Source organism: Silene latifolia, chromosome 2 (genome assembly GCF_048544455.1).
Source record: "Silene latifolia isolate original U9 population chromosome 2, ASM4854445v1, whole genome shotgun sequence".
NCBI classification, from domain to species: Eukaryota; Viridiplantae; Streptophyta; class Magnoliopsida; order Caryophyllales; family Caryophyllaceae; genus Silene; species Silene latifolia.
The window spans coordinates 34,624,120-34,696,208 of record NC_133527.1 but is presented as its reverse complement, the minus strand read 5'-3'; the positions used below and the strand labels follow the sequence as shown (position 1 = coordinate 34,696,208).

The following is a 72,089-nucleotide window of genomic DNA, read 5'->3' as shown; positions in this document are numbered from 1 at the left end:
ATTGCCAAGAGTTAAAGGACTACTCCGTCCTAGAACTCAATACTCACAACCTACTCCGGTTGCCAACTCACAACCTACTCCGGTTGTCAAGAGTTAAAGACTACTCCGTCCTAAACTCTTCTAACACACTTAAAATGTAAAGGATCAAGTTTCCACTAACACATTCTTAACAAAGAATAGAGGTGGACAACTTTTACAAGATCAACACTTTTAAGCAAGAGAGTTTAGTATAGAAAAGCAACAGTAGCCACGACTGTAGAAACTGAAAGACACTTGAAGACTTTTAAAGGTTTTTGCAAATAAACACAACTTTTAAGCTTTAAAAACAATTTGCAAAGATGAAAGAATTATTTCAGAAAAGTCTTGGGAAATTAATGAAGGAGGGACTCGGTATTTATAGAGGAGGTGAGTGAAGGGATTGCTAGGGTTTTGAAGGGTCAAAAGGCTTTGCATGTGAGGAGCAATGGTAGCCACCCAAACACTTGCACCAAAGAGGAGTCTTTTGCAAAGGTAAGAATAGAGAAAGAAGGTTTGAAAGGTAACCTTAAATGCTCATGCAAAATCTGAAAACAAGGGATGTAAAACAAGTCATATGATGACAAGTAATCACAAATAAGGCAAAAAGAAACTTTTGTTTTCTTAAAATCCAAAGGATTGATTTTGCACAAAGAGGAAACATTTTGAATAATTCAAACCACTCTTTATTGGATACTACCTCCTTAATAAAAATCTGAATTTCTTTCTTTGAAAATATGGGTCACGTGAAAGCATTTGAAAGATAAAAGGGACTTCAAGTTTCTCGAGTTGTGGCATAATCCAAACAGTTGTTTGCGTGTAAAAGCAACAGTCGTCTGGACTGTTTCTATTACTCTAATATACTCTACTTTCTTGCTTGTACATTAGATGACACTTGACTAAATACAATGGGATGATTAACAACTTCAACACTTCTTAATCCAAGCTTGATTACATCATTAATCCTGAAAAGGTAAACTAAGAATACACAAATCAAGTGGGCATGTTATCATCAACATAAGGAACCCAACATACCCCTGATCTTAGCGCTACTGATTGTAACAATTGTTTGGTAACTGCAATTGGGGTGCTGCCAATTAGTGAGGGGGGCCAAACAATTATGCCGAGTTGCAATGTTAGATTTGAAATCTCCCCGTTTTTCAACACTGATAATTTGACGCTATCACCTCTGCCACCTCCACCACCTCCACCACCTCCACCTCCACCGTTACCACCACCTCCACCTCCACCGCTACCACCACCTCCACCACCACCATCGAGGAGCAATTTGACTAGGACAAGTTCTAGTAGTGGTAAGTCTTTTCTAATCTTTGAATTTTATTATGCATGTTGCCAAGCATCCATGAGTACTCGGGACTATTCTTCCTGATCGATTAACGTATTCAAATAGAGAAAACAACCTAAATAATTGCACAACAAAAATAAATATTCCCTCCTAGTCGCTTTTTTCAACCCCTTCCATTTTACACAAGAAATCAATATTATATATTAAATCCAGAAATCAAGGGATTTCAATGTAATTAAAGAAAGTTATACAAATTAATTATACTATATAGTTTTAAATCACTAGCACCGTGTGATGGACCCGATTAAGGGATCTCAATGCAAATATTATATAGTTTGGGTTAAAATTTAATTATATAGAAGCTTGGTAATTTCCTAAACGTTTATAAGAGACTAAAACATGGTCAATTTCCTTAAAATAAAAATAATTAATTAAGATGCTCAATTTCCTTAAAATAAAATAATTAATTAAGATGGTCAATTCTAAGGAGATTAAAAGAAAGAAGATATTTGATAATTTTCCTAAATATTTATAGAAGACTAGGAGATGGTCAATTTCCTAAAAATAAAATAATTAATTAGTATAAACATGCACACTTATAGTATTAATTATTATCATCGTAAAACTATATATTAAATTTAAAATCTATGCAATTTTATTAAACTTTATAGTTTATTAGATTTATAGAGATGTTAAATATTTAGCATACAAAAATATAATAAGTAGGTTATAAATAATTCAAGTTAGATCCATAATATATAATATTGCATAATTCTTTCGATTTGATTTAATACATATATGTAATATATTTATTTATATAAATATATAATCCTCTTAAAATTGCATGCCTAAGTAGTAAAAGTAATTTCGTTAGTAAAGAAAAGAATTGTAGTAACACTGGATATAGTTATATGATAGTAATCACTCATTTGAATAGTAAAAGTAACAATATTATCAGCGAGATTGGTGAAAGTGGTAGAAACAACAACGGGAGTAGTGAAATAATCAATATTAATGCGGCAATAGTGAAAATAACAATAATTACGACGGGAGTAGTGAAATTATCAATATTAATGCGGCAGTAGTGACTGTAACAATAATTACGGCGGGAGTAGTGAAAGTAACAATGATTATGGGCAAGTAATGAAATGTTATTACTATTGTTTCATTAATAAGACTAAAATATTAATAGAGGTAGTAATGAATTTGTCTCAAAATTTATTTGATCGTAATTTTAGGATAGGTCATAGAAAAATATATTAATGATAAATTTATGGGTTATCCAACTTTAAGTAATTTTATTTAATAAAAAAAAATTTAGTGGTAAGTAGAGGTAGCCCTGGCGAAGCCGGGCACCAATACTAGTAAGGAAATAATTTTGGACCGCACAAACCACTCTACCCCACATGCAAAATAATTTGGACCATACAAATCTTTCCAAAAAAGGAAAGAAACTCCGACTAACATGAAAAAGGAAAGAGGGAAGAAATGAGCGATTAGGAGGGAGTATTAATTTATCTATCTATCTATCTATCTTTTATACTAAATACTCCCTCTTATTCTACATACAAAAATTCGACCGTCCTCCCGGAGGACGGTACTCCTCACACATGACTTGTCAGTCGGTTAAAAGCCGACCGCTCTACCACTGAGCTACTGAGGAACACTATTGGGCTGTGGCTTAAGGAAGCCAATGTGAGGAGTATCGTCCTCCGGGAGGACGGTAGATTACTCTTCTACATAACCTTCCCTCTTTTTTTTTTCATTTATTCACAATAGCTTCCCTATTTCTTTATTTAATAAAGTTTTATACTTATTTTAATCACATCACCCCCACAACAATAACCCACCTCACCCCACAACAATACTTATTTTAATCAACTTACCCCACAAAAATACTTATTTTAATCACTCCACCCACAATAATACCACACAATAACTTTTCCTCTCTCCAATTACATAACCCCACTACAATACTTTACCTTATTTCAATCTCTCTCCTTAATTCTAGTACCCTCATAAATAGGGAGGTTTATTTATAATCCCCATACTACTAAGAGAGTAAAAATTCTCTTAGTTTTCCCTCCAAAAAGCATCTAGCTAAATAAGGTAATAAATAAAATTTTATTCCATTACATTATTATCTTTTCAATGAATATATTCTTATAAATAAACTCTAATTTTTTAAATAAATTCATAATTATGATTTTTTCATTAAAATAAGTAAAATTAATATTAAACTATAAAGTATAAGTTGTTAAATTTTTCAGTAATGCAATAATTATTACTGTAGAGAATAACTTGACACATACTTACTATTAGCTTCAAGACAAAAAAACATTCACTAAAAAAAATTCACAACTTAAATAAATTGTTTTATTAGTTTTCCATTTCATTTTTTTGTTTCATATCAAAATAAAATTGTGTGAACTGATAAATATTAATGAGGTGCAAATTTAAAAAGTATATAAATCCTCCTATATACTAAGATAATACAACTTTTCTAAAATTTTCCCTACAAAGTGCTCAAACTTATGTATGGAAACAAATTAGATTTTCATTTATTATACTAATTTTGCGTTTAAAATAATCTATACATAAAAACTATATCTCCTATTATTAATTTTGTGACGAAAAAAGATTTTTTTTAAAAAATAATTTGATGTAATAAAAGTATTTTCATAAAAAAACACAATTCATGAAATTATTCAGTTCTTTTGATTAATTTTAATATTAGTTATTTTTTATAAAAATTTATGAGATATAAATCTAAAATCTATAACTAAGACACTAGAAATTAAAAGACCGATATTTACCGCGCACTTGCGCGGGATCTACACTAGTAGGAAGGAGTAATAAAACAAGAACCATAACCACGTCTTTTTCCGCCTTTCTACCCAAATGCTTCATTTCCATTAAAAACAATACTTCCTAAATTAACCGGGGAAGTGGTGATTTAGCCCCATAACTCTTTACAATTGTGAAATTAAGCCCCATAACTCTCAATTGGAGTAATTTAGCCCATTACTTATACATAAAGTGCAATTTGGCCCCAATTCAAATTTTCATCAAAATCTCAATAGCTAAACCTCAATTTCTACCCCAATCTAATTTTACCTTACACAAAAGGTAATATATTCTTGTTATTATCATTTAAATCGTCTTATTTTGTTACTAAATTAGATTAATTAGAGAATTATTTATGTTCATTATTTGGTATATCAATGCGTCTCATTGTAGACGCACACTATCCATCTAAAGTTGTAGACGGATACTGACCCTCTCACAAAATGCAAGTGAGAGAGTGAGTGAGACACTATATGTCTACAACTTTAGACGGAAGAGTAAGTGAGACACTATATGTCTACAACTTTAGACGGAAAGTGTCCGTCTAAAGTGAGAATTTGTGTTGGTGTATTATATGGTTGTTCAATATATAGACATGGGAGTGTTTGCTTATGGCTGCTACTGCTTTGATTTTTTTTTGGTTACAGAAGTTCGAAGAATGTATATCGTTTATGAAGAAACAACTATGTACGAAAATGTGAAATTGTAATACGTATATGGAGAGTACAAGTTTTTTTTCTTTTCTTATTTTTTAAGGAGAAATTGAGGAGAAATTGATTTGAAGGGAGATATTAGATACGATTTGAATTGGAGGCTAAATTTCACTTTATGTATAAGTATTGGGACTAAATTACTCCAATTAGAAGTTATGGGGCTTAATTTCACAATTGTAAAGAATTATGGGGATAAATCACCACTTTCCCCCCTAAATTAACTCCTAAAATAAAGCAATTCTACTTTTTTATAATAAAATTTGATTTTATGTAAAAATAACCACTATCACATAATATATACTAGAATGTTACTTAAAATATTTCTTTTAACTTAAAATAATATTTTTCTGATATTAAGGAATGTCGAAAATAGTGCTTTATACAAAAAAAAAAATACCGCATGTTACATAAATTATCAGATTTGATAATATTTTTAAGGGTTTTCCCTCGTGATTTTCCCCTAAAGCATTGTGTCTGGGAGCAAAAATACTGAAATTAGATATATATTATCAAAGGCAAGTGACAACCGTTGTTATTTTGTACCCTTGCTAAAAGGCCCTTAGATGTAGTTATTGAGAATATCCATAGCTATATTGAGCAAATAGAAAGCAATCATTCACAATCCCACGAATCAAGCAATCTTTCATATGTTTACATTTTAAATATAGAGTATATTGCATTAGGAATCAATTAGTATATAAATCATATAATTTGTTACCTTATTTTCTTATGTATTTACACTATATAATGTATATATTCTATTGTAAGCATCACTTATTCAATAATATAAACTCTACATGGTATATAAGAGCTTTCATCGATCCTAAATAGCTGCCACCAACCCGTCTCCTACAACCAAAATCTGTCCGTCCTCTTCAACCCACCCACCACCCATAAGGCCACCCACGACTCTACAATTCCCAACCCTCACGACACCACCAAACCCCTCACATCCATCAACCTAAACAACTGTGTCAAACTCAACCCCACTCAACTACTCGACATGGCAATTCCAACTCTCTCATATCCTATTCGGTTATAGCCTACTCGGCTATATCGATGGAACCACTGCCCAACCTTCCCCCACCATAGTCAGTGCCGACAAAACCGAACAGCCCAACCACGCCTATCACACTTGGCTAAAGTAAGACGGTCTCATCCTCGGTGTCCTAATGGGCATGTTGTCCTATGCCCTTCAATCCCTTATTGTGCAAGCCAAAACCTCGAAAGAGGCTTGGCCAGGAGATCCTCGCTCATACCTACGCCAACCCTTCACGAGGTCATATTTTACAAATAAAAGACCGTTTTGATTCTATCGTCAAAACAACCGACCAAACTATCACTAATTACATGAATTCCATCAAAGCATGTATCGATCAACTCGCCCTCATGGGCAAAACTGTCGATCCCGAAGATATGGTCTCTAAAGTGTTCAAAGGTCTCGATTACGAAACTTACAAACCCGTAATTAATACCGTAAGAGCAAGAGATACACCAATTACCTTTGAAGCCTTGCACAAGAAACTGATTCAACACGATCAGGTTCTCAAACAACAAAACCCAAACACCTCCTTCTTCCAACCCACCGCAAACCCGACCTACCGCCACAACAATCATAACAACCACTCGCGTAACTACCAATGCTCTAACAACCACGGTTATGACACCAACCCATGCCCTCCCACTCCTCCCAACTCGGCTGCACCACCCCCGAATGCTAAGCCATTCAAAGGTAAGTGCCAGTGGTGCCACTGGCCATGTTATCAAGTTTTACCCCGACTTTCGTCGCCTCTACTCAACCATAGACGTTCCTGACCCTCCCACCACTCGCAACAACCAGTACACTCATCAAGCCCACACCGCTGTGCACGCTGCCTCCAACCCTTCCTCATCGTACCTCCTTGATAGTGGTACATCTTATCACCTCGCCCATGATCTTGACACATTCACTCTCCATTCACCATACACGGGCTCTGATGAGGTCGTAATAGGTGATGGCTCCACCCTTCCGATTTCCAATATAGGTTCATTCAGTATTAACAATCCTTCCTCCTTAACTCTTAATAATGTCTTACATGTACCGCTTATTTCTCGCAATATCATATCTATCTCACAACTTTGTCGCGATAATAATGCTTGTGTTATTTTCTCACCCGACTCTTTTCTTATCAACGAACTTGCAACGGGGATGTCACTCCTCCAAGGACCCGCTAAAGACGGAGTCTATGAGTGGAGCCCGCCAACACCACAAGCCTACCCAGCCATCACAAGACCGTCTGCACTTTCGTGGCACCACAAACTAGGCCACCCATCTTATTCCATTATCAAATTAATTAATAGCAATATTTCTTATCGTATTTCCGATTACAACCACTTTAACTCTTGCAATTTGAATAAAAGTCACAAGTTACCTTTCGCAAGCACCACGTATACTACCACTAGTCCCCTCGATCTTATTTTCTCGGATTTATGGACAACACCCGTCCCCCCCACACGATCATTACAAATATTATATGGTATTTGTTGATCATTTCACCAAATATACATGGCTATTTCCATTAAAACAAAAATCCAAAACCACTCTCGTCTTCAATCGTTTTAAACTGCTTGTAGAAAAAAAAAATTAACAAACCTATTCGACGTTTCTTCTCCGACAACGGAGGAGATTACGTTAAACTCAATCATTCCCTACTTAGTAATGGTATCTCCCATTACACTTCCCCTCCTCATACACCAGAACACAATGGGTATGCGGAAAAAAGACATCGTCACATTGTTGAGACGGATTATCCCTTCTCACATACGCCCAACTCCCCTCTACATTCTGGCCCTTCGCTTTTAGCACCGCCGTCTATCTCATTAATCGTCTTCCCACACCCACTCTCGAAGGTCAGACACTCTACTAGCTATAAGCTCCTCAACACTCAACCGGCCGGCTACACCAAACTCCGTAACTTTGGGTGCCTTTGTTATCCATGGTTACGCCCTTATACAAAGCACAAAATTGAACCTCGATCTCTCCCTTGTGACTTCATTGGATACTCCACGACACAAAGCGCATACCATTATCTCGACCCAAAAACAAACCGCATTTACACCTCTCGACACGTTCGTTTTATCCATGATGAGTACCCCTATTTACGCCTTGTCGCAAACGCCACCCCTTCACCATCTTCAACCACCGATGAGTGGTGTCGACTCCATATTCCACTGTTGCCTACACCACCCCTTCCCACACCTCAATCACCTCCATCTACCCCCACGAACCCCACCATCAAACAACCCTCCATCTTCTCTAGTCCACACACCCCCTTCCGCTGCCACAACTCCTTCTTCTCATGCCACCCGCCACTCATCTTCTACCTCTACTGACACTTCCCCAACTACCTCTCCCTCCATACCACACTCTGACCCCTCTTCCACAATCGATCCCTACCCAACCTGCCCAAACCCATCCACAACACCCCGATGGCACGCGTCTAGCAAATAACATTTGCAAACCTAATCCCAAATATGCGAAAGTAGCCACTGCTCAACCGTCCCTCAATATCTTCCCAACACCACTAAACAAGCCCTTATCATACCCCAGTGACGTCATGCTATGCAGGAGGAAATTGATGCTCTTGATCGAAATCAAACATGGTCACTTGTTCCTCGCCACAATATCACAAACGTAATTGGGTGCAAATGGGTATATCGTATCAAATACAACCCTAACGGCACTCTTAAACAACACAAAGTAAGACTCGTTGCAAAAGGTTTTCATCAACGACCTGGAATCGACTACACGGAGACATTCATCCCCGTTGTCAAACTAACAACAGTTCGACTCATCTTGTCTCTCGTTGTTGCTCACTCCTGGCACCTTCGTCCACTTGATGTCAACAATGATTTTCTACAAGGTAATCTGACTGACACTGTTTATATGATACAACCACCCGACTTTGTCGACCCATTAAAACCTGATCACATATGTAAATTAAACAAAGCCATTTATGGTCTCAAACAAGCCCCAAGGGCTTGGTATAAGAAACTCAAAAATTATTTACTCACTTACGGTTTTCGTCAATCCTTATCCGACCCCTCCTTGTTCATTTCAAAAACCTAACTCACTCACCTTTATGTCTTAATCTATGTCGATGACATTAGTGTCACCGGACCACATCCAACCGAAATACAAAAATTTATTCACTACCTAGCAAACAAATTCTCTATAAAAGACCTAAGCCACCTTTCTTATTTCTTAGGAGTAGAAGTTGTCCCCAATTCTCTTGGATTACACCTTAACCAATCCAAATACATTAGTGACATTTTATCCAAATACAAGATGACTAATGCCAAACCCGTAGCTAAACCTATATCGACTCACCCGCCAATGGTACGAGACGATGGTAATCCTGTTGTCGATCAATCCGACTATAGACCCCTTGTTGGTCGTCTCCAATATCTGTCATTAACATGTCCCGACATAGCTTATACGGTTAATCGACTTGCACAATTTTTACATCATCTCACCACACTTCACTGGACAACGCCGCTCAAACGTCTTTTACGCTATTTAAATGGTACCCTTACCCACGGCATACAACTCTATCGCAACACACCCATATGCCTACACGCGTTTTATGATGCTGACTGGGTTGGTGAGATAGACAATTACGTCTCCCCCTCAGGCTACATTATCTACCTCGGTCGCAACCCTATTTTATGGTCCTCAAAGAAAAACGAGCACTGTTACGATCCCCAACCGAAGCTGAATTTCGAGTCGTGGCTAACACTACTGCCGAGACACTTTGGCTATGCTCACTACTTACCGAACTAGATATTACACTCACAAAACCACCTGCTATCACAAACCCGGTCTTTCACCCGAGAATGAAATATCTTGCCTTATCATTTCATTTTGTTCGAGAACAAGTTCATCTACGAACCATCCGTGTACAACATATTTCAAGTAAAGATCAGCTCGCTGATGCTCTAACGAAACCGCTCCATCGTGCTCGTTGTCATGAACTACGACTCAAGATAGGACTCTTGCCACGCATGTCCAACTTGCGGGGGTATATTGAGAATATCCAAAGCAATATTGAGCAAATAGAAAGCAATCATTCACAATCACATGAATCAAGCAATCCTTGATATATTTACATTGTAAATATAGAGTATATTGCATTATGAATCAATTAGTATAAATCATATAATTTGTTACCTTATTTACTTATGTATCTACACTATATAATGTATACATTTTATTGTAATCATCACTCATTCAATAATATAAAATTTACAGTAGTAGTATTGTGGTTTGTAAAAATTTCTCTCTAGCATATTAAATACGGGTTGGAAGTAGGGGATTGCTGTCATCAAGGTATGGATTCAATTTGGGTTTTCCAGGGAAGGTATGTGAGGGGGTAAGTTTCTTGACCATCGACAAATTGACGGGAACGGGAGGGTTGGAGGGGTCATTGGTGTTGATGATTGAGGTTGTGAGGAAGGGACGAAAAAGGGTGGGGGAATCGGTTGTTGATCAAAAATTGGTTATCGAGTTTGAGGATACCACATAAACTTTAGAAAGGTTATGAATATATTGAATGAATAATTTGATATAACCTAATGAGCTATTTATACGAGTGAATTATGTACAATTGACTAACACTAGAACATCTATAAACTTGATCTCTACAACTCAGTAGATAGAAATTATAGCTAAGCTAAATTATCAATAAGTTAGATAATATAAACAATTGTGAACAACAGGATAAACAATTATCATGCCGGCTAGAGAAGCCAAGTATAGGGCCGAATCCTCTGTTCGACTAATATATCAATCAACAATTTCTCTTGCCAGACTGGTGACTGCACCACTGGCAATGTGCACTGCAACTCATCATTTACAAGTCCGGTTACATTAGCTAAATTTTTTTCAGCCAATATGACAATCACGACTTCTACTACATTAGTATTGTAAGCGGGTAGAGCATCCCTGTATTGGTAGCTCCGCATGTTAAAAATGGACCAAGGTGTCCGGTCACTGGGTGCATTTTTTACCTTCAAAACTCTTGTCTTGCTGAGCTCACCGTGCTTGCCAAGAGCCCGTATAATAATGGTAGTAACATTATTGGGTGTAGAAGCCCGTGTGAGATGTTTTATACGAACCAGTATTGTAGCAACAATGTGACTGATTGTTGTCAACACTCCAATTTTTTGTTGTCGTCCTTGATCCTTAAACAGCCTTGTCCACGAGCATATAGTTACACCCGTGACGATGGTACTTCCAACTTCTACTACTATGGTTCTATGGAGTCTTCCAATGACATCACTTACAACCCCTCTCATGTCATGTCCAGGTGATTCTATAGACGTCAGTAATAAATATCGTATAATACTCGAGATATGAAGAATGTTTATATTATTCGGAAATCGTGTCTATTACAAAGAAAGCTATTATTTATAATACAAGAGAGAATCGTTTATATACGGAAAGAATTGTATAACAGCTATAATAATTACACAAAAGGAAGGATATGATTTGTAGCCTTGATGAGATGATTTTGGCTAACAGCCATATTGAGGAGCAACGGCTCAATTACCCCCTCAAGTTGGAGCGTGTATGGACGAAACGCCCAACTTGGAGAGAAGTGTGTCAAACGTGGTGCGTCCCAGTGCTTTAGTGAGAATGTCTGTGAGTTGCTCGGTTGTGTGGACATAGCATGTAGCCATAGTACCCTTTAAGATCGCGTCCCGAACAAAATGACAATCAACTTCAATATGCTTAGTGCGTTCATGAAAAACGGGATTCCGAGCAATGTGCATAGCGGATTGACTGTTGCTGTAAAGTTGTATAGGACTGTCGTGAGTAATGCCGAGAGAATGGAGGAGCCCTTTTAGCCATTTAAGTTCACAAGTGGTATGGGCCATGCCACGGTATTCTGACTCGGCTGATGATAGAGAGACGGTGGCTTGTTTCTTGGTTTTCCAAGAAATAGGTGAGGGGCCTAAGAAGACAATATAGGCGGAGAGGGATCGACGTGTTGTGGGACAGGCCGCATAGTTGGCGTCACAATAAGCATGTAAGCGGAGATCACTATTCGAGCGAAGAAGAATACCTTGTCCGGGACTGCCTTTGATGTAGCGTACGACATTGAGAGCAGCTTGCCAATGGTCGCGTCGAGGAGCATTCATAAACTGAGCTAAAATATGGACTGAGTATGTGAGTTCCGGACGAGTGATTGTAAGATAAACTAGACGTCCCACTAGACGCCTATAAGGTTGCGGGTCTGTGAGGAGCTCGGAGTTCGAGGTGGTGAGCCTGTGGTTGGAGTCCGTTGGAACGGAAGCCCGCCGCGAACCTAAGAGTCCCGTTTCGGTGAGAATATCCAAGGCGTACTTTCTTTGGGAAATGAAAATACCGGTATTATTTCGAGCAATTTTGAGACCCAAAAAATATTTCAAGGAGCCCAAATATTTCATGTGAAAACACGTACTGAGGTAGTCCTTGAATTGGCGAATGACGGTGTTGTTGTTGCCACAAATAACGAGATCATCCACGTATACGAGGATGTGTAGTTCGGTGCCATTTTTAATCATAGAAAATAGCGAGTAGTCGGATGGGCACTGAGTAAAACCATAATGTATAAGAGCGTTAGCAAGTTTGGCATACCAGCATCGTGGTGCTTGACGTAGACCGTATAATGATTTGCGAAGACGGCATACTTTCCCATTAGCACTTGAAATGAAACCGGGAGGCGGTTTCATATACACTTCTTCTTGAAGATCGCCATGTAAGAATGCATTGTAGACATCCATTTGGTGAAGCTCCCACCCTTTGGCCGCGGCAATAGCGAGAAGAGTTCGAACAGTGACAAGTTTGACGGTTGGAGCAAATGTTTCATTGTAGTCGATGCCTTCGACCTGTCGATTTCCTATGACCACTAACCGAGCCTTATATCGTTCGATGGTGCCATCAGCATTGTACTTGATTTTGTAGACCCATTTCGATCCAATGGCTTTCTTGTTTGGTGGAAGATCCTTGAGAGTCCAAGTTTTATTGGCCTCTAAGGCATCGATCTCGAGCTTCATGGCGTTTTGCCATTCGGGTACCTGCATCGCTTCTTTGAAATGACTTGGCTCGTGGTATTTAGTCTCGGCCGATAAAAATATTCGATGGTTAGCGGAAAATTTTGCATAATTAGAAAAGTGGGAGATAGGATATCTAGTACCTTTGGACGATGATTGGGTGGCGAGATGGTCTGTCGAGGGGCGTATAGGGGGTCGAACAAAACCAGTGAGCCAGGAATTGGGAAATTTAGTGCGTTGTCCTTTGCCCATAAGAGTGTCGTTGGGAGGGTCGTGGGAATCGGTTATGGGTTGTTGAGGCGATTGTGGGTCGTGAGGAGAGGTGAGGTCCGTGGGTGAGGAGTGATCGTTCGTGGGAGTGGAAGTGTCGGGGTTGGTGGTTGAAGAGGTGGTCTTGGGTGGAGCAGTGTGTGTGGGTTTAGATGGAATGAGTATATGTTCTATGGGAGTGAGAGTGTCATCAAGAAAATTAGGGCCGTCAGTGTTTGTGTCGTGAATGTGGAGAGATTGATACGGGAATTCGTGCTCGATAAAGACAACATCGCGGGAATTAAAATGAGTCCCGGTATCCAAATCGTAAACTTTTCATCCCTTTTTGCCAAACGGGTATCCTAAAAACACACATTTACGGCTTCGAGAGGCAAATTTATCACGAGAACGGTTAATGTTTTTAGCATAACAAAGGCATCCAAAAGTGCGAATAAGGTCCATGGACGGAGATTTATTAAATAAAATTTCGTAAGGAGTCTTGCCATGATGAATGATGGAAGGGGTTCGGTTTATTAAATGAACCGCAGCGAGGACGCATTCGCCCCAAAAATAAAGGGGTAGACCGGCTTGAAATAAAAGGGCACGAGCGACATTTAAAATATGACGATGTTTGCGCTCGACACGACCATTTTGTTGAGGCGTGTCGACATTAGAAGTTTGAAACAAAATGCCGTTTTCGTTAAAAAAATTCGCAAAACTTGTAAATTCGTTGCCATTATCACTCCGAAAGGCTTTTATTTTCTTTTGAAATTGTCGTTCAATTAATGCAAAAAAATTTAATAAAGTTTGTCGAGTATCACTCTTATGACGTAATAAATAGACCCATGTAGTTCGGTAAAAATCGTCAACAATAGTTAAAAAATAACTTGAGCCACAAGAAGCGTTTTCAGAATAAGGACCCCAAATATCGCAATGTATCAAATCAAAAATACCCGTAGCAATGTTCGTGCTTAAAGAAAAAGGTTCTCGAGTTTGTTTTGCACGAAGGCAAATATCACAATGTTGACTTTGAAAAGTAGTACGAGATGTCTTATTAGAGAAAGACAAAAAACGGAAAATGTTTGAAGAGGGGTGTCCCAACCTCCGGTGCCATAATTCAAGAGTATTCGTGGTAGTGATGGCATGGGCTCTAGCTTCGGTCTGTCGAACACCCGTGAGATAGTACAACCCCTCACGCTGCTCACTCTCCCCAATCACCGTCTTCGACGAACGGTCCTGGATAAGGCACATATTATGAGAAAATTGAATAATTAACGATGTATCACGCAATAAAGTAGATACCGAGATTAAATTACAATGAAGGTTAGGGGCATATAAAACATTGCGTAAAATAAGACGGGATGACAAATGTATATCACCACTTTGAGTGGCGAGAGTAAGGTCGCCATTTGGTAACCCAACAGATAAAGGAGTAATAGTATGAATATTCGTAAAATGAGACAAACATCCCGACATGTGATGGGATGCGCCCGTGTCAATAATCCAAGAGATAGAGGAGATATTACCATTCAATCGATCAGTAGAGGACTCGGTTTTGCGTGCTTTCCACCACTGCGATATTTCGTCCAATTCCCTAGGTCTTAGGGTGTCATGAGCAGGGGCACCCATAGACGAACCAGATGCCATATGAGCACGGGGCGGGTTTGCGGCAGCCATAGGAGTTCGATGCTTATTTCGATCATACATAGCTCTCCCACGTTCGTCAGGGACGAACACAGCCTGACTTAAATCAGTTGCATTCGGAGGAAGGTAGATTTGATCGCGGGGACGATCACCCCACCACTCCGGGAATTCTCCAGTAACCCGAAAGCAAGTTTTAAAAAAATGACCAGAACGCCGACAAGCAATGCAATAAGGGCGAGTCGAAACTGAGGAATTGGTCTGAGGTTGGTCGTTTTTATCGTGTTGTCCCCTACCCCGGTCAGAATGTCGAGGTCCATTGTGGACACGGGTGGCGAAAGCCATAGTGTCAGGTTTAGTGTCGGTCTTTTGAGACGAAAAATTTCGCACACCCTCTTCTTGAACAATACGGTTATATGCTTGATCAAGGGAGGGTAGAGGGTCAGTTCCAAGAATTTGGGACCTAGCATTATCAAAGCGGTCATCGAGACCCATCAAGAAATCACGAACACGTTTCTTATCACCTTGAATATCGAGGAGACTTACCCAGTCACAAGGACAAGGCTTGCACGAGCATGAAGGTAAAGGATCAAATTCGAGAAGGTCGTCCCAAATTTGAGTGAGGCGCCCATAGTAGTTGATGAGTGATTTTGTGGGTCCCTGACGGCATGCCAGAAGGTCGGCCTGCAATTGATAAATACGAGCATCGTTTCCACGGCGAAAACGGTTGCGAATTTTCACCCATACCTGGTGTGCTTCGCTGCCACGGTAGAAAATAGATCGTTTAAGTTCTGTCTCGATGGTATTGAATATCCAAGCAATCACCAAAGCATTAGTGGATTGCCATGCCTCGAAATCTGTGTCGGTACCCGTGGGTTTAGTGACGGAGCCATCAATTTACCCAATCTTGCCTTTAGCAATAGGTGCGAGTTCGAAGGCGCGAGACCATTCGTCGTAGTTGTTACCGGTAAAGGTAACTTGGGAGATTCGAGCTCCTGGGTTCTTAACATGGACCAAGGAATAGGATGAGTTTTTAGATGAATCGGTATTAGAAGGGTTGATAATTTGAGTTTCACCAGTGTTTGTCATATTGTATGTGTCGAAGAATAGAAGGAGATGGAGGCAGACGATGTTGTAAAGAAAAAAAATGACCTAGCTCGATACCATAATAAATATCGTATAATACTCAAGATATGAAGAATGTTTATATTATTCGGAAATCGTGTCTATTACAAAGAAAGCTATGCTATTTATAATACAAGAGAGAATCGTTTAATACGGAAAGTGTTCCGGGTGTAATTTCAGAGCAAGTATCGTTACCACCCGTGGCTAGTAGAATAATGTCTTGGGTTGAACCCTTCTTGCCTTTATCGTTCCTCTCGGCCTCTCCTGCAACAATGAACGAACTGAGGGCTTGGCTTTGTGCCAAGCGTACTCACTCCGACGCTCAAGTCAGTAAACTTAAAGGATTAAGTCGTGTTGCTTGGCTAGATATATATCGTAGAGAGATGAGGGAGATATTACCAGATGAATAGTGTATTAAGGCTAAGTTCTGAGATCCTCTCCTCAATGAGGGTTGAGGAGTATTTATAGGCTTTCACCTTTTGTCACGTAGTGGCCAAGTGGCCAAGTGGCTAGCAGGTGGAAAGACTGATCTACCCCTCGGCCGAGGGACCTATGGCAGGCCGGCGGGCAATGTTGACTCGCCGCCGAGGGGTCTTGGATATGAGTACGCGGGTACGTGTCCCGGCTGGCAGGTTGTCACGCCGAGACCCAGGCTAACAGGCCGATGGGCTGCATCGGCTAGGCTGTCTAAGTCGTTGACTTGCTGTGGATATCTTTGACCTTGTTCAATATGTTGACTTGGTCAGCGGTGCAGAATATGCCCCATCAATTTGCCCCCAGCGTAGTCTATGCCGTGGTATGGGCTCCGATGTACGTTTGAGCGTATATTCTGCGCAAGTAATTTGTCAAAATTGTTCTGCATCGGGCTCTTCTGCGGCGGCTTCTTTTACCTCGGTCTGGTCTTCCCCTAGGCCGTACCATATCCCCCCTCCACATGGATGCGTAAAGGGTATCCGATGTGGAAAAGAAGGTGACGCTGGCCGAGACCAGGGTTGAGAGTGCCGGTTGCTTTTGATTGCCCCCGGCCGGCGCTACCTAGCTTGGTTGATAGAGTGGCCGGCGGAGAACAGATGCTTGGGAAATTGTTGAGGAAGGTGGATAGGCGGAAAAATATGAATGGGCGTGTTGAAGACGCTTGGTTACTGTTGCATTGATTGACGTCTAACTGTTGCAACGATTGACATCCCGTGGTTGCATGTCCGACACGTGTCTGCACGCTGATTGGACGACGCTTTATGGGCTGTTCGCTGATTGGTCCTTCTTTATGGGCTTTTCCCTATAAATAGGGCAGTTATTCCGTGAAATTGGCCACCAATTTCAGTTTCTCAAATTTTTCTCCAAAATCTTCCATCTTTCTAAACTTTCGAGGGCTTCCTTTTCTTCCAATCTTCATAGTTTTTTATCCGGCGAGTGTTTTTCAGGTAAACAAACAAATTTCTTCACTTTTTACTTTGTTAAATAATTATTGCTATTATGTCTTCTGCTGACGCCGGGACTAGTACTTCTGCGCCGGGGGGTTCCCCGTTACGTCTTGATGGGGAGGGGATACTAGACGCCATCCCGATAAGGTTTGGGGGCCCTAGGTCTCCTTCTCCCGTGGTCGATCCGCCAATTTTGGAGGAACGGGAGGATGAGGGTGACGATGCTGGTGAAGATGAGAGGACTCCTTCTGATGGTGGGAGGCTGTCTATCCCAGATCACGGCGAGCCCTGCACGACCGGTCTTGACCGATCTTGGTCCCATAAGTTCGCCAGTTGTTCAGGCGAGGCATTTTTCGGAGACCATTTCTCCTTTGGTGAGGGGTACAAGATTGTTATCCCGAAGAAGGGTCAGGCGGTCTGTTGCCCCCCACCGGGTTACACCGGTGTGTACCTCAAGCACCTGGAGTATGGGCTGCGGTTTCCTCCGAATAGATATGTCGCGGCCATCGTCAAAGCCATGAACGTCGCTGTGGCCCAACTACATCCGCTGGCCGTGAGGACGATAGTTGGCTTTGTGTGGCTCTGTCTTTTTAGGGGGGAGGTCCCGACAGTCAACTTATTCCGCCGCCTTCATCATCTACGGCCGTCAATTGCTGGCAAGGTGGGGTGGTACAGCGTGCAGACGGAACCTGGCTATGTCTCCGTGAACAAGCTTACTTCTTGCAAAGACTGGCAACGGCGGTGGGTGTACGTCCAAGTGCCGGAGGAATACCCATTGCCTCGGTCTTTCCAGAGCCCTGTTCACTTGCGGTGTGAGACCCCGGAAGAATACGAGAAGTGTATCTCCCGGGGTAAGGTCAAGATGGACGCTTCGTTGGTGCCCCTTACCGCGGATGAGAAATGGGCGATGCATTTGTTTGACGCTGAGAAAGGATGGCTGCCCCCAACTCAGATCATTCTTCAAGACGAGATGCTTTGCCGCGTCGGCCTCATACCGGCCCTTAACCAGGGTGAGTGGGGTCGGTGTGAGGCCCACCTTTGTTTGCTATATTCCTGTTTTTGGAACCTTGTTTTTCTTTTATGTAACTTTTATTTGATTTGTTGCAGATCGATTTGGTCAGGATCTGTCTGAGGGGGACTTGGACAGGTTAGGGCTTGACAAAGACGGGGAGGTCGTTATACAGCATCCTACGGCTGACTGGCGTGATCGCAGACCGTCCCCTAACGAGCTCATGGATAAGGAGCTGAAGTCGCTGGATCCGGCGGCGGCCCAGGCAAGGGTTCTCGGGGGCGTGCCAAAGAGAACAAGGAAGGCAGCGTCCAGGTTGGCGGCAGCGTCTGCGCCAGCTCCCTCTTCGACCCCAGTGGTTTAGGAGCCTGTGGAGGTCATCGACATCGCTGATGGGGCGGTGACCGTTGCTAAGGCCTCTTCTCCGAAGAAGAGGAAAGATCCTCCGTCTGCTTCCAACGCTCCCGGGGAGAAGACTGACTCAGCCGGCCCTCGAACGAAGAGGGTCCAGACTGGTACGGATCTAACTTGTGGTTCGGATTTAGCCGGTTCGTTGGGCATCCCGGATGACCGGCTTTCTGATGTGTCAATGCATGGTGACATGGATGCTCTGTGTAAATTTTTTGTAGATCCTCCTTCGGCAGCCGCCGTTCTCACTGAACGGCAATTGGGGAAGCAGCCTGAGAAGGCTATCGAGAAGGCGGGTGACAGAAATGTCGTCGTCGACTCCTCGGTTCAGAAGGTTCCTCCCTCCGAGCTTGTGGCGGAGGGTGTGAAATTATATAAGAGGATGGCCAAGTGGACCCAACAAGCCGGCTCCTACATCCTGGAGCAGGAAAAGACCATGGGTCAAGCTGCCCCACTGATCGCGAAGCTTAAACTTGATCTCTCCGCCGCGAGGGGGGAAGCCTCGAAGGCTAAACTGGATCTCTTGGCTGCCAGCCGACGCGTGGAGGAAGTTGAGAAGCTGCTAGGGGCCGAGAGGGCCAAAGTGGAGGAAGCTGATGCCGCCACTGCCAAAATGATGGGGGAGCGGGACAGGTACAAGGATGCCTATGACGCCGTGGCTGCCAGGGGAGAAAAGTGGAAGGATCAGTTCCACAAACAGGCCGAGGCGCTCAGGGATGCGCAGGCTGCCCTTGCTCAAAAGGAAAAGGATATTGAAATGCTTTAAGATGTGCTTCTCCCTAAACTGTGCGCCCAGTTCCGGGACCAAGCCGAGGAGGCGGCCAGGGAGGCAATAAGGAGGCTCGTCCCCGAGGGCTCTTTCCCGTGGGATAAGTTTGAACAGCTTCTGGATGAGATGGCTGAAACTGCGGAGGCAGCGGCCGCACAGGAGGCGGAGGCGGCGAAGGCGGCTCAGATAGCTGAGGCCAAGGCGGCCTATGATGCGGAAGTGAAGGAGGGTGAGAGGCTGAAGCTGCTGGAAAATGTTCAGCCTTCCTCAAAGCCGCCACCAAGACGCCGCGCATCGACGTGGGGCGGGGCAGCAAGAATAGCATAGGGAGACGGGCGGTCGTCACCAGACTCACCCGGCGTCTCGGATAGCTTTAGCTGTTCGGGGGCCAATTATTGAGCCTTCTCTCCCTGCCATCCTTTTGGCGCTTCAAATCCCAAGTCTGTAATCTTTTGCTTTTTTGTTTCTTCGCTTTTTGTAAAGCTTTGGTAGGTAGAGTTTAGGCTACCCTCATGGGGACGGCCGTCGTTTGTACTCTCCTTGCAATCATCTTTAATAAAGTTATCTTATCGGCCTTTGGCTTGGCCGGGGCTTCGATCACAATTCCTCGTTTGTCTTTTTGCGTTATTAATTGAGTGCGTTCGTTTTTACACTCGGCATGACCGAGGCAGTTTGAATGCATGTCTCAACTGTGTTCAACGTCTTTAGCGTTCGTAACTGTGTAGGCATATTGACCGCCAGATTGGCGTCTCAATTGCACTAAGTATACGTTCTCTTTTTAGCGTATCGGCCGGCGTGTTCCCCGTCGCTCTCGGCTTTGACCGAGGTAATCGGGGTTGCGGCTTCGATAGCGTTCGTAACTGTGTAGGCATATTGACCGCTAGATTGGCGTCTCAATTGCGCTGAGTATACGTTCTTCTTTTAGCGTATCGGCCGGCGTGTTCCCCGTCGCTCTCGGCTTTGACCGAGGTAATCGGGGTTGCGGCTTCGATAGCGTTCGTAACTGTGTAGGCATATTGACCGCTAGATTGGCGTCTCAATTGCGCTGAGTATACGTTCTTCTTTTAGCGTATCGGCCGGCGTGTTCCCCGTTGCTCTCGGCTTTGACCGAGGTAATCGGGGTTGCGGCTTCGATAGCGTTCGTAACTGTGTAGGCATATTGACCGCTAGATTGGCGTCTCAATTGCGCTGAGTATACGTTCCTCTTTTAGCGTATCGGCCGGCGTGTTCCCCGTCGCTCTCGGCTTTGACTATGCCGATGGTCCGATCGTTTCCGGATCTGGGGTTGTACTGTATCCGGAAGGATTTTAGTTCTGAAGCGACAGCTCTCACCCTCACTAGATACCTTATCGTCCCGTAGTCCTGGGCTTCGCACTCTCCTTTGATCTGGCTGGTCACTAAGAGTGAGTCTGTCGTCACCATGATACGCTCTGCTCCGGCGGTTTTAGCTAGCTTAACTCCGGTTATTACCGCCTCGTATTTGGATTCATTGTTTGAGGCCAATGAGGTAAGCTTTAAGGCGTGCTCAAACACGTCTCCGTTTGGGCTGATAATAACGATGTCGGCTTTCGAGCTATTCGTCGCGGAGGGGCCATTAGCGTAAACCTCCCATAGATCGGGACCCTCCTCGTTCTTCGAGATGAGCTTCTGCGCCTCCCCCCGGTCCGAGACATATATCATTGTCAGGGCCCTGATGGATATCACAGCGTCAATTTCGCTCAAAGTGACCCGGCCTATGAGAACGTTGTAGGCAGACGTGCCGTCGATGACTACGAATTCAGACATAACACTCTTGGCTGCACCCCCCTCGCCGAACCTCACCAAAGAATCGACCGACCCCAGGGGTACCAGGCCGTCCCCAGAAAAGCTGTACAACGGGTTGGTGCAGGGGCTCAAATCTTCAATCCTCAGCCCGAGGCTGAGAAAGCATTCTCTGTACATAACGTTTGTGTAGGCGCCTGTGTCAATCAGGCACCTCTTCACCAAGTGGTTGGCTATGTCCAGGCGGACTGTAAGTGGGTCGCTATGAAAAGCGACGACTCCATCGTAGTCCCCCTGTCCGATGGTCATGTCTGGGATGCTGGGAGCGGGGGTTGCTGTGTTGGGCACAAAGTTGATGGCCGGATAAGGTTCATCCTGGGGCCGTTTGTGCTCATGAGCGGACCCACTGCTCTCGTTGTCCCTGATGACGACATTGACTACTCCTACCCGCTCAGAGGCGGACTTGCTATTCGATCCGCCGGCATCTGGTTTTTGGCCTCTGACAACATATTTGCCGAGGCTCCCCTTTCGGATCAGTTCTTCAATGGCATCCTTCAGGTGTCGGCAATCGTTGGTTAAGTGTCCGGTGTGGCCGTGGTACTCACAGTACTGGCTCGTGTCACCGTCACTCCTCGGCCTAGGGGGTCTTTCCCATTTCTGGCCCTCGTTCTTGCTCAAAGCGAAAACCTCGGCGGCCGATACGACTAGGGGGGTGTGATCTTCGTACCGTTTCTTGTAGTACGTTCCCGAGCTCCCCCCGGCATCCGCCGAGCTTCGTTTCCAGGCAGGCTTGTCTGACCGTGACCTATTATTCTCACGGTGTCTTTCATCCGGGTTGTCCTCCCGGTGACCTTTCTTTTCTGAGTGCTCGGCCTCGCTAGGGCCTACCCAGGTCTTGTGATAGTCCTCTACCTTGATGGCCTGGTCGGCCATCCTCCTGGCGGCGTCCCAGCCCAGGCCTCCGTACTTGATGAGCTCATTTTTTAAGTCTCCCCTTGGGAGGCCCTTCATCAGCGCGAAGGCCGCCGCCGGGATTAATCTCTCGAATCTGCTGGACCTTTCCATCGAACCTCTTCACATAGCTTCGTAGAGACTCGCCCCCCTCCTGTTTGATAGTTAGGAGGTCCGATGTCTCCACGGCCCTTCTTTTGTTGCAAGAGTATTGGGCTAGAAGGGCGTCCCTTAGGTCGGCGTAGTAGTATACCGAGCCGTCGGGAAGCCCCTTGTACCAACTTTGAGCCATCCCATGCAGAGTTGTTGGGAAAACTCGGCACCAGACCTCATCGGGCTGCTCCCATACCGACATGTAAGACTCGAAAGCCTCAGCGTGGTCGGCTGGATCACTGACTCCTTTGTATGATAGAGGTGGCAACTTGAGCTTAGTTGGCACCTGGATTTCTAGGACGTAGGCGCTGAGAGGCTGTCTGACCACGTGTCGAACGACACGAGGCGATCGGCTCCTCGCATTCCCAGTCCGGCTCCTCCCCTCGTATCGGGAAGGACTCCTTCTTCGACTCGGACTTCTCCTCCAACTCTGCTGAGTTGGACTCCTTTGGCTCCTTTGGGGTATGCCTCGTTCGTGTGGCGGGGACGCTGTCCTCCCACGAGTGCGGGAAGGGCTTATGTCTACCGCGCCCACTTTGGGCTCCCCCGGCGACTTGGCTGGGTCAGCTTCTCCCAGTGCTCCGTTCAAATTTCTCGGAGTCACGTTCTGGGCCCTGGTCTCCTGATCGGTTTCCGCCGCTCTTGTCGGCGTGACAGTGTGAGCAGGCGTATTGCTAATTAGGTCCAGGAGCATTTTCAGTTTTGCTACGTCAACCACATGTCCCATGATGGTGACCTGGTTGGCTGGCAGCGGCGTGTCTGGTGTTATTGGCATTCCGAACTCTGGTTGGATTACTCCGCCGGTGGAGGGCTGCATGACTCCAGAATTGTTGAAGGTATCATCTTGGTAGAATGCGGTTTCGTCGGTCACGACTGCGTCTTGTTGTTTCGACATTTCCTTAGCTTTTTGGGTGGGTTTTTTGTTGTTGTTTTTTTTTTGTTTGGGAATGAATGTGACTAGCTTCTAGTGTCTTCCCCACAGACGGCGCCAATTGTTCCGGGTGTAATTCCAGAGCAAGTATCGTTACCACCCGTGGCTAGTAGAATAATGTCTTGGGTTGAACCCTTCTTGCCTTTATCGTTCCTCTCGGCCTCTCCTGCAACAATGAACGAACTGAGGGCTTGGCTTTGTGCCAAGCGTACTCACTCCGACGCTCAAGTCAGTAAACTTAAAGGATTAAGTCGTGTTGCTTGGCTAGATATATATCGTAGAGAGATGAGGGAGATATTACCAGATGAATAGTGTATTAAGGCTAAGTTCTGGGATCCTCTCCTCAATGAGGGTTGAGGAGTATTTATAGGCTTTCACCTTTTGTCACGTAGTGGCCAAGTGGCCAAGTGGCTAGCAGGTGGAAAGACTGATCTACCCCTCGGCCGAGGGACCTATGGCAGGCCGGCGGGCAATGTTGACTCGCCGCCGAGGGGTCTTGGATATGAGTACGCGGGTACGTGTCCCGGCTGGCAGGTTGTCACGCCGAGACCCAGGCTAACAGGCCGATGGGCTGCATCGGCTAGGCTGTCTAAGTCGTTGACTTGCTGTGGATATCTTTGACCTTGTTCAATATGTTGACTTGGTCAGCGGTGCAGAATATGCCCCATCAGAAAGAATTGTATAACAGCTATAATATTTACACAAAAGGAAGGAGATGATTTGTCGAGATGATTTTGGCCAACAGTCATATTGAGGAGCAACGGCTCTATTAGTCAGTTTGATTAGTTATTGAATTTACGAAAAAAGTGGTACTTGTGAATCTAGAATTAAAATCCGTCAGTAATAAATTTGCCCTGGTCGCCTTCACGGAAATAACTAGGTCACATTCAGTTCAGTTAGGAACTTGTTGAAGATCCTTCATTTTATTTATAACTTCACGTTGAAGTCTGCTGATCTAATACTACAGAGTACGGAGTATAAATTAATTCGACTTTTTCTTTACTTTAAGCATCAGACTCTTGTTTAGTAGCGGAACCAAAGTTATGAAGGGACCGCGGTACATCACATGTAGCAGCGGAAGACAGAAACGCGGTCCTCCTGAGACCTATTGCATTTAAAAAACTTGTAAAACTGGGTAAAGGGACACATACTTTATGTGTAGACAATAAATTGGTCTAACCCCGAAAATACGGAGTCTCTAGTGTATCCACACCGGTAGATAGACTAACGTTCTCAACCCTTGAGACGACCTCGGAAATAGAAAAACACTTTCTCTATAATAAGTATGTATGAGAGAATGAAGGTTTTATAAACTTTTTGGTTTTTCGTATCGTCAAATCACAAACCATCTTGTGCTATTTATAGCAAAGTAAACTTGGGGAGCAAGTCATAGCTTACTATAGCCTTACGTAACATATTAAGTCATAACAAAGCCTTAAGCATTAAGAAATGGTTTGTGTAATGACACATGGCTACTTGGCTAGTCATAAGATAAGAATGCCAAATATTACATGAGTTATCAAGAGAAAACGTGACCTCTAAGGTCCAGTTGACTCGACCCATTTTTTCTCATACAACCGTCTTTCCGATATTAACTATATTTCCGTGTTAGCGGACAATATAAAAATATGTCGTCGAGATTATTTAATTAATTATCTCATAATAAATTAAATAACCGTAAACGTTAAATATCACACCGTAAGTGTGTGACCACATAGGTTCATCGCTAAACCGGTAATAATTAATCTCATTAACTATTAATCGAGGTTGGCGTCTAACAACACTCCCCGACGGCCGGATAACGTGAATACCAATATTTACTGTACTCGAACCTGGTAAAGGATACTGTATTTATTTCCCTCCGTCGTTCCAACTCCGGATCGTCCTAGGGTATGGTTTGACTGTCAAACCCCACTAGACGACCTCTATGTTACATGTCTATCATTATTGGTCAAGAATGACTTTAAGAAACTCCTTTCTTAAAACATTCGTATGCCCTGGCCAAGGTCTTTATATGACCAATAAGATTAATGACAACATAGAGTTCAAACTCATTACCTTGAGCTGACGGATTCCATCTTGACTCACCACTAATTACATAGGTACTTAATTATACCCAATGACCATTCAACTAGCATTTTTACACACTAGGTGTCCGGTATCTAAGTACAATAAGTAGTCTATTAACTACAATGATGATCTCAGGTCAAAGGATAAAATATAAAACTATTCCTTAAGAGAATTTCCACATTGACAGTGTTTAGGTAATAATAACCATTTGGGAAATCTCACTGTTGGTCAGTTCAATAATCATATCTCCATATGCATTATCTATATTATAACTTAATGAATGAGATCCATTAATACTCATCCTATGAGTAACGTTATCAATATATTGGTCTATCCGGATTATCATAGTCCCGTTCTGATAATCCCACGACCAAGAACATTTTTTAGACTAAACTCTATATATAATACTCGACTCTCATTATCATAATCTCCATTATGATGTCAAGTATACCAGTTTAATCAAGGACTTATCATCGTATTAATACCTTAATAAGATAATAAGAAAATGCCATCTAATTATTAATCTCCATTAATAATTACATTGTATGAAATTTGTTCAAAAACGTTTCATAACGATTGCTCTGGGGCATAGTTCCAACAATCTCCCACTTGACCTAGAGGCAATCGGTCATGAACCTTGATCTTTGATCCCACTTGCGCTTGTCAAACTCCTTTGATATAAGCGCCTTTGTGAAAGGATCTACATCGTTTCTTTCCCTTACACCTGATGAATTTGAACATCTCCATGTTCGAACATTTCTCTCATCAGGTGAAATTTCCGAAGAGCATGTTTAGATCATTGGTAGACCCTTGGCTCTTTAGCCTGTGCAATAACTCCTTATTGACACACAATAGAGGAATACCTTCCTCCACTGAAGGAACAACACCAAGTTCTATTAAGAACTTTCTTATCCAAACGGCTTCCTTAACAGCATCACATGCGGCTAAGTACTCTCTTTCGGTTACTGAGTCAGCTACTATAGCTTGTTTGGAATTTTTCCAACTCACTGCTCACCATTTAAGGTGAAAACATAGCTAGAGATAGACTTGCTATCATTCTTATCCAATGCGAAACTTGCATCAGTACCGCTAAACACTTTTAGCTCACCATCTCCAAAAAATGAGGAATTGGTCCTTAGTCCTTCTCAAGTACTCAAGGATGGTTTTCACCACTTTCCAATGTTCCTCACCCGGATTGCCTGATGCCTACTCGCTACTCCTAGCGGGTAAGCCACATCAAGCCTTGTACAACATCATAGCTGAGTGTGTGTACAAAGATTGGGAGAGCTCAAGCAGCTTCCTGAATCCATCTCCATAGATTCTTATTCAAATAATATAAGCCGCTTCTCCCATATCCTTTATGGAGAACTGTTCAGATAGCCAAATCTTTGTCTCTTGCATGGTTAGCACATCATTTCCTATTAGCAATATGTCAGCCACATATAGCACTAAGAAAATGAATGTACTCCCACTAGCCTTCTTTGAGAAATCTTAGTCGGAAAGAAAACAATCCATAAGAACATAATCATACATCATCATGATATGGACTTCCTCATAATGATATATAAGAATTTTAAAACATGCATGAGCCCCCTGGTTGTCAGGTCGCTTCTCATCATAATTAAAATTCATCTGATTTTATCTTATAAAATCATTTTAGGCTCTACACTACATAGTCCCCTGGTTGTCAGGTCGTACCTATCAGTGTAGTTGAGTTTATCCACTCTAGTGACAGAAAATTAATAAATGTCATACCCTTTGGGTTGTCCAGACTAAAAGTATAAGATTAGTTAACTTTTCTTCACCCCTGTATCACATACAATAGACAATATTATTATATGTCCGAACTACAAGCCCCCTGGTTGTCAGGTCGTATCTTGTAAACGAAAATAAAATAATTTTATTGTCTACCTGAGTGGCAACCTTTGACAAAATATCTCATATTTTATCAATTAAAAAACTCAATAATCTTTAAGTGGTCAAGTTTTAATGTCATTCAAACAATTTGAATAACACAGTGCTTATATTGTATACTAGCACCTTAACAATTATATCTCATATAACTGTCGTACACAGTTATCGCATAACTGTAGTGATCCATGTTTTATGTGTCATTATAAAAATTTAATAACACCCTTGGCTATATCTAATATAACCCAACTGATAAGACTGACCCTCATATCTCATACAAGAGTCGGCTCCTATCACCATATACTTTGCATGCTAAATAACAATCATAAGCTTTAAAACAGCTTACCCACTCATATGTTACTCAAACATTACAATGACATTATATTAACAATAAATGATCAAAAATGTAATGATTGAAACAATGATTATCATAAAAGTGGAAACGCCTTTTATATCCACATAATAGACAAAAGCTATTTACGCATGCATGTAATAGATTCGTTACTCAACGAATTACGAGAACTATTCTCGCGAGACCCAAATTTACAAAATGTAAATGCAAAATTGGCTCTGATACCAATTGAAGGGACCGCGCACATCGATGTAGCAAATGGAAGACAAACGCGGTCCTCCTGAGACCTATTGCATTTAAAAAACTTGTAAAACTGGGTAAAGGGACACATACTTTATGTGTAGACAATAAATTGGTCTAACCCCGAAAATACGGAGTCTCTAGTGTATCCACACCGGTAGATAGACTAACGTTCTCAACCCTTGAGACGACCTCGGAAATAGAAAAACACTTTCTCTATAATAAGTATGTATGAGAGAATGAAGGTTTTATAAACTTTTTGGTTTTTCGTATCGTCAAATCACAAACCATCTTGTGCTATTTATAGCAAAGTAAACTTGGGGAGCAAGTCATAGCTTACTATAGCCTTACGTAACATATTAAGTCATAACAAAGCCTTAAGCATTAAGAAATGGTTTGTGTAATGACACATGGCTACCAAATATTACATGAGTTATCAAGAGAAAACGTGACCTCTAAGGTCCAGTTGACTCGACCCATTTTTTCTCATACAACCGTCTTTCCGATATTAACTATATTTCCGTGTTAGCGGACAATATAAAAATATGTCGTCGAGATTATTTAATTAATTATCTCATAATAAATTAAATAACCGTAAACGTTAAATATCACACCGTAAGTGTGTGACCACATAGGTTCATCGCTAAACCGGTAATAATTAATCTCATTAACTATTAATCGAGGTTGGCGTCTAACAACACTCCCCGACGGCCGGATAACGTGAATACCAATATTTACTGTACTCGAACCTGGTAAAGGATACTGTATTTATTTCCCTCCGTCGTTCCAACTCCGGATCGTCCTAGGGTATGGTTTGACTGTCAAACCCCACTAGACGACCTCTATGTTACATGTCTATCATTATTGGTCAAGAATGACTTTAAGAAACTCCTTTCTTAAAACATTCGTATGCCCTGGCCAAGGTCTTTATATGACCAATAAGATTAATGACAACATAGAGTTCAAACTCATTACCTTGAGCTGACGGATTCCATCTTGACTCACCACTAATTACATAGGTACTTAATTATACCCAATGACCATTCAACTAGCATTTTTACACACTAGGTGTCCGGTATCTAAGTACAATAAGTAGTCTATTAACTACAATGATGATCTCAGGTCAAAGGATAAAATATAAAACTATTCCTTAAGAGAATTTCCACATTGACAGTGTTTAGGTAATAATAACCATTTGGGAAATCTCACTGTTGGTCAGTTCAATAATCATATCTCCATATGCATTATCTATATTATAACTTAATGAATGAGATCCATTAATACTCATCCTATGAGTAACGTTATCAATATATTGGTCTATCCGGATTATCATAGTCCCGTTCTGATAATCCCACGACCAAGAACATTTTTTAGACTAAACTCTATATATAATACTCGACTCTCATTATCATAATCTCCATTATGATGTCAAGTATACCAGTTTAATCAAGGACTTATCATCGTATTAATACCTTAATAAGATAATAAGAAAATGCCATCTAATTATTAATCTCCATTAATAATTACATTGTATGAAATTTGTTCAAAAACGTTTCATAACGATTGCTCTGGGGCATAGTTCCAACAAGTTATTAGGGGCGTATCACTAATGTAATGTGGTAAACTAACGAAAATGTTCACTAAAAGTTACAAATTTTCAATTGTTAAGGGAACGACCACGTGCTCCTAAATCCGCAACTGCTCTTCTTGAACTAAATTTGAATCATGAGTGGGACTAATTCAGTTTCTTTTTTCAATTTGTTGCATTCTGTATATGTGCACATTAATCCGGCAAGACTACTCTCCATACCTGCTTCACAAGCATTACAGCCGGCATTGGCACCGAGACAAGGCACGTCACCATTGACGGGTGTTGTCGCCAATTCTGTTATCTGAGATAACTAACTCGACAGCAAAGCCTGTACAACAAAGCTTACCTAGTAATAAGTTACAATATTGTTGGAATTATTGTACACCTGGTAGCAAATCTTGGAATGAATCAAACTAACACCAATTTAAATAATGCATACAAGTATACTTCTAAAGTTTAATATTTAAATTTGTAGGCAACACTACTAAAAGGAAGCTGCGTACCTCTGTGACGGTTGCCTTTTCAACTGCAGCTGCGATTTCGATTTTGCTGTTGCTTGGTATATATCTTTGTGTTTCTAGATGGAAGGCAACTGAAAAAGTTGATGGTAAGTCACATTTTAGATTGAAAATGGTGAATAAACTTTATATTGTAATTGTACGCTTATAGCTTGAAGAAACACCAGTACACGTATTGCTATTGTTCTTGAAGACGACTACAGAATTACCCAATGTATTCAAGTCATCTTTTTGCATTATGCGGATCATTAATCGAATTATCTTTATGCAGTAAAAACAGATGAGATGAGAAGGTTTGCGGATTCCTTGCAGTTCGACTTCAATACAATAGAGGTTGCTACACACAACTTCTCAGCAGAAAATAAACTTGGAGAAGGTGGATTTGGTCAAGTCTACAAAGTGAGTTATTTGAACTTTAGGTTTGTGAAAATATTTGGATTTACCAATTTTATTCACCATCCTGCCAATTTGAAAGCTCATTAACATTGTGTTTCAAACACCTAATACATTATAGCTATCTATATAGTCGGCTATAAACACACATGAATATCACCAACTGTCTCAACCTTATTTATGTCCTGACATGTTCTTGAATATTTTAAGCAACGTTTTCTTGGAAATAAACGAGTTCTCGAGTTTTTTCTAAACAGGGCAAACTTAAGGGTGGACAAGAAGTAGCAGCAAAAAGGCTTTCCAAAAATTCAGTACAAGGAATTGCAGAATTTGAAACGGAAATTATACTAGTTGCTAGACTACAACATAAAAACCTGGTAAAACTATTAGGATATTGTGCATCGCCTAATGAAAGCCTACTTGTCTATGAGTTTCTTCCTAATTCAAGCTTGGATAAATTCCTATTTGGTAACCACTACTTTGATCATGCAACAAGTCCGTATATAATATGTGCAATTAGTATAATGAAGAGCTCATGGACTAGCTTATGGTATTATAATTGCAGATCCCGCTAAAAAATCAATTTTAAATTGGCAAACTAGATTCAATATCATCAATGGGATTGCAAAAGGGCTTCAGTATCTTCACGAGGATTCTCGAATTAAAGTCATACATCGAGATCTCAAATCAAGCAATATATTACTTGATGAAGCCATGAACCCAAAGATTGCAGATTTTGGCTTGGCAAGGCTTTTTGAAGTTGATCAAACTCAAGGAGATACTAAGAGAATTGTTGGCACTTAGTAAGATATTTTTCATTCTTTTCCTCTTCTTTTGACACCATTCTATTTTATTAAAATAGTTTGTCTTGATTTATATATAAAATATACGAGTAACAAATTTTCATTTATAGTTTTTCATTACTCTGAATTTGCAATGCAGTGGCTATATGGCCCCAGAATACGCAATAACAGGTCATTACTCGGTGAAATCAGATGTATTCAGTTTTGGAGTCATAGTCCTTGAGATAGTAAGTGGCCAAAGGAACCGATCATTTGGACGATTGCAGCTGGACGAGGCACTACTACATCGGGTAAGATCATATGAACATGAAAAAAGAACTATAATTCATATTGCCAAGTACTTGAACGAGATGCCACATGTTTATTTGTCGACTGTTTGATAGGCATGGAGGCTGTGGAACGAGGATGAGCCATTGAATCTAATGGATACAGAGTTGGGAGACAACTTTGAAGAGGAAAAAGTACTAAAATGCATCCAATTAGGATTATTATGCATCCAAGAAAATGCTATTGACAGACCAAGAATGACCGCTATTGTTGCTTCACTTAATGGTCAAGCTATTCGCCTCCCAACACCAAAAGCGCCTCATTTTTTTGGTTGTGCTGTTGATGATGAAGCTCGCAATATGCAGGATGGAGACGCAGCTCCATGTGTGTATACAGGGGATGAAATAATCACAGACGTGTATTCTCGTGACTAAAAACTAAAACACTACCAAGGCTCGCCTGGAGTATGACTGTACGAGTAATTGTTACGATTTACGAAGATTATAGAAGAAAAAAAGTAGCTGTAGACAATGATGTAAATAGTAGAATTTGGAAGCGATGGTACATTCCATCTAGTATAGTGGAAGAACCCATGTCAAGCTTAGTGGCTTAATGTGAAAAAAGTAGCGTATTAGGTTTCAACCATTAGCTTAAGCATTTTTGTTAAGATGATTCTTTTACATGATATCATAGACTAAAAGACCTCAAGTTCATATCTTGCTATTTTTACATGTGAATTTCAGTACAAGGTTTGATGGACCTATCACCTATGCATTATCCACCGGCCTTCAAGCCTACAAACGTGCGTAGCAGATAGACTTTTGTCAACGGGTGTATTAAGGTATATAAACTAATTATTGGCAACAACAATTTCTCTACGGAGTATAACTTTTTTTTTTACAAGTTTTATCTATAATGAAAGATATTAACAGGGTAAAGTGAACCATTAAAGGTAAGAAATAAGAGTAGGTCTCCTGAGAGACGGCCTCTTAATAAGCTTTATTGAGAGACCATTGTACAATTTTAAGAAAAAATGGTACTAAAGCTAATAAAATAAGCACAAATCATGATTAATGGTAAAATGGGTACATTTATTATGTAAATAGGTACGAAATTACTATGTTACGATCAATAACAAAAGGGACCAAAACCTTAAGGTTATGGTTGCGGCCCAACTATTATAATTATTCCTATTACGCTCTCTCACTCAAATGCCCATTGGGCTTAAAAAGTGGTTAGTGCACATGGTAGATGAACCATCTCAACCAAAACTTTAAGTTTATGGTTGAGGCCCAACTGTTATAATTATTCCTATTACGCTCCTTCACTCAAATGCCCGTTGGGCTTGAAGAGTGGTTAATTGTGCACCGGCTCCCCCGTACCGTGTGCTGGATTTCCACTTTGAGTTTTTGAGGAGTTTTGAGGTTGCCAGGATTCGAACCCGTAACATACGGTCACACTGGCTCTGATACCATGATAGATGAACCAACTCAACCATCACCGTAAGGTTTTGGTTGAGTTGGTTCATCTATCACGAAATACAAATAAAAGGGTACAAAAGATTGGTCTCTCAATAACTTAGTGAGAGACGTCTCTCCTAAGTTTTAGTGAAGAAACAATTAATATAAATAGGACTGAGAGACTAATCCAAATATTAACAAGTTGATCATTTTGGTTTAAAATAATAAGACGGGATTTTTTTAACTATTTTACCGCTAAACGTGACAATTATTGAGAAACAAGTTATCATAAGCTATAATAACATTTGCGTTGTAACATTGTGGTTACATTTAACCACAAAATAGTCACATATGTCCCGATGTCCGTCCGAAGGCTCAAACGAAAAGTGGCGATTTAAAACAAGAATTTGCGAATACAAATATACAATTGATTACGTGGGGAAATGAGTTTTATAAAAGACTTTACGCGTCATTTGACTCCAAAGCCTAACTTTTTTTCACATGTAAAATGTTTATTCGGTACATCAGATTTACGGCCAATCAATTCAAACCTTCATTATTATTTGACTTACTAATTAGCACCAAAAGAATTAATTCAACCAAAATTTTCAGCATAACATACAGTTGGGAAATATGACAAGAATTGAACTATATATACCGGCTAATTAAATAAAGACTAATGAATGAATCACCAAAAATTTCGCTTTTTGATTTATTTTTCATTAAACCACTTTCTCAATGGCTACATTTCGTCTATGTTTATCATTGATCATCCTTATCACGCGGATTCAATTGTTATATGTGACGGGAAAAACAAAAACATTAACGATTGTGAATAACTGTAATTATGCAGTATGGCCGGCTATCTTAAGTTTTTCTGAACTGTCTTTGAATAACAACTCTGGATTCGCCCTACAGGAGGGCGAATCAAGAAATGTGGACGTTCCGACTGACTGGAGAGGCCGAATTTGGGGTCGAACCCTATGCTCAACTGATGAATCTACGGGCAATTTCTCGTGCCAGACAGGTGACTGCTTCACTGAAAAAATCCTATGCAACCGACCATTTGTTTATCCAGCTACATTTGTGGAGTTTGGTTTGGGTCAGGTTTATGATATAGACTTTTACGATGTTAGCGTAACATTCGGGTATAATCTCCCTTTGATGGTTGCTCCACATGTCGAAACTGGGATTGATTGCTCCGTCACTGGGTGCGTGTACGACCTTAAAAGGTTGTGCCCTGCTGGACTCACAGTGCTCAGCAAGACTACTTCTAATGCTAATACTACTAGCATTATAGGGTGTCGAAATCCGTGTAAGGTGTTCAACACCCGTAAGTATTGTTGTAACAGTATAACTGATTGTCACCGGTCTGATTTTTCAATGTCGTCGTTGATCTTCAAGAGAGCTTGTCCCAGAGCGTATAGTTATACTCTCGATGATGCTACTTCCGTCTTCATGTGTAATGCCTCCAAAGCTTCCTCGTATAACATCACTTTCTGCCCTTCACCCGACATGGCTAGGTACTTGTTCGATTCGTCTATGTTTACGTTTTCTTATTAACCTTTTCTAGTCATCATTTCTTAATAATTTCCTTTTCTTTTTATTGAAACTAGTTTAGACCGTGCAATAAAGGCACAGTATATATACTCCGTAATATTTATGGATAATTGTCCATATTTCTCATTATTGTATTTTGCTTTGTTGACAATTAATTAAGAGATTTTTTTTTGCTGAAATGTATTTTAAAACAAAATATTTTTTTACCCACAAAGTTAATGAAATCAATTTTGTTTTATAGTTTGGAGTTAGGTGAAAATAATACTATAATTTGATGAAAAGATTAATTTAAATTAAAAGATAATAATTTAATGATATAAAAATGTAATTATTAATTTACTTTTTTTAGTAAACGCACATAAATGTAGTTACTTTCCTTATTTAAAAAGATGCTTTTTTGGAGGAGAAAATGTGAGAATTCCTATTCATTTAGTAAATAGAGGATTTATTGAAGTCAATTTCATTAGCATCTAGTATTATCAATATAATTTTGTTTTGCACAAAACAATTTATTTAATTACTCCGTAGTTAAATTAGTATCATGCCACTTCAATTTAGCTAATTCGATTCTATTTTTCACTCTGAAATAACCCGGTCAGACTTGTCTCGACCCCTGCTGCTTCACTAACATTACCAGAACAAGGAACATCACCGACGACAATACTGTCATCACATAGTAAGTTGCTATTATGTCTAGTTTCCATTAGATTTACACTTGCTTTTTACTAATGTTTTTTTTCGTTAATTAAACTTATAGGCAAAAATAGTAAAAGGAAGTTGCGTACGTCTCTTATCGCTGCCTTTCCAGCAGCAATGGTGCTTGGTGTTTGTATCTTCATTTGTACAAAGAAGGCGATGCAAAGAAATAATAATGGTATGTCTGTCCAATGGCCAAAATATATACTATTTTTAATTATTTTACTTCATTCATATGGAAAAGAACAGTGAGTTTGTCACAAATCAACTCCAATGAAAATGGAGAGACCTGATATCAGAAAGCGGAACTATCAGTGAATTTTACGGTTTTTCTATCATTATCTTCACAGTACAAACAGATGAGACACGAAGGTTTGAAGATTCCTTGCAGTATGACCTCGACATAATCCGATTAGCAACAAATAATTTCGTTGCTTGCAATAAACTTGGAGAAGGTGGATTTGGTGAAGTCTACAAAGTTAGTAGTGTGACCTCTAAAATCCATGCTCCTAACTCATTAACGAATGCACGAAGTAATAATACTTGGTTTTATTTTGGTTACTGGTTGAGTTCTCACTTTTTTCTAAACAGGGCAAACTTGAGGGTGGACAAGAAATAGCTGTGAAAAGGCTTTCGAAAAACTCAGTACAAGGAATTGCGGAATTTGAAACTGAAATCGTCCTTGTTGCTAGATTACAACACAAAAACTTGGTCAAGTTATTAGGATACTGCGCAGCGCCAAAAGAAAATCTACTTATCTATGAGTTTCTTCCCAATTCAAGTTTAGATAAATTCTTTTGTGGTAAAACTACTTTGTTATGTACTCCTAAATCCTAATAAGTACTCACATGTACAGATGTACATGTACTCTCTCTAATTAATCTTATTTTCTTTTTATGATTTTTCAAAATTCGGCTCAGAGTAAGTTCAGTTTAAGAGAGTACAAAATATGTGGATTCGTTTAATGCGGACCTTAATGGACTACAGTATAATTGCAGATCCTGTGCGGAAATCATATCTAAATTGGCAAACTAGGTACAAAATCATTAATGGAATTGCAAGAGGACTTCTATATCTCCACGAGGATTCTCGAATTAAGGTCGTACATAGAGATCTCAAATCAAGCAACATTTTACTTGATGAAGCTATGAACCCAAAGATTGCTGATTTTGGGCTGGCAAGGCTTTTCGGAGTTGATCAAACTCAAGGCGACACCAGGAGAATCGTTGGCACCTAGTAAGATCTCTCACACTATTTCTGTCATGTACAATTGAAATATATGTTATATCAGTTCATTTTCGAGCTAATTGGATTTGGAGTATTTATTCAACTATTCCTTTTTCGGTAGGTGTCTCAATCTTCTATTATCCTATGAATGATGAAATGACCTATTTGGCTTCTATTTTTTACTTAAACAACTCTCGTTAAGTCGTTATTATTGATGTATTTGACAACTATTTGATTTAACAAACGTATTTCTGAATATATGTGCAAATATATGCAATGTTTCTAATTACTCCGTTTATTATTGTCATTCTGAATGTGCAATGCAGTGGCTATATGGCCCCGGAGTATGCAATAACAGGCCACTATTCGGCAAAATCAGATGTGTACAGTTTCGGAGTCATAGTGCTTGAAGTACTAAGTGGCCAAAGAAATCGGTTCTTTGGAAAATTGCATATGGACGAGGCACTATTACATCGAGTAAGTTCCCCTGATCATCAGAACTACTAAAATTGATTTGCGAGAAAACTTGAAAGAAAAGTCAATACTTATTATCAATTGTTTGACAGGCATGGAGGCTATGGAACGAGGGCGAAGCCTTGAACTTGATAGATACAGAGCTAGGAGACACCTTTGTAAAGGAAGAAGTACTAAAATGCATCCAGATAGGATTATTATGCATCCAAGAGAATGCCATTGACAGGCCAAGAATGACATCTATTGTTGCTTCGCTTAACGGTCAATCTGTTAGTCTCCCAGCACCAAAGCCGCCTAATTTTTTTGGTTGCGCGGTTCATGATGACAGTCAGGATATCTCAAATAAATATGCAGCTATGTATAGGTATACTGGGCCGGAAAAAATCACCGATGTATACTCTCGCGAATAATATGCAAGTAGCGAAGAAATGTTGAAATCCAGCCTCCTAATTCAAATAATAAGATTACACATAACTCAATTGATGAATTTTTCTCATTCTGGTGTAAGGCAGCTGACACTTCTTGTAATGGAAATTTGAGCATCAACGAAAAAGAGAGATCGGATTTATGACAATCAATCAAACTTACTTCAGCAGTTTAGGGAAATTCAAATTACGGCTTAGAGTGATCAAGAAATGTTTCAAACTAAGTTTGGTGTGAAGAGAAAACCGGAATTACTCTCACCAACCTGCAATTAGATCAATTATATGCAATTAAGATCACCAAAATCTCAATTAAGCCAAATTTATAAAAGCGATTTCTTCCGACACATTAAACCATACATATTATTTTAATATAAGGTGTACTAGTCTTTTGTTGGTCAAGTATCCAATTCATCAAACATTAGGTAACATTGATCAACTATCTAATATTTGTGTCAATATCTCTAAGTTATTTAAGACACGATTAAAAGCGCCAACGTAGTAAACGACCCCTTAATTTTGTTATGATGTGAGATTAACCCCCTTAAGTTTACTTTGTAACAAACAACCCCTTAATTTTGCCCCAAAGTGAAATCAAGCCCCTTTTATTTTTCCGGTCAAAATATCTTCGGATTGTCAATTTCTCACCAATATCTCATGTTGCGTATATATTACTAATAAAATTCCACCCTTTGTACTTCAATTTTGATACGTTTCAGAGCGCAAAAAAAATTACTCGTACTAAATATTAGCAATACGCAGCTAAAACCTACGTTGATATAAGAAAATAAGATTAGAAACGCAAATGTTGGTGCTGGGTGGATGCCAGGGAGATAGAAAAGCAGATCAAGAGCACAAGCGGCACTCTTTTGAAGCAAGCAACTTACCGTCTTACCGATTACGGGAAAATCCTGTCAAGGGGATTCCTACCTGTTGAACGTACGATGACTTGAGAATTGTTTGAAAGTGTGCTAATAATAAGTGTCTTTGTGATTCACTGCTTGCAAATAGCTAGTTCAAAGTCAATGGTAATCTTTATTCGATGCTAACTGCGAAACTACAAAGGGTGACATTTGATTAGTAATATATAAACAACGTGAGATATTTGTGAGAATTTGACAAAATCCGGTGAGATTTTGACCGGAAAAATAAAAAGGGCTTAATTTCACCTATGAGCAAAGTTAAGGGGGTTGTTTGCTACAAAGTAAACTTAAGGGGTTTAATCCAGTAAGTGGATTATACATCTGATGTAAGACCACCAGTTTTATAGTTTTTGAGCATTATAATAAAGTTTTTGAGTTTTGTTTTAAAAATTATGAGTGTTATTATAAAGTTTCTGAGTTTATTCACTAAAATATTAAGCTCAAAAAATCAAAATAAACTCAAAAACAATACATACAAAATTAGTTAAATTTGAGTTTTGACGGAAAAAAAAAATCTAACTTATAAACTTTAATAAGCTCAGAAAAAATATACATATGCTCAAAAATAAATAAAGTTTAAGGTAATAAACTCAGAAAAATACACATATGCTCAAAAACAATTACAATATGAGGTAATACATCCAATGTATGTTTCTTTTTCTCGGTTTAATCTCCCGTTATAGCAAAGTTAAGGGGATCGTTTACCACTTTCGCGCAATTAAAAGTAAATTTTTCCACAGTTGCCCACCACTAAAAAAACTAAACGAATTTCCTTGACTTGACACAAGACTATCATTAAACAAAGGCGTAGTCTATAATATTTGTCCTTGTGAAAACATAAACCTGGTGGTAAATGGGTTATTCGGGTTGGATTTGGTCGGTTTATATCGGGTCGAGTCATTTTTGAGTCAATAATTAACATGTCGTTTATCGGATCGGTCATCACTTCATGTCAAGAGTTTGCTTAAAACATGTCATTTAGGTTATTTCGTGTTAATTAAGTCATTTCGGATCACTTTAAGTCGGGTCACTTTTAAGTCGGTTCATTTTGGTTTTGTCAAGTCAAGTCCATATCACATTTTTTGAATCTCATGTTAATCTTATCAGATCATGTTATTTGGATCGAGTAAATTTTACAAGGACGCCTACAGAGTAAATTTTACAAGGACGCCTACACAAGTGACGAGATAATAAACACCCTAAACATACACAAATGCAAAATGACCGGATGATTTGGGCTGAAAACAAACACAAACCAGAAAATTAGATTACATTTTTACACATTAAAAAGAGAAAACAAAAAAATAGGTAAATAGGAGAGTGAATAAGACGAACGAAGTGGAGAAAGAAGTCAAGGGAAGTCAATCAATTACAATCAATTGATTTTGGTTTGTAATTATTTCTGTGTATCTGAATCCGTTATCGGAGATGTTTCCACCGGATCTTTCGCCAATGTCGTATCGTCCCTACATATCATCTCCATCGTCGGAACACAGTGGTGCCGGTTACTCACCCTCACCTGATCGAAACCCTAACCCCAATCTTACCAGGCGTAGCAGCAGCAGCAGTAACAGCAGTATTAACAGTAGCAGGCGGCTGTCTCCGTCATCGTTCTCCCACAATACTCGTATCGCTATCGCTCTCGTTCCGTGCGCCGCGTTCCTGATGGACCTCGGCGGTACTCCCGTAATCGCCACCCTCACACTCGGTCTCATGTGCTCATACATCCTCGACTCGCTTAATTTCAAACCCGGCGCATTCTTCGGCGTATGGTTTTCTCTCATCGCTGCTCAGATCGCCTTCTTCTTCACATCCTCGCTCTCCTCCGCCTTCAATTCCACACCGCTGTCTTTCCTCGCCGCTTTGCTATGTGCTCAAGTCAATTTCCTTATCGGCGTCTGGTCGTCACTTCAGTTTAAGTGGATTCAGTTAGAGAACCCTTCGATTGTCGTTGCTCTCGAACGGCTTCTGTTTGCGTCTGTTCCCATTGCCGCATCCTGCATTTTCACTTGGGCAGTTGTTTCTGCCGTTGGTATGCTCAATGCTTCCTACTATTTCCTCGCTTTTAATTGCGTCTTTTACTGGCTTTACTCTCTCCCCCGCCCCTCATCCTTTAAGCGTGACGCTGCTGGGGCCGTCTACCATGGCGGTCAACTCCCTGATGATATGTTAATCCTTGGCCCGCTTGAGTCCTGTTTTCATTCTCTATTCCTCCTTTTCGCCCCTTTGCTCTTCCACATTTCGTCTCACTACTCCATCCTTTTTTCCTCCGCGTCCTCCATTTCTGATCTCTTCCTCCTTTTTTTCGTTCCCTTCCTTTTCCTACTTTATGCTTCCACCCGTAACTCACTCTGGTGGATCACTAAAAATCCTACTCAGCTCCATCAAATTCGCCTTGTCAATGGGGCCGTCTCTCTACTTGTTCTTGTCATCTGTTTGCAAGTCCGAGTGGTTTTCCATTCCTTTTCCCGTTACATCCAGATCCCTCCTCCTTTCAGTTATCTTCTAGTTACTGTTACAATGCTTGGAGGAGCTGCTGCTGTTGCTGCCGCTGCCTTGGGTATGATTGCCGATGCAGCAACCTCTTTCGCTTTTGTGACTTTGGCATGTCTGGCCAGTGCTGCTGGCGCTATTGTTGTCGGATTCCCAATTTGGGTATGTTTCTTATTTCTTCCTTTCCTATGGTTATGTTGGCTATCATCCATTTTAACTTACCTACTCGTGATTTATGGATATCTCTCGACACTTGCGTTTAATGAGCCATATTGTTTTACAATGCTTGCAAATTTGATGTTTTCTCACTTACTCTTTAGCTTCTTGCATGCTTGGTAAGTTTAATTCATTTATACACTGGTGCTTCACATTCCACTTTGTAGTTAGGTCTATAGGACGTTCACATAATCAGACTTTCACATGCTGCCGTTTGGTATGTCAGTAGAACAGCAGATTTTCCGAAATTGGTAGTGCCTTTAACTTCCTGAAAGGAACTATTTATAGAGGAATAGAGCTAAAGTCGCTTTTGGGATGCTGTCCAAGATACGACTAACTTTTGCGTGTCTCAGAGAGCTTAGATATGATATTGGGTAATATGGAGGTCTAAGTTCCTCATCAATTAGTGAATACATGATTTTGCAAGATAATCTCAACTTTTTTGAGATCATAAATAAGGGGGGTTGGATGATTAGAATCCTTCCTTTCATTCTAATAAAGCCACTTCCCAAGTTATGGAGAAGTTATTTTGTGTACTCATGGGTGTAACTAATTATGGGTTGGACATTGACAAAGAAGAAATAAGCTAAATACAATGCAGTTTATTATAATGGGAGATTATTGTCGTGGCCTCCCTTTTCTTCCTGCCTTGGATAACAACAAGGTTGCCTAATTCTTTGTATGCCCGATTTGAATATGCCATATGCATACAGAATACGCACGTTAAACACTTATTTTGCTGTAATATACTAGATCTTCACCAAATACTCCCTCCATCCCATTCATTTGTTTATCTTTGATTAAAATACTGCTCACGTTGAATGGAAAAAGGTAAGCAAATGATTGAGACTTAGGGTGTATCATAATAAAAAGGGCAGCCGGGTGCACGATGGCGTCCCCGCTAGGCGAGGGTCCAGGGAAGGGTCCCACCACAAGGGTGTAATTGGGGCAAGCCTTCCCTTGCCATTTTGGCAAGAAGCCGCTCCAAGGACTTGAACCCGTGACCTCACGGTCACAAAGCAACACCTTAACCGGTGCGCCAAGGCTCCACTTAGGGTGTATCATAATACAAGCATAAAATACGTGAGAATCAGTTCACAATTCGTTTGGGGTGAGCAAATCCGGTAACCCAGGGTAATTGTGGCATTGTTTGACTTATTTATTTTACTATTTTTGAAGTCAGGTTAAGTTTATTCTCAGGAGAATTGGATGTTCGTAACAATAAATCATTTTCCATCACTTTGCCTTTTATTAATGCTATTCTTTTTTATGAGAAAAAGTTATGATCGATTTTTAGCTAAGTTCACTCTTTGGTCTTATCATTTTTATATTACCTGGCACTTTTTTGCTGGTGAATCTCTTTTTTTTTTTTTTTTTGAAACCTTATCACTTTTTTGCTGGTGAATCTCTTTTTTGGTGGAGTAAGTGTATACACATATGTCAACTTTGAGTCTATAGCTATTTTGGCATCCTACTCGAGCTGATTAAATATTACTTCTGGCCTTATCAACATCATAGGAACTGGTGGACGGTGGTGGTGGTGGTAACTTAATCCATAAAGCTAGCTATAGTCGCATCCAACCCGTTGACGATGTCAAAGGATCTGCTACAGATATTCATTTTGACATATTTACCCATTTGCTTAAGTCTGACTCTTGATTGCCGCTTACCAACCATGGCTAGCCAGTTAGTGAAATAATGTTTTCGGACATTAACCCTATTTCACAAATACTGTCTCCACAAAACTCTGTTTTGTCTCAATTGGCTGACTGTAGCCAAATGCCTTGTCACACCTTGTAGATTAGGAGCTGCTAGCGAGGTGCACTAATATGCAATTTTAATAATTTTGTTCCCTTCTAGCCCTCTATAAAATAAAAAATGGGAATAATGCAGAAGTTTTTATTTAAAAATATAAAGTTGTTTGCGAAAACAGTACACCTCGTGGCTATAAAGGTGTGCACCTTCACTTTGTGCCGTTTGCTTTGTCATCATAGGCCTTCTCATCTCAGTGAGCCTCGTGCCTTTGAAAACTATGATTTAATGGAGTGTTGCAAAAAAAAAACCAAGTCCCTGAGGCTCACTAGACTGTTGACATTATAAAAACGTTGTCAGCTGAAATATCTTCTGTAACTCTTAGTTGATGCAGCCAATACATTTTTCCAATTATTCTTTCATTCCACGGACATCTACAAACACTACCTGTTCCCTACTATCTGGTTAATCTTGCTAAGATGCTTAGGTTGTTGGTTTTTATCCAATCTACGAGTACCTTGCTGGATGTATTTAGTTTTTGAAGTGTAGTAAGTGAAAAGCAATCGGTGGATTATTCTTTCTTTTTGCTCAAGCTATATCAAGCACCATACACTCTAGGTGAATTGTTAATTAATTACTTGATTATCCTTCCCAGAACAAGCTTCGTGTTGATGTATTTAAGGGCCAGATTTACTTCTTTCTAACTCCAAGCCTTTTAGGTATCTGTAGTCTGCCTATGCAAGTTTTTGTTTCTTGTAAACTGCTAGCAGGTTTTTTTCTTCTTGTATTTCTTCTTTTCCTATCACTTCCTAAAAGCATCACCATGGTGAGTAAGATTCAGCCTTAGTAGTAAATCTTTTGTTTGGTACATTTGTGTTATAATGTGCTGCACTTATTCTCATACATAATAAGACTTGCTATGTTTGTTATTTGTGGATTCACTGTCAGCATGTACATTTATCTGAAGACTTTTCTGCCTGTTATTTGCAGCTGCTTCCGTTGCCATCAGTCTCAGGCTTTTATTTCGCTCGTTTCTTTGTAAAGAAGTCTTTGCCTTCATATTTTGCATTTGTCGTGCTTGGGAGCCTGATGGTTATGTGGTTTGTCATGCATAATTTTTGGGATCTCAACATCTGGTTGGCAGGCATGTCTCTCAAAGCCTTTTGCAAGCTCATTGTCGCAAGTGTCGTCCTTGCCATGGCTACTCCTGGATTGGCCCTGTTCCCACCAAAGCTTAAATTCTTGACGGAGATTGCTTTAGTCAGTCATGCTTTGATTCTCTGCCATATTGAGAACCGCTTTTTCAATTATAGCAGTATATATTACTATGGACTCGAAGATGATGTGATGTATCCCAGCTACATGGTTGTAGTCACGACATGTCTGGGATTAGCCCTGGTGAGAAAGCTTTTTGCCAACAGCAGAATCGGATCCAGAGCAGTATGGATTTTGACTTGTCTTTATACCTCGAAGCTAGCTATGCTTTTTGTAACGTCTAAATCTATAGTTTGGGTTTCAGCTGTTCTATTATTGGCTATTTCTCCACCTCTGCTTCTGTACAGGTATTATGTGGATTCCAACCCTTACCGTTAGATATTGTATTTGAACTTTGCTGGTGGAAGAGTGAATTAACCGCCTCTCTTTTGAACCTCAGGGATAAGTCAAAAACAGCATCAAAGATGAAACCGTGGCAAGGATATATGCATGCTTCCGTGGTGGCTTTGGCTGTCTGGTTTTGCCGCGAAGCTATTTTTGAATCTCTTCAATGGTGGTATGGTAGAGCTCCATCAGATGGCTTGCTTTTGGGCTTCTGCATCATTCTGATAGGATTGGCTTGCATTCCTATTGTCGCTTTCCACTTCTCCCATGTGCTGGTATGGAACATTTCATCTGTGTATTTTGTGGTGTGGTGCTCTTAATATTGAACTTCTGGTGGCTTATACAGTTATTTACCTTATATATGCGATCAGCTATCTTTTATCTATTCAAAAGCAATGTGCTGTTGATCTTTTCGCTTCTGTGTAACCCTTTGTTTGGATGGAGGGATTTGGAGGGAAAAGAAGGAAGAGAAAGGGATGGACACAATTTCCTTTGTTTGGTTTGAAAAATTGAATTGGAGGGAAATGACGTGTACCTCACCTCCAATTGCTGTAGGTCATGTTAACTTCTTAAGAACGCAGTTATTTGAAATTCAAAAGGGAAACAATTTTTGAAAGTTTACATATATTGTAACAAGTTCGGTTGGAGTGAAATGGAGGGATCCATTTCCCCTCCTATGACTATTTTAAATCCTTACCACATTGGAAGGATTTAAAAGGTAAATGACATTGCTCCACCCCTGTCCCCTTCCTTTCCTTTTCTCTTCCATCCACCCCCCGCGTGTCCATACGACTGCTTAGTTGTTAGAGTGTTCAGTTTTGTACAAAGTTGCTGTTAATCTATTTTCTTAAGGCTATTCTTCAATGAACGGTGAGCAAAGAGTTCAGTTGACTTTTTGTAATAGCTTGAGTCTTGTTTTACTCTATGCAGGTCGCCAAAAGATGTTTAGTTCTGGTGATGGTAACGGGATTGCTGTTCGTATTTCTTCAGCCACCTATTCTGCTATCGTGGACTTATCGCTCTGACCTAATTAAATCGGCTCATCAAACTGGAGACGATATTTCTATTTATGGCTTCATGGCGTTAAAGCCTACATGGCCTTCTTGGCTCCTTATCTTGGCTATCTTGCTCACACTTGCAGCGGTGACGTCATTAATCCCTATCAAGTATATTGTTGAGTTGAGAATGTTCTATTCCATTGCTGTTGGTGTTGCATTGGGTGTCTACATATCTTTTGAGTACTTTCCCCAGGCTGTGATCTTGCAAGTCCTAATTATTTCAACAATGATCTGCAGCTCGGTATTTGTTGTCTTCACTCACCTCCCATCTGCATTTAGCACAAAGGCTTTGCCCTGGGTTTTTGCTCTCCTTGTTGCACTTTTTCCTGTTACGTATTTGTTTGAGGGCCAGGTTAGAGTTAAAAACCTCATAGATGGTGAAGGTATCACAGAACAAGAAAGGAAGCTGACTACATTATTAGCTGTTGAGGGTGCTAGGACATCGCTTCTGGGTTTGTATGCTGCTATTTTTATGCTAATTGCGTTAGAAATAAAGTACAAGTTGTCTTCCTTAATGCGGGAAAAAGCTTCTGAAAGAGGTGGTATCAAGTTAAGTCACTCGGGTCAAAGTAATTCAGCAAATTTCCCTGCAAAGATGAGATTTTTGCAGCAACGTAGAGCTTCAATGGTGCCACCATTTACAGTTAAGAGGATGGCCGCTGATGGAGTTTGGATGCCTGCGGTCGGCAATGTCGCTACTATTATGTGCTTTGCGATATGCCTTATCTTGAATTTCACTCTCACAGGTGGGTCAAACCGTGCGATATTCTTGCTGGCACCAATCTTGTTGCTACTAAATCAAGATACTGATTTTGTTGGCGGGTTTGGTGACAAACAACGGTATTTTCCTGTGACTGTTGTTATTTCGTCTTATTTGGTCTTGACTGCACTGCATAGCATTTGGGAAGAGTTATGGCATGGAAATGCTGGTTGGGGCTTGGAAATCGGTGGGCCAGATGGATTTTTTGCTGTGAAAAATGTGGCTCTTCTGATTTTGACATTCCCAAGTCACATTCTTTTCAATCAGTTTGTGTGGAGCTACTCGAAGCAGAAAAATATGGCTCCGCTATTGACTTTACCTCTTAATCTGCCAGCCATCATAATTACAGATGTGGTCCAGGTCAAAATTTTAGGGCTGTTGGGAATTATTTATTCCTTGGCTCAATATTTAATATCAAGACAACAGTATTTATCCGGGCTTAGATACATATAGGACTGCAGTAACACTAGGCTATACTGTTCAGCTCTCCTCAAATGGAATTTCAGGTTTATCACTGGCAAGTAATTGCATCAAGACTAGCACAAGTTTTTGCTGCAGAGATTTAGTATAATGTGAGTGCTGCATTAGTTGCCTTTGGCTGTTATTGAAACCAAGTTGTATGATGTTAATACCTCTAGGGGGAATTTTCTTTACTTTTTTCTTCTAAGTTGTAAGACTTGTAACCACAAACGATTTTTCATTAGCATTTTGTGGTACTTCAGAGTTCAGACATTACTATGGAGTAATTAGCAATTTTTCTTCTAATTTTGCTTAGTTCGCTAAATTGTTGACGTTCACTAGTTCACTACTCCTCGTGAGACATTCATTTTCTGCTTTTCTCTCATAATATGGTAGGTTCTCTTCCGCTTTCTCATCTTTACTCTATTTTTTGTCGGGTGCCCTGTCGATTCTTATGTTGGTCAATTCAGTTTATTGATTGGTCGATTCAATCATCAATTCCTCATATATGTTGGTCGAGATGTGGGTTTTAGCTATTTTATTATTTAATGGGTTTTAATTTGTTGTTGCTTTATCATGCTATCTACTACTCTTCTTTGGATATGGTCTCCCATGGAAGAGAACCCTGCCGATTTTCGCGATGTGTCGTCGTCCCTAGCTACAGGTATTTGCTTATTACAGGAGTATTCCTGATCTTGCTGTTAGTAGTGTTATTATTAGATGGTTATTATTTAACATTGTCTTATAAATGTGAACATGAGTTTTTGGATAATTTATTTTGGATTGGATGGTTCATCATGCATCATGTATCATGTTTATGTTCATTGGTAAATTGTGAAACTGGTTATTTTCGATTAATCAGAAAGTAATCTTTCCCCTTTAGCCCTTCTTAGTTCCGCCACGGGTATAAATAATGTTGCACAATCAAGTTTTGATTTGATGTTTACTTGATTAGTGACCCGATGTTTGTTAATTAACTCTTACATTTCCTCTTATATACTCCATTGTTCCTTTGGTGGACTTCTTATATTGATTCTTATAGCTGTGATATTGCATAATTGCATAATAGGTTGAACAACATGCTAATTACACTAATTAAATCTGATTATTAGTTGAATAAACCAGCTACAACTACTTCACTGATATTCCATTAACTAATGTAAGTTTCGTGTTTGCATTTTCTCAATGGCAAGATCAACAGGTGCATTATTTCTTGATGATAATAGCATTTCGAATATTTCCTGTTTTGATGTATTTTTCCTTATTATTAGGTTGTCCTTATCATCAGGGTTGTTATTTTTAAGGAATTTTGTTTTGGAGATTTGTTTGAAGAATTGGTGAAAAATGGGAAGCAAGTTGAAGCGATTTATTTTGCCACCGAATCTGGTCTTACTGATAGATTTTAGCCCGTGTCACCTCTGAAGTTATTTCTTGCAGAAAACTTACAGGGAATCCAGGGACATACGTAAGAAAGGCAGCCATATACAACCTCCATCCCAAAATTGTGCCCATTTAACCTTATTGGTCAACTGACGCCAACATTGACGATCAAGTGCGCTTAATATAATATATGCTGAAATACAATGAGATATTTTTCCTTTCAGATCAGCGAAGCAATTATAAAAATGTGTGTGTTTTCCAAGGAAAAGGAGTACACCAAAACTAACAGACTATGGTCTATACACTATACAATCAAATGTACTCCTTGGAAAACTGTAGTTCAGAGGAAAAGTTTCCTCCACTTCTCTAATTATAAGACAAGTCTTCTTGTTCTCTGTTCGTTTTGGTGGACTCTGATTATAAGACAGATATTCATGTTTTCTATTTCTGCAGGGAGGGTGTGACAGCTGCCGACGAGCCTACCAGTTGCCCAATATTTCTAGAATTGCATGCAGTCATGCCTTACTCTTCCAATGATTTTTTCAGGATTCAGCTTTACCAGTATGGAATAGGTTCAATAATACTGGCTTCTGGCGTCAACTCAGTAGTTTACTTTGTTGAGATCTGGTGATTTTGCTATTGTTGGATGTTCCTTCGATGTTGATTCGAAGGAATATTTGAATGCTGTTAACTTATTTGTGGGAATTGGTACTATAAATGTCCTTCTCAATAGGTTCGGGAATGGCGTAACCCACAGGATGCCAAGGTCCAGGATCATGAAGTTAATATTTCGAAGAACGGAGACAATGTTAATTGTTCAGGTTGCTTTTTTCCTTGCTTTAGTAGTTTAGTGTTCTCAGTTGCATTATAATCTTAACTTTTTTCAAAGGAAGCCTAAGTGGAGTATAAGTGAGTGTCATTTTTTAGTGTTCATCTCTAGCTAAAGTGCTAAACATTAACTATCAGTGCTGATTTAGTGTTACTGGGGCCTGAAAATGAAGTAATAAAGCAAAATCAATTCTCATGTAGGAATTGATTCTCATTTTGCCAGCCAAACAAGGGACATTGTATCCCTCCAAATCAATTCTCTCCTCCTGCCTCCTTACCCCCCTATCCAAACAATGGGTTAAGATATGTATTGGCTATAATTTACCTACCCGAGGCTTGATTGTTTAAATCATTAAATGTAGGAATTGATATGACTAATGTTGAAAAATGGCTGTTTTGGATGTCCAAGCTCATAACTTGATTGTTGCATGTGTAGGTTTTCGATCTTTTGGCTGCATATGAAAAAGGAGAAAAGATGGGCTTCTTTGGAGTTATGGTGTTGGAAAGGATGAGGTTATGGAGCTGATCAACAATGTTGCCAAGGCTCATGGTATGTGAGGCTGTGGTTTTTTGTTTGGATGGACAAAGTGTGCTTTGGTTTTAGCCTCTAACGTGCTTTTTCATTATGAAGTTGTTTCTCCATGTTAATTAACTTGTGTTCATGTGGGTAGCCATTTGTGCCGAGAGATGATTGTAACTTGTAAGTGATGTGACGAAGCTAGGTGGCAAGCATATTTGCTGCTTGTTGCTGTCTCAATTATTTGTGACAAAGCTAGCTGTCCAGTATCCGACACTCCTACACCTTGTTGTGTTTGACACTTGCAATGTGAGTGTTAGTGTCGTAGGGCCACTGATCTATATTGAGTAGGGATTACGAGGAGTTGTCCAATTATGGGTAGGAATGTAGGATATATTAAAACACTTCCGCCGAAAGAAATAGAGGGGGCACTAATAATGTAGGAATTGACGTCTTGGGAAGACTCGAGGGTGCATGGTTTAAGGTGCTGAGAAAGGTAGAGCTTATAGAGTAGTAATTGGGGATGAATAAGAAGAGGAGGGGACGGGAGATGATGCATAAAGGACATGTATACTATACCAATAATACCATGTTAAAAAGGCTCCAAGAGCTTTCTAAAATCCCACATTTGTTTGTGTGTCTTTGAAGCTTAATATGTGTACCGCGTAGAAATCCTGTCACTGCTAGATTTTAGGTAGTGGATTTTAATATTGAAGATATTCTTGAATTTTACGGTACAAATGTGAAATCAAGTCAAGTTTTCCCATTTTGTGACTGCTGGTGACGGACACCATATAATTTGCTCATGTTCTCATGAATTGGGCATTGTGAAAGCTGGATTAAATCTATTTTCTATTTTCTATTGTGAAAATGGCTATTTCTATTATCCACGCAATTCGTTTTCTTGTCTGGCATCCGTGGGAATATAAACCGACTTTGGGATTAGTTTTCTTGTCTTTTTTAAATATAAAGACTACATCAGGACAGTCTTCGACAGTCTAAACTCCAGTAGATTCCTTGATCATGCTTCTTGGCCCATTTTAGTATTTCTTCTCTCCAGTCCCTGAAATTTTTGCCTTATGGATCAGATTTTACAATTTTTTTTTAGAAATCTACTGGAGTTTAGACTGTCGAACAAGTAATTTGGGTTGACAGAGAAACTTAAATAGGTTAGGTGGTCAAAGGCACTGTTTATATCGACTGTTTACACAACGTATTGGCAGTTATGTAAAGAATTTCAACTTCCGCGCTGACATTTATCTGATATACAAACGGTTGCCAAAATAGCTGATATTTAGAGCTCATTCAAAGCATGCCATGTTTCCTTTCGATTATTGAGTAGTTCATTTTCCATTCATTGTTCAACTCGGAATGCTTGATTTGCCTTAATTGAGGTATTTTGGAGTTGTAGAAATCAGATTTTGGGGTTGATCGTTTTATTTTGTTAATTTTAGGGTTTTTGGGTGGGGGAAGATTGATTTAGGGTTTTGAGACAGTTTGATTTGATTGTTTTGATGTTTGAGTGAGTGATCTTGGGGTGAGTATTCGAGGCGGCAAGAAAGAAAATGCTGGATTGTTCAGGTTAAGTTTAGTTCTGCTGTTACTGTGTAAAAGCTTATTTGAGACTGTCTTAAGCTTAAGATGACGTCCTTTTATATGATGTGGTTCATTGAATGCTAGCTGAAATGACACTATTGTAAGCTTAAGACAGTCTTAAGCAAGAGTAGCCCTTTTTGAATTTATTTTTTTATTAATGTTGTCATCAAATTGTGAAATGCTACTTGTCAATTCTGCCTCATATAACCGGAGATGCTTCTTACGTTTAGTGGCCGATTGGGAGGTTAGAGGTTGGGTGTACGATGTCTTAACCATGTGTTGTTGCTTATTGTTGGATGACGATAGTAATAACAAACTGCTATGCTAGAAGCAGTAGCAATTTAGTTAAACAATTTTTTTTTTTTTTTTCTTTAGGTTACCAGTAGTAACTTGGAAGATTACGACTGCGTGGTGTTAGATGCCGTCAACATCATCAACATCATAAAAACACCCTAAACTTACCAAGATGGTTACTAGGTCAACAAGGTAAGACAATTTGGAATGTAGCTAGAAACAAATATGGGTAGCATACTAGAATATAATGAGAAAAGACTCAATAATAGGTGATGTTTGTGAGAAATTATAACAATAAGACTTCATGTGCAAACTATCGTAGCATGTCTAAGAATAAGGAACCAGTGTCATACTTGTGCGTTTTGATGTAACGCACACCAAGAGGAGAAACTACACACACCTAAATGAGACCGGGTAAAGATGCACTGTCCTTTTTGGAGGCTCTACCTTACCATATATGTAGCTTACCGAGTCAAGATCAAGTCTACTTTGTCCAAAATCCATCCAACACCCACTATTTCAAGACATCCCCAAGTATACAAAACCCGTCAAAAGCGTGATAAATGCAAGGAAAAATGACATTATGCAAGAGACATGGGTGGACACAACAAATATTTTTATGAATTTTTTCAATTTTTTAATTTTTTTTTTTTGGTTTTTTCAAATATGTGAAAGCAATTAAATATCTTAACTCGCTAAATCCCTCCCCCAAGTTAGAACAACACATTGTCCTGTGTGACACAAGGATAGACAAACAAAAACCAACAAGGGGAGAAGGGATGACACATGCGAAAATAAAGGAAGGAAAGAAAGCATACTAAAACAATTCATAGACTATACATATGAGGTAGTACCTCTTATTATTTATTTTCTGAGTTATATTTTAATGTTTTTGAGTTCTGCTTTAGTATAAAAATTTTGAGCACATTTACTAAAACATTACACTAAAAAATATAATATTGCTCAAAAACTATATTTATAAATGGTAATATGCTCAGAAAAAATGTGTATATGCTCAAAAACTATAAGATCTGAGGTACTACCTCTGATGCGTAATTCTTTTTCTCATACTAAAGTATAGAAGCCTCCCCCAAGCTAGCTTGAAAACGGGGTAGTCCAATTCATGTACCAAAGTACCCGCAAAAGACAAGCTACTATAATACTAAAGCAAGCTAAAAGTCTTATTGTCTAACTATTACATCAATACCAAAATGAAATTGCAATTGTCCAAAAATTATAAATTGTCTAAAAAAAACATAAATAAAACGAGTTTTCCTAAGTGAGCACTCTTTGTCCTCTAAAAGCATGTCAACGCCCTTAGAAGTTTATCATATTCCCGCGCATGAGCAATACACAAGCATATGTAAGCAATTGATAAGAAATAAGCATGAAAGATCAAAGGCAAGGAAGGATAAATCTTATCAAAATGCCTATGAGAGATTTCAAATAGAACCACTGTACTACTCCACCTGTCAGCAAGAAATGGAGCATTATGCTTAAGACCATAAAATAAACCGTTAGTGCACGAATTATAATCATGAATAGTCTCAAATTGGTGATATGAAAACTCAACGGGGTGGGACTCATCAAAAATGGGGGGGGGGGGGATTTGGGTTCATCCCACTTAACCTTTAAATGAAAATTACTAAGTCCTCCGCCAACCTCAAAAGGGTCAACTATATCCTCCACTGAAGTATTTTCAAAGGAGTTTAAGGTCTCGGGTAAAACATCATCCTTTTCTTTACAAATGGGCCCAACATCATACATGGTGAGTATGTACTATAAGGTCATTTTCTTTAACATGAGTCTCAGAATTTTCAATTGGAGTGACACTAGGGGGACTTCTAAAAGAAAAAGTAGGACCATCAACATCGTCATCCAACAATTTAAAATCATTGGGGGGGTGGGGGGGTGGGGGACTCACATTGGGGAGGTAAAAAGGCAAAAGGAGAGAAAATAGGCTCACGTAGTATCAATTTCTTTTGAGAAAGTTGACCCAAACGAGCCCTAGCAACTTTGAGCTCCTCTACGACGCGCCATAAATTGAATTGACGTGCTACATCCCACAATTGACATTGGCTAGTTGTAACACCCCCTCATACCAAGGTACCTTACTAGGACTACCCTAGCATGGAAGACTGTTGCCATCTCGGTTTCCCGAGGTTAGTACATATCAAAAGCAACAGTCTAAACACATTTTTTAAAGTACGAGAGTTATAAAAGTTACATTGTCTTAAAATCCAACAAAAGTAATATCCAAATGCTAGCAACTACAAAACGACAGCTAAGACTCTTGACAGTGATAACTAATCCAACGTGGTGAATCTCCCATGACTGCCCCAAGCTCAACAAGCGCATCACCTGTCACAATCTGCCCACCATCCCCGAATGGATCACCACAGATTTTACAAAACACAACGGGGTCAGTTACTGCATAATTAAAATAAGACAAGTGCATAAAGCAACCAGCTGATCATCCTCCATCCCCAGTCTCCCGATCTCACACAGTAACCGACTACACACCGAAGTGTGTAGCCCTGTGATAACACCATTTTAACCCCCATATTTTGATGTCCCGGACCCATTTTTGTCATAATAAATCAAGCTTTATGAACTCATTTAGTTAGTATTAGCTTTACCCGAGTTCCTTCCCTTCACTCTTAGCATAGGACATGTTTTGAACATTTTTCCCGTACTTATGAATCCTTTTTGTAGGTACCGTGCTCCAAAATATAAGAAGAACGGAGTTGGAACGTGACTCGCTTGAAGAATGGAAGTAACTAGGAGGAATTACAGCCAAGGGGCGAAATTATACCTGTGACGGGCATAATTATACCTCTCGGAGGACAAAAAAAATTTCAAAAAATGCCTAAAAGCAGTTTCACCCGGCCGGGTAAAACTTTGCCTGGACCGGGTAAAACTTTGCCTGGACCGGGCATAATTATACCCGGCCGGGTAAAACTTTGCCCGGACCGGGCATAATTATACCCCTCGGCTGCAGATTTCGTTTCTCTCTTGTATTCTCACCTAACTTTTTGTACTTAATATAAATACTTAATTTCCCAGAAAATTAGGTATCTAATCCTAGTTTGGGGAAGAAATTTGTAAGGTTAAGAGAGGAAACTCAAATCCTTTGTAACTTGACAATCATTCTTCATCAATCAAAGATTATTATTATTGTTCTTACCTTGTTCTTCCTTATTGTTCATCCTTTCAATAGTTGGTATTGTTTCTTTCCTTTTTCTCCTTTCTCCCTTGCTCTTCAATTGTTTTCCATTGTTGTTTGTTATTGTTAGATTTCTTTTTGTTGGAATTTGTTGAAACTTGTTGTTTGTTGATAGTTTAGTTAAAATCTCTCTCTTTTGTTTGTTGTTCATGCTTTTGATTGGAGTTGTTCATATAAAGCTTGAGACTTTGATAAATTTGATAAAGCTTGGGTCTTTTTGAGTTGATTCATTTACCCTTAGCCTTATTAGTTGATTTCCATCATCTCTTATCACCTTCACATGCTCTATCATAAAATTCATAATATCACCATGTTTATTGTTAAAGTATCCACCTTTATTGCTTGTCTTGCTAAATTGAACATGAGTGAGTAGTTACCCTTCTAGGGTTTAGGGGGAGCCTAAATAGGATTAATGGGCATGATTAGTTGATAAGTTTTGAGTCTTTGGTGTAGGATTTTGTCTTTCTTAGCATGCACACAAGGTGTTTGACGAATTGTGTGAGTGAAATCTTGTATCTTTTTGTCTTAATCGCTTAATTCCTCCTTTGAATGAAAATTTGTTGGTGGTCTTGTTGTTAGTTTTGAATTAGTTGTTGCTCAACGAAAGTTGGTAACCGCCTCTAGGACAAACCCTCACCTTAGACTATTTTATCGACTTTGTTGCCCCTTAGTTCCTTTAGGTGACCCCGAAGACCCTAGTCTCTTAATCATCGTATTCATCTTCATTAAATCGATTATTTAGTTGCTTTAGTAGTTAGAACCAAAACCCCTTCTTTTATTATCGATTAAACTTGACTCTAAGTTGGACCTAGTAAAAACCCCCGCCGTCTTCGTGTTCGACCCCGACTAAATACTACATTTAATTGGGTTTTTATAAATTGTTTTGATAGAGGGAAAATACGACAAATTCCTACCTATCACCCTGCCAGATTACCCATCGCAACAGGTAATCCTCGCCGCCAGTGGGGGACCGCAGCCAATCCCCACCTAAATCCCGCTCATCAAGGAGTGATAACCCTGTCCCTTAATGCGCACATCCCCTCCCTTGACGGGTTCCACGGAGGGCAAACTAGGGTGTGAAGCCACTCCCGCAAGTGACTCAACCACAATCATCACAACACCAACACCATCACCACACCAACACCACACCAACACTCCAACGATGATCAGCAGACAAACAATCGTACACAATACAACATAATCTCAAATCAATTAAACATGAACTGAGTAGGGAAACCCTACCTTAGCACAACAGCAAGGAATGCGAGCAAGCAATCTAGAACGGCTCCTCTACGAAGTCTCCGCCTAGTCAATAATCACATAACACAATCACTATATGCAAACCCCATTTCCCCCAATTCATAATCAAAGACAAACCATAAAATATAAACCATTGAATATGAAGACGAAGACTTACCGACGATGAATCAAAGGAAAGAATACAATTGCTATGATTGCCCACACACAAAGGAGAGATTCAGAGATGATTAGAGCGTCGTATGATGTTTTAGGTTTTTTAAAACGTAATTAGAAACTATTTAGTGTATTATATATCGTCCTAAGCATCTCCAAATCAAACCGCGGAAAAATACCTGACGGACCGGATACTCGGTCGAGTATAGAGTATACTCGGCCGAGTACCCTCTACTCGGTCGAATATTCCGCATACTCGGCCGAGTGTTCCTGGGCAGTAGCCAAACATGATACACAACACACTTTACTCGACCGAGTAAGCCATACTCGGTCGAGTACCAGTCTATAAAATTCGTAGTATTACACTAGCCATGAAATTAAAGAAATTCCAAAGTTCTGCCCTAACCATGTAGTAGACACTTCCATTACTCAAGTTTAGAGCCAATTCACGGGTCTCAAGATTCATGTCGTCAAGCACGATATTACCCAAGTAAACTGCATCAATGACTTGTCCGAGAAAGATGGGACTATTATAAAAGTCATAAAATTGGTCAATAGTGTCATGAAAAGGCTCATTCTCTTGTTGCGGGACGAATCCGTTCATCATTATGGAAGGCCAAGCTTTATTACCTATAAAATAGACACTAATACTACAAGGAAACCGTGAGAATGAGTGTAGTAATAGGGGTCGAATACAAGGAGACGGGAGTTGCTATATAAGTTGTTATGGGGTGAATTCTATCTAGGTCGGTTATCGATTGATTATATAATTGGGTTTGTAAACAATAACAATAAGGAAGAGTTTAGGGAGGTCGGGTCACACATGCAAATTATGTAAATGCTCAAATTAAACATAGGAGTTGATAATATCGTTAATTGTTTAGACTTAAAGACAATCACCTCTCGGCCTTATTGTCAACCATAGATCGGGTCTTAGCGAACTTTCGTTATGACTAGGTCGTCTACTAAAACATGCTTAGTCTAGTTCAATTTCGTGCCTCTCGACTTATAAAAATGAATTAACAAATTTAATCTAAGATAGTGATCATTTATCAAAGATTAACAAAATAAAGCAAACATGTAATAGAAACTATTATACTATTACTATAACATCCTAATTTAACAATTGCAAAAACTATTTGTGCATGACTTCCCTTATTCCCTAGACAAAGTAAACTATTCTTGCATAATGTAAACTAAACTAATGACAAATAATATACAGTAATAAAGATGAACATACTAACTAGTAATGTAAATGACAAAAGAATAGCAAAATAATACTGGAAATAAGATTACCTTAACAATTGGAAATGGACTTAGAAATGAAGAACAAGATAAAATAAATAGAAATAACTTGAAGATGAACTTGTAATATAAATTGAAATGCTTAAAGGAATTTGCTTATGACAATAAGGAAATACTAAAGGGAAATCTAAACTACATTTTATTCTGAAAACTTAGCCTAAAGCCTATGAAAAAGTGTGTGGATACAACACCCTTTATATAGGACCAAAGGGAGTAACAGAAATAAGATAAAAGGGGCTAACCCCGATCGGGGACACCACACCCCGATCGGGGTCGTGTGGTTTTATGAATTTGTCTTAATTCCGTCTTAACTCTGTGCTTTATGGTGATGCAGAATCCTATGCTAGTGTGTTTAAGAGTCCGCCTAAGGCATTTTAGAGATCATATGGCATCCAATGCATACTCTTAATTTTCCTTCAATTCTTGATTAATTAGCACAAGGAATCAAATGTTTTGCTCTTAATGCCTCAACTAAATGCATAATAGAATCCAATAAGGAATCCTAAGCTTTCTCTTAATCTTCATTTTGAGCTTCATTTTATTTGTTTTATCCACCAAATAATATGGCCCGTCATCTTTAGCTCAAATACTCGTAATTAGCTCCGCCTTACTCGGGATTTGCCAAAGCGTAAGAAAATGACGGAAAACCGCTCTAATTCCTACATAAGACAATAAAATACAAGAATACTACCAAAAGCGATATTAGCTCAATAAATCGCTTCTTAAAGCGCAAATTAAATATAAAACCGAGCTAAATATGGGGAGAAAAGTATATATAAAATGGACTTATCACATATCGGGGCCAGGATTTTTGAATGAGGGCGCCTTCTCATCCAAAATCAATTACGAAAGGGGCTCCCAACACACATACACACCAGGTTCATTTTATTTGACTCACTACGTTCATTGTGTTCATTGGTTACAGGTTCCAAAATCGTCGCTCTGATACCACTCTGTAACACCCCCATCTACCAAGAAGCCTTAACAAGACCTTCCCCAGCAGATACATGAATTACCATCTCGGTTGTCCGATAAATAGTATATCACAACGTCAATAAAAGAATTAGTAAAGTTTATTACAAGCTTTAACTCAACACACTACAAAATAAACACGGGAAACTGACGGAAATAATCCGTCAATAACGCGCTTTTCCCGTCAGAAACACGGGTTCCTGACGGTTTTTCCGTCAGAAATTGACGTCACTACGATTCGTCACGAAAAACGGGTTCCTGATGGTTTTTCCGTCAGGATTTTTCATTTCTGACAGATTAGTGACGACTTTTCCATCAAAGGCCTAATTTAGGATGGGCCAGAAAGTCAACAGAATGTTAACATTCTTGACGGAAAAACCGTCAGGAAATTGCCATTCCTGACGGAAAGTCAACACTCTGTTGACTTTCTGACGGAATATCCATCAATAGTTTTAACAATTTTGACGGTTTTTCCGTCAAAATAGTCAACAGAATGTTGACTTTCCCGACGGATTTTCCGTCAGGAAAATTAAAGGTAGTGGCTAGAAACAGCAGCTTGCTGCCCAGCCACAATGCCGATTTTAATTTGCATTGTTTTACACCAAACGAATACAACCAAACCTGCAAAAAACTATATACAACCATCGACCGCCAAGCGGGAATCCATTTTCATGTCGACCACAAGAGCGGGAATCAAGAGTAGTCAACGAAATTATCGATTGAAAACCGAACACGATTGGAAGAACAAAGTTGTTACATAGAAAATTTGGTCAAATTTGTACAACGTCTCATAAAACAATGTCTTTTATATACCAACTAAAATATTAAGCCACAATCATAAGTTTCTAACCTAAGATAAAGCCTTAACATACTAACATAATAATATAGACGACGATACTAATTATTACCTAGAGGCTCAACGTGATCACTACCTCCAAAGCCATGCCCGTCATCCGCATAGCCGTCTCTACGAAAAGGGGCGGGGAAATCTGAGCACGAGGGAGGGGGTTGAGATTGCTGCATCTGAGCCCAAGCTTTTTGCATGGCTGCCATCTGCTCAGCTTGGAGACGGATTGTTTTTTGAGTATTACACATTTGTTTCTCAAGAGCTAGTCGTGCGGCTAACTCATTGTTCATTTGGGTGTCAATTTGAGAAATCATGCTAGGAGCGTAAGAGATCGATAAACGAGCACCTTTGTTACATGGAGGTTCATACCATACTTCGGCCCCTATATCTCCGTTCCTGAATATCACTGATTTCTTGTCAAAGCCATCGATAGCGTTGTAGTATGAACGGTACTCGTCTGGAGCCTGTCCAGTGGGCATTGGCCGACTCATCTATTCCTTGTAAGCGGCCTGAAAAAACAACAAATAAGGAAAAAATGATATTATATTTAAAAATGAGGGAAGTACAATAAATATTAACATTAAGAATGAGAGAAATACAATAAATATTAACTTATGTCGGTCTTAGCAGCTCGAGGATTAACCCATTCGCCCTTCTTGTTTTCTTGGTCTTCTCAAACAACTTGTAGGGTGTGGCCGACTCACCCTGAAAATAGCATAAAAACATAAATTGATTATATTCGGCAATTACTAATTTTAACCAATTTGTGAAAATAATAAATACAATACTTACCAATTCCTTGAAAGCATCGGAGCAACTCTTACGGCCTAGAGTGTGGGTGCCTAATGCTTTCCCGTCTATAGCACCCGACTTTCTATTTGCCGTGTTTATTTTAGAAATTTTGGCAAATTCAGGATCTGATTCTTCCCTAACCTTGAGCTTCTCCCAACAAGTGTCGGGGACCCAATTAGGCTTTTTCTTTGAATATTTGAGTCCATTAACAAGCTTGGTAATCCGCCTCGTGACCGCCTTTTGCCATTCACGCTTAGCGTCATGGTTTTCATCGATAGACTTCACATGTGTCTATTTAAAAAACAAGTGTTTAATTAGTAATAGAAAAGATGACTTTAATTACAAAAAATAAAATAAAAATTATTAACGTATAGTAAATAATGGGTAACTTTCAAATTACCCTAAACCAAGTCCACATCTTCATGCGTTGTGCATGGCTCGCCTCACTCCATTTGGTGAAGTACTCGTCATCTGTGATGTTATTAGTGAACGACCAAGTGACATAAGTTTTGACAGACTTGTCATTCAACCTGAAAATTAAAACATACATAGATATTAGAAATTCAAATAAAATCATTTGAATGATATATTTTTCATAAAGGTGAAAATAAAATATTAGAACAGTTACCATTGACCATCTTCTTTTGTTTGTGAGAGAATGATCTGCATGTTCTCCTATTCCGCTGTTGGATTCTGAACATTCGCGTCATCAGAAATCTTTTCGTTCTCCTCCTCACGACGAGATCCCCCACTAGTACTCCCTATAAACTTTCGAAAGAAATTTGCCATATACTAATTATAAACAATGTAAATTATTAGTCTAATAAAAATCGTTAGTACAAATTTTTGTTCCAAAAAAAAAAAATGAAGTGTCATGAACAATATAATAAGTATATAATTTAACAATGCAAATTGTTAGTCCAACAAAAATGAAGTGTCATGAACGCTAACTATGAACAATGCAATCAAACAAACTCCTTACAAGTGCTTCAAATTTGATTGAATGATTAAAATTCCTACATAAAAATGATTGATTAAAATTCATACATTAATATTGTAGAATTACAACAACTCCCATCACTCATCACTATCACTATCACTACAAATCAAAAGAGGTTCATTATCTGAAAAAAGCATTCCGACTTCTTACTCTTCTTCCCCATTTTCCTCTATATTTCTTCAACATCAACTTTATTATCCTTTTCTTCTCCGACATCCCTATCAAATTCCTTTTCACCCATTTCCACAACCACTTCTTATTCATCTTCACTTTATGATTCTTCCACCAAAATTGGTGAAAATGAGTGATTATTGACAACCACATCTTCTTGGAAGACAATTTCGTCAACAGGAGCATCAACATGTGATCTTGCCTTGATTTTAAAAACCGCGGACCATTGATTACCTTTCTTAGTGGTTGGATAAGGAGCATAACAAACTTAATCGACTTGAAAAGCTGCCACGAATGGGTTATGTCCACGAAATTTCTATTTCTCATTTACATCTACAATTTCGTATACCTTATGGATATTAAGTCCTTGTTGTGAATTATCAAACCAATCACATTTAAACAATATCACCTTATAAACCCTTTGCTCGGTATAATAAGCAAGCTCAATTACTTCATTCGTGGTTCTATAGTAGTCCAACCCTTCTGTAGAATTCACACAAACCCCATTACTTAAGGTAGCTTTTGAAACATCAACTCCTTCCTTATAAGCTCGAAATTTATAGTCATTGTTAGAATATCGTCTCCATGTCTTCACCTTGCTACTAGAACCTAATACTAGAGATATTATTAAAGGGTCCTTTAATCTATAAGACTATCAATAAAACAATATGTTAATTAAGGTGTTATATATATTATTCTCAATAACTAAATATATGGGCAAACAAAACATGCATTGGTATATGAGTATAAAGCAAACGTATTACTTACTTCATTTCGGAACCATTTTAGAAAACTTTTGTCATGTTTGCTCCAAAAATCATCAGAGGACGTGACATCTGGAAATGTGAGTTTGATATGTGTCTCAAATTCTCTATATGTACCAAAAAAAATGTTTTAATTATATATTACCTATAATTTTGATCTAATTTGATAATTAAAAATGTATTGAGTAACGACGAAGTAATAACTTACTTTTCACAAGACTCTAAAAATTTCCCACAATTCCTTAGCACATAAAAATGAGGTTCTTCATACTCTTTCTCACCCAAGTACCTCTGAATACATTTTCCGGTTGTAGTTCCTATTTCATCATTGAATAACTCGGGTAATTTTGACTCTACCTCGTCATCAGAATTCACACCAACATCTAAGTCTTTCGATTTTGTGTCAATGTGACTTTCGAAATATAGTGAACAGAAATTTGCAATTTCCTCTAACAAAAAAGTAGAATTGCATATGGAACCCTTCACCCGAGCTTTGTTGCCAATTTTTCTTTTTATATGATTAAGAAATCACTCAAATGGATACATCCATCGATATTGAACAGGTCCTCCAACCTTCGCATCGTAAGGTAAGTGAATAGACAAATGCTCCATGGAATTGAAGAAAGGCGGGGGAAATATCTTCTCTAACTTGCATATTATCTTCGCAATGTTTGACTCTAGACGTTCCATCGAATCAACTCTAATCGTAGAAGTACACATGTCTCTAAAAAATTGGCTTATCTCAATTATTGCATTCCAAGAACCAGCCGGGAGCAACTCTTTCAAAGCAATAAGGAGTAGCCGTTCCATAAAGACAAGACAAAATCATGACTTTTCATGGAATGCAACACCATATTTTTATGGTCAACACACCGACTCAAATCTGAAGCATAACCATCTGGTAATTTCAAATTAGCAACCCATTCACAAAAAGCCTTTTTCTCCGCAGTTTCTAAAGCAAACCTAGATAATATGGGTCGTTTATAACAAAGTTCATTAAAGTAGACTTTATCCTTAGGGCCAAATTTCGTTTTACCTGGTACATCCATCATCGTGTTGATAAGCTGTTCAAAAATGTTTTTCTCAATGTGCATAACGTTTAAGTTGTGTCGAACCAACAACGTTTTCCAGTAAGGAAGTTCCCAGAATATGCTTTGTTTTCACCAACCTTCATTCTTGTCTTTCAATCTTTTCAATTCTTGATCAGAAGCATCGACTATTTTTGGCAAGTCTTTTACGGAATCCCACATTTCATCACCCGTTAATTTCGACGCGGCTATGCGATTCTCAGTTTTTCTGTTCTTTTGAAAATGCTTACAATTGTTGCGGAAAGGATGATCAGGTCTTAAGAACTTACGGTGACAATCGAACCGAAAAAACCTTTTTGCTATTTTTAAGCCAAAAAGATCCATGTTCTTTTTCTTGACAGTAAGGACAAGCACGATACCCACTTGTGGACCAACCAGAAAGCATGCCATATGCTGGGAAATCATTGATCGTCCACATTAATGCAGCCTTTAATTGAAAATTTTGTTTCTTAGAAACATCGTAGGTGTACACGCCGGTTTCCGAAAGTTCTTTTAACTCTTTTGTAATACCTTGTAATTTAATAAGTATTTATAAGAATAATTTATGTAATTCAAATAATTAATTAACGACATTTATATTAATAATTGCAGATAAGACGATAATTAATAATAAAATAACGAATGAGTCAGGAAGACAAATTGGGCCTAGTAATAGGCATGTAATATGATAATAATAGTACTAGTAATTCTATCTTTTATACTAATAATAATAATAGTAATTATGATAATACTAATAACAATTGTATAATAATAATAATAATGATAATGATAATAATAATAATAATAATAATAATAATTACATAGTTTCCTAATACCGTTCTATATGACCTACCTTATCACTATAAATAGATGGTATGACCTAATTAGAGACCTTATTCACTCATAAAATTAATAATCTCACAATAAAGGGAGATAGGGAGATTTAGAAGGGAGAAAAGAAAAGAACTCGGCGTAAGTTATCGCCTTAAGGTAGGACCCTCTCATGTATACTCTTTGCTAACACCGTAGGACAAGCCGTGACCATTGTTGTGACTGTGGACCACCAGGGAACACTGTTGACCTCCTTTGACCACCATTGTCCGACGGGAGAGGAGTGTTTCAGGTGGGTTTTGACCACCATTGACCACCATTAGCTTATTGCTAATTTATGTAATGTCCTAATTATTATAATTATTTAACTAATGAATAAGTAAGATACAAAATTAGTTTAATTGTTCATAATTTATATAATTAGAATTAGTAGTGATTGTGAATTATTATTACATTGTTAGGTGACGGGTTGTTGGAAAGTTATTTGATTGCTTTGCTTTGCTTGGTTTGCTATTTGGGAGTATTTGCTGAAAAGGTAGGATAACGATTCTACTGGACCTATTAATTATGTATCTTGTCATTTAATTGGATGTTGTGTTAATTGAATTGAACTGTTTTTGGATTATTGGATTACTACATATCTTGTGATTGGAAGCGGTGTTGTATTGGTTATTCTTGGGACAGTGTAGTAGGTAGCCATTGTTGTTGCTACTGTTGGTTTGATAATGGGTTGGATATCAGGTTTAGCATGACTGACATCATGGTAAGAGCCTTCGGGTGATGTGATATAAATTTACTGGCTGAGGTAGACATCATGGTAAGAGCCTTCGGGTGATGTATTATAAACTTGTTGGCAGACACCTTTTAATACCTCCGTGGTAGTGTAAGGACCTAGGCTAGTTCTGTAGACGTGTCTCTGGTGTGTCAACTCAACTGGAGGTTGAGGACTGAATTGTGACTCAACGGGAGGTTGAGGGCTGGATTATTAGAATAGTTGAATTGGCGTTTGTGTTTGAATCTTTATACTACTTATATTATCTGTCTTGAGATTGTTCTCGTACTCGTGAACACATGTGATGAACCGTAACTGTGACACCCCCATACTCCAAGTGCCTTACCAGGACCACTTAAGGTATGAGAACGTCACCATCTCGGTTACCCGAGGCAATGATAATCAAATGACAATGAAGAAACATAATTTAAATAACAATATAGTTTAAGGTGATTACATGATCAAATGCCCAAAACTGATAAAAGTACAAAGTACTCAAAACAGTCTACTGATAAAACTATTTAAACTATAAAACATCGTCTAACATAGCGGAAGACTTCTAACTGCCACGTGATGACTCATCCTAGCTATCCCATACGCGTCATATCATACCTGCTCAATAACTACTCACCATCCCAGAATGGATCACCACAATTTTTTAAACATTTAACGGGGTCAGTACTAATTACACAATACAAACCAATACGAAACAAAAGCTAAACAGATCAAACAACACATTGATCCCCAGTCTCCATCATCAATCTCCGCACAACTGACTACACACTAAAGTGTGTAGCCCTACCAGAATACCCATCGCAACAGGTACTCCTCGCCGCCAGTGGGGGACCGCAACCGTTCCCACCTAAGCCCCGCTCATCTCATCGAGCGATAAACCCATGTTCCTTAATGTGCACATCCCTCATGTGGCGGGTTCCACAGGAGGCGAATCAAGGGCGTGAAGCCACTCCCGCAAGTGACTCCACTCAGCCAGGGACACACCCCGAAGATCACAGACAGTTAAACAGTAATCACCATACAACATCAACAACCGTCTGAAACAATCAACATTATGAAATCACAACCGTCTGAATCAATCAACAATCACTAACTACAGCACAATCACCACAATCATGTAATTAATACTGAGTAGGGAAAACCCTACCTGGAACAGCAATCACCACATACGGTCACAATCAGCTAATCAACATCGCCCTTCACTGAAATTACTTCCTATCAAACATACAATCATACAATCACAATCTAACATCAACAATACTCCCCAAAACCCCCAAATTACCCAATTAGGGTTTTAACCAAACTCAATGAAATAACATAAAAGCTATACAACGATATTACCCTTGACACGACGAACTCGGCGGCGTAAAGAACACGACGATCCGACCACCTTAGCCTTTGGGATTTGCTAACAACGCGAAGAAGGAGAACTATGTAACTCTTTTTCTCTCTTGAAAGGTTTTAGAAAAGTGAAAACTGATTAAGAAAGGTGACGGAATCCTTTTTATACTAATCACGCTTTATTAACAAAACCCGGCTAAAATAACCCGTAAGACCAACTTACTCGATCGAGTAAGTAACTTACTCGATCGAGTGTCATACATACTCGATCGAGTACCCATCAGACAGACTACTGTTTCGTATAAAAACATACTTACTCGACAGAGTAAGCCCCCCTCGATAGAATACCCAAAGACTCATAAAACCGTAGTATTACAGTCCTCCCTCCTTAAAAAGAGCTTCGTCCCCGAAGTTCAATCCCATACACAAAAACAAACATACTAACCTGATCAAAACACAACAACGCAACTAAGAACTTAAAACAAAACCCCAACCTATAAAACATGAACTCTTAACACCAACTCCATCAACTATGTTTACCTCCACAACATGACTCACGATATCGTATCCACCACATTATAGCCTCTCTCGACACTAACTCCATACACTACCAACTACCATTCACAAATGCCGGTAGCTCCATTTCACTAACATATTATCCACTAGAAAATCCAATATCAAGACACTCATAGACATCAAACGGAATGTTACATTCTACCACCCTTAAAAGGAACTTCGTCCTCGAAGTTTACTCACACTCATAACCTCATCATCCAACTGTCAACACTATCAAAATATTCTCACACTCCTAAACATTAAACTACTACAAGCACGGCCATGATCTTTAATAAAATCAATCACAACAAATATCCATCCTTTATGCTACACCACACTCTACTTCCAATTATACTACAACATGCACAACCATGAAACTCTCTTTTATCGCATCCTACTCCTCTTATGACCAATGTTACGTCCTCGTAACTCACTAATACTAAATCCTTAACTATATCTTTTCACTATCCTCATTACCACCACATGTCGAAGATAACCGCCTATAATCTAAACACTAACCATTCCTATATCCAAGGCTCTCTTACTTAAACATTTCTCATACCTCAATTCATTCGGCACACCAGCTAACCTATACCACAAAATCCTGATCATAACAGACACTCTAACTCTTCCATATTACCGCAACACGACATACCTCGCTATATAAACTATATAAAACTCCTATCGCCAAATGCATAACTCACGATCCACCCTTATTACGTACACTCACACTAGATCCTCACGTTCTTTTATTTCATTACCGCAAAACTCATGCATAACTTAACATGACACTAATTCCCAACACCCTACACTCAGTGTCCCAAAATCTGATTATGAACCACATGCAGCGTCCAGATCAGTACAACACATGTTCCACAAATCACTTGCCATGACTGTTTTAGCAGGATTTTCCCTGGAAGGATCTGACTTGATTATTGAGTAATAAGGGTATCGAGTTCAATAAATTGGGAATAAAAGTGTAAATGAATAATAGGAAAGAATTAAGTATAAATAATGTTGTTTGTATTTCTTTGACAAGCTGATCACAAGTTCAGTGTATACAATTGAATATTCAGGAAAATAATAGATAAGTTGTAAAGGAATGATGAATAATGTCGTCTCTTTTACAATTGTTTAGACCATGCTATTTATAGTCTTCAAATATTAACGTTGGATGCATCCTCAACGTTCCCCTTGATCGTTGGAGTTGTTAGTTGGAAAATAGGGCACATTCCCTATTAATACGGTTGACTTGTTCTTCTTCTACAATCTGTTGTTCTTATCCTCTTGCACGTTCTAATTTGCGAAGATAATGTGCTCTTTGTAGTTGGACTTGGTCTTCCATGAGAGTAGGACGTGGTCATTTGTTCATATAACCGTATTTCTTGTTTGTCAATTTGATCCAGCCTGCTTAAGTGTCCTATCAGGCTATTCTACGCTTACCATCAGGTTTTTCTTCTGGGATTTAGTAGCTTGTTTGCCTTGTGATACTCTTCGTCTGCCAAATAATAATTAGATTTGTCCGGTCCTCGGTTGCCCCAATCAGCCTAATAAGGTCAGGCTAAATTAAAGTCAGACCAGGCTAAATTGGGCCTAACAATTACCCCTTGACATTTTACCCGTGCTGGATCAGGCCAGGGGTGAGATGTCAATTTACCGGGCTAAATAATAAAAAGAATCATATTTACTCAATGACTCTTAGACTTCTAGTGACCGTTAATCACTGCAATGGCTAACTACATGATGTCATGCTGACAGTTTTGTGTTTTCTAGGGTTTTTGCACCGTTACTCTTCTTCTATAAATACGGTAATTGTGAAGAGTTCATTTTTCACCAAAGTTCTTCCACTTCTCTTGCTAAATCTTCTCTGAAATTCTTCCCTATTTCCCAGGAATTCCAGTTTGCTAACTGTAATTTCTCATTAAGTAACATTAATTTATCACGATAAATAAAACAATAAAGGATATGGGAGCCAAAAAGCGTCATGCTTCCCAGAAAGTTGCCGCTGGACTTGAACCCACAGACGTCCATGAGGAGGAGGTGGTTGAAATTGATCCTCCTGCTCGTGCTATAGCGTTTAAATATCAAGATTCTATCTTTTCTGCTCTTCAATCCCTGGAATCCTATTTCCCTGAAGAAAACCTATTGAAAACGAACTATGATGGGGTTTTAAGGGAGAAAAAATTAATTCCTGACTCGGCTGAGGTTTGGATTCCTGAGTTTTGTCCAGTCAGAGCTAACTGGGTGTCACCTGGTTGGTTCTGTATTTATGAATGGGCGTTCAAAGCAGGTTGTAAGTTACCTTGTACTCATCTAATGATTGATACTATTCGTGCCATGGAAGTATCACCTTTTCAAATCATGCCAATGGTTTGGAAACTTGTCCACTCTATTGAAAATTTATGTGCTAAACATAAACTTGTAATTACTATTAACGATATCAAGGCAGTATATCATCTGAAAATTCCTTCTATCGGTCGTTTCAATTTGAGAATTAAGTCGAAAATATCTCCATTAATTACTAACCTGGACTCTAGAGACGATAAAGGCTGGGCAAAGACTTACCTGTTTATCCGGACTGAAAGTCTGGGGTCAGGCCTGGATTATTTGAGATATCCTCCTTTGGAGAGTGGTAGGTTTCCTGTATTCTTAATTTGCATTTTATATTATACGAAATTGGAATATTTAAGTTTTACCTGTGCATTTTTGGTGATATTCGCAGCTCATGACTGGAACTTTGACCCTCTTGACGAGGAATCCATTTCAAGGATAGAGGCCTTTCTTTCTATTCATGAGGAAGAGAGGACTTGGCCTGCTAGTCTGGGCAGGGATTTGTTGCCCCGGTATATGAAGCCTAAGCTGAGTGTGGTTAAAGTACCCAAAGGCAAGCCTAGCTCCACTGCTCTTTCCTGTATGTCTTCTATATGTCTTTGTGTTGATTGTTGTCTTCTTGTCGCTTCTCTTCTGATATTTATATGTATTTTTTTTATACATTCAGTATACAGATCTTCTGTTAGGTTGGCCAGCTTTAGCGCGGCTGACTTGAAAGCTGGGGTTGCTAGAATTGCTGAACAGTCCAAGAGCCAGGAGGCTAGTGGGAACGACAAGACACTTGACATTTTGGTTTCCGATGTCCAGCCTTCCCAGGAACCGCCCAGGCTAGTATTCCCAGAGGTCGTTCAGGCTTCCAAAAGGAGGAGGGAAGCTGTCATTCCTGAAGAGGAAGGGAGAGAGAAAGAGCCTATTCAGGCTCAACCAATCAGAAGTGTCAGGGAAGTGTCTGCTCAGATGGACGATATGGATGCTGCCCGGGCACAGATAAATGATTTATCTACTAGTATGAGCGGCCAGCTTTTATCTGACAATACCCTTGAGTCTTCTACTAAAGTAGTGTCTATCTTGTCTTCTCTTGTGACAAAGGCTGCTGCTCTTGCTTCTCAAGCTAAGGAGGTTAATTGCAAAGGGCCTTTTTTTAATTATTATGTGTTCTTTGTGTTGCTTTATGTTTGGCTGATTGATTTTCTTTTGTTTTTTTGTAGGGATTGGATGCTGGGTTGGCTACTGCTTGTCAGCTCAGGGATGCCCAGGCTAGGATTTCTGGCTTGGAAGAGAAATTAGATAAAGTTAACCGTGAGCTGCACACATCCAGGGGTAATGAGGTAGTACTTCAATCTCAGCTGGGGTCGTCTAGAGAAGCATCTAGGGCTGCTTTGGTTTGTGAGGTGGCTGCAAAAAACGCTGAGAAATTTGTCAGGCAAGAGCTCGAGGCTGCAAGGGGAGAGCTGGAAGCCGTCAAGAAAGAGTTGGCTGCCGAGAAGCAGGCAATGCAGGATCAGCTGAGGAAGAATGAAGATCTTGGTGCTGAAAAGGAGCTGGTAGAAGCGTGGCTTGCGATCTTTGCTCGATTTCTTTGGGAAAGGCCGGGTTGATGCTATGAGGGATCCGGAATCTGATCGGGCTAAGTGGGATCCGGATCGGGATAAAGCAGCTCTAGATACCCAGTATCCTGACTTGGCCAATATGGGTCATGAATAAGAAGTGGATTCTCCTCCTTCCAAGGAGAAATCTGGTGATCAAGAGATGGTGGATGGTTGTGAGTCGGTTACTGGTTCGAAGCCTGTTTAGATTTGTGTTTTTGCTTTTTGTTTTGGCCCATCCAGGGGGGATGTTCCTGGAATGAATAATTATTAGGTATGTGGTAGGGCTGGTTTTTTGAATGAATATTTTGTTTCGGTTTTTGAATAAATATTTGGTCTTTGTTGGTTTCTTTTTATGTTTTGATAAGGTATATTTGTAGTGTTGGATGTGTACTGGATCTGGCCAGTTATTCGACTGGATCGGGCCAGTTTTTTGTGCTGGATCTGGCCAGTTCTTTGTGTCATGGGTGAGGTTATTGCCTGTCTGAAGGGCTTATGTCCCCTGCCTGTCTGGAGGGCTTATGACCCATCTATGTCATGCAATCCAGGAAAAGGTTTTCCAGGTTTGTATATTAAATTGAGCTCAATATTTTAAGGCTTATTTTTGCAACTGAAAGTTGGATATTAGTGGGGTGGCCCCCAATCTTTAAAATTTGTTTTAAGTAAAGTACAGTATGCAAAACGAATATTGAAGATTCTACTCGTTAAAGGGAAATACGAGAATATTGATAAGTACTTGGGCACATAATGGAAGAAATCATATAAGGCATTTATTCATATAATGGCAAATATCATACATTTAGTTTCATATCAGGTCAAGCGAGAAAGTGGTAAGGTAAAGATTATACCTGGGCTGGGAATATATTTTATATGTGAAATAGTTTTAAATGTGCGATATTCCAAGCTCTTGGGATCATTTCGCCGTCCGTGGTTTGTAGCCTATAGGCTCCCCTGGCCGACTATTGAGTCAATCGGTAGGGACCTTCCCAGTGTCAGGGCCAATTTGCTGCGTTTTTCTCCTTTGTGTTTTGAAAAACTTTTCTGAGAACAAGGTCTCCTACCCTGAATACTCTAGCTTTGACAGTCTTGTTGTAGCTTTCGGCAACTCTTTGCTGATATGCTGCCATTCTAATGCTGGCTGCATCTCTTAGTTCTTCCGTCAAGTCCAGGTTATCCTCCATTAGAGGTATATTGCCCGTTATTTTATTCAGGCTGCATCTGGCTGATGGAATGTCGACCTCTGTTGGGATTACTGCTTCACATCCATAGACCAAGGAGTATGGGGTTTGGCCTGTGGATGTTTTAGGCGTGTTCACAAATTGAGGGACCAAGGGGAGTTCTTCAGCCCATCTACCTTTCCTTCTTTCTAGCTTCTTCTTTAGGCAACTGATTATTACTTTGTTACTAGATTATGCCTGGCCGTTAGCTTTTGGATATCCTGGTGTGGAGGTTACCAGGTTGATGTTCCATTGAGCACAGAAAGCTGCTGTTCTTTTTCCCACGAATTGCGTGCCATTGTCGCATACTATTTCAGAAGGGATGTCATATCTACATATGATGTTGCGTTTGATGAATGCTATGACATCCTTTTCTTTGACTTGCCTGTATGAATCAGCTTCTATCCACTTGGAGAAGTAGTCAGTCATTGCTAGCATAAAAACTTTTTGCCTGGGTGCTTGAGGTAGTTTTCCTACTATATCCATGCCCCACTTCATAAATGGCCAGGGGGCGGATATGGAATGTAGTTCCTCAGATGGCTGGTGGATATATGGTCCATGAATCTAGCAAGCTTCGCATTTAGAGCCGAATTCCAGGCAATCGGCCCTCAGAGTAGGCTAATAATAACTTGTTCTGAGTACCTTGCTTG

At 39.6% G+C, this 72,089-nt stretch overlaps 3 protein-coding genes across 3 annotated transcripts; all 3 read left to right on the top strand.

Annotated features, from left to right (window-relative positions):
• Window positions 1-21,604: 21,604 nt before the first annotated feature.
• LOC141639037 (cysteine-rich receptor-like protein kinase 44) lies at window positions 21,605-32,215 on the top strand. Its single transcript, XM_074448224.1, has 7 exons — window positions 21,605-21,821; window positions 30,015-30,146; window positions 30,329-30,456; window positions 30,708-30,918; window positions 31,016-31,253; window positions 31,393-31,543; window positions 31,637-32,215. Exons 1-7 carry the CDS (start codon window positions 21,605-21,607, stop codon window positions 31,952-31,954), a joined length of 1,395 nt encoding a protein of 464 aa, XP_074304325.1. The 3' UTR covers window positions 31,955-32,215.
• A 1,492-nt stretch (window positions 32,216-33,707) lies between these two features.
• Window positions 33,708-37,515, top strand: LOC141642590 (cysteine-rich receptor-like protein kinase 15). The gene is made up of 8 exons (XM_074451422.1): window positions 33,708-34,503; window positions 35,140-35,216; window positions 35,298-35,414; window positions 35,587-35,714; window positions 35,828-36,038; window positions 36,235-36,472; window positions 36,790-36,940; window positions 37,030-37,515. Exons 1-8 carry the CDS (start codon window positions 33,719-33,721, stop codon window positions 37,345-37,347), a joined length of 2,025 nt encoding a protein of 674 aa, XP_074307523.1. The 5' UTR covers window positions 33,708-33,718; the 3' UTR covers window positions 37,348-37,515.
• A 1,989-nt stretch (window positions 37,516-39,504) lies between these two features.
• LOC141642589 (uncharacterized) lies at window positions 39,505-46,925 on the top strand. Its single transcript, XM_074451421.1, has 4 exons — window positions 39,505-40,937; window positions 43,734-44,305; window positions 44,398-44,617; window positions 45,273-46,925. Exons 1-4 carry the CDS (start codon window positions 39,711-39,713, stop codon window positions 46,611-46,613), a joined length of 3,360 nt encoding a protein of 1,119 aa, XP_074307522.1. The 5' UTR covers window positions 39,505-39,710; the 3' UTR covers window positions 46,614-46,925.
• Window positions 46,926-72,089: the final 25,164 nt, after the last annotated feature.

Bases quoted from the DNA above. Each gene is read 5' to 3' on its own strand.
- LOC141639037 (XM_074448224.1), top strand. From the start codon at position 21,605: ATGAAAAGCGACGACTCCATCGTAGTCCCCCTGTCCGATGGTCATGTC. The intron at 30,457-30,707 runs GTGAGTTATTTG...TTTTCTAAACAG, and splicing joins GATTTGGTCAAGTCTACAAA to GGCAAACTTAAGGGTGGACA. The intron at 31,544-31,636 runs GTAAGATCATAT...ACTGTTTGATAG, and splicing joins ACGAGGCACTACTACATCGG to GCATGGAGGCTGTGGAACGA.
- LOC141642590 (XM_074451422.1), top strand. From the start codon at position 33,719: ATGGCTACATTTCGTCTATGTTTATCATTGATCATCCTTATCACGCGG. The intron at 35,715-35,827 runs GTTAGTAGTGTG...TTTTCTAAACAG, and splicing joins GATTTGGTGAAGTCTACAAA to GGCAAACTTGAGGGTGGACA. The intron at 36,473-36,789 runs GTAAGATCTCTC...TGTGCAATGCAG, and splicing joins AGGAGAATCGTTGGCACCTA to TGGCTATATGGCCCCGGAGT.
- LOC141642589 (XM_074451421.1), top strand. From the start codon at position 39,711: ATGTTTCCACCGGATCTTTCGCCAATGTCGTATCGTCCCTACATATCA. The intron at 44,306-44,397 runs GTATTATGTGGA...TTTGAACCTCAG, and splicing joins CCACCTCTGCTTCTGTACAG to GGATAAGTCAAAAACAGCAT. The intron at 44,618-45,272 runs GTATGGAACATT...TACTCTATGCAG, and splicing joins TCCACTTCTCCCATGTGCTG to GTCGCCAAAAGATGTTTAGT.